The sequence below is a fragment of the Sphaeramia orbicularis genome, chromosome 10 (genome assembly GCF_902148855.1).
Source record: "Sphaeramia orbicularis chromosome 10, fSphaOr1.1, whole genome shotgun sequence".
NCBI classification, from domain to species: Eukaryota; Metazoa; Chordata; class Actinopteri; order Kurtiformes; family Apogonidae; genus Sphaeramia; species Sphaeramia orbicularis.
This window is the reverse complement of record NC_043966.1, coordinates 34849235-34920727: the sequence shown is the minus strand read 5'-3', so window position 1 is coordinate 34920727 and position 71493 is coordinate 34849235. Positions and strand designations below refer to the sequence as shown.

The following is a 71493-nucleotide window of genomic DNA, read 5'->3' as shown; positions in this document are numbered from 1 at the left end:
ATTTTATGGTTACATTTTCTTCAGGTTGTGACACTGGCATCATATTTTATGTATTTTTCTATAACACTATGAAAACAGGTCCTTGGATCCTGCCCCTAAGTTCGAGAAAGGCAGGTCTAATACACTGTTGCCCATAAAGTTGGAATAACATATTTTTACCTCTTCTCATTAAATATTTGTGACAATGTGATTTATTCTTGATAAAGTGTAACTGGGACACAGTATGTGATCATTACACCAGGCCAAAGGCAATTACTGATGTGTATTAATAGGAATAAAAAGAGGAATATGTCTGAAAACAAAATTATTCCAACTTTATGGGCAACAGCGTATAACCACTGGTGGGATTTAAGATGAAACTAAATAGTTTTAACCAAGTACTGCAACCAAGTACAACTATGTACTTGAGTAGTTTTGTTACATGCAATTTAATACTTAAAACTCCACAACACCACAGAGGCACATTTGTGCTTTTTTTTTTTTTTTTTTTTTAAACTCCACTACATTTGTCTTCAAAGTTTTGAATCAACTGAAGGATTAAGTGTTAAGGAAATGCTCTTACTTCATGAGCTAAATAAAACGTTTCAAAAGCCCTTGTGGATTAGCTCTTGTAAAATGCATCCCAAAGCTGAAAGGGGGGGTTGCTTTTGATCAAAAAAATTGGCTTTTTAAGAAATATATGGATCTCACAAGATGGCACAAACATATGATGAGCTTAAACCCTTCACACAGTGGAATAAAACATATATATTAATGCAGGAATATTATCAATCTAATATGAATCTACATCATAGTGACAGAGACTACTTTGCTGCACAGTGAATACTTACCCTTTTCATATTTTAACCCATTACTTTTGTGTCAGTTCCCAAATGAATGTTTCTCTGTAACCTTTCTTCAGTAATTTATCACCATTTATTGTAATATTATCCTCTGTATTTTGCATTTTTCAGTGTAACTCGTGTATTTTCCCATACATTTAATTAGATGATCATGTAGACGTTCATGAAAACTCAGTAAATTCAAACGTTATTATATCAAAACAGAGAAAACTGAACAGAAAGTGACTTTTTCAGCAAAGATATCAATAACTGAACTTAAAACAAGAGTCTCCATCCACTGTCAGTTATCAAACTCCATGGGTTTTACTGGGGAATTAATGTCATAGAAGATGACGGTGTTTCCATGTTCACTATGGAGTCTCTGAACATCCAAATGGGTCATAGCTGATGACCATGAAAAGATGGCAAACTGCATTTTACCTCAATTATTCACATGCATTGATAGGATTAATGGATGAACAGGTATTAAATATTTTAGATCAGTAGATGCTTTTGGTCGCCAGTGGATGTTTGGGTCTTCATGGGTAGAGCACACTATTAGTATATACTTTCACTTAAAAATAGTTCTGAATGCAGACCCTGTGGAGTGGAGTGCATTCACACTGTAATATTCATCAGTTTACTTCAGAAATGGATTGAAATCCTCCTCCACCACTGGACATGACTTGAAAATGTGTTGAGTCCTGACACTGTCATTCATCTTGCCGTTGTTGAACAGCGTTGACAGACTTGATCCAAGACAATATTTGTGGTTCTATTACCATTCAGCAACGAGCAGGCGGGCTGCCAAACGGTTCTGACAGGTCATTTGGCTATTAGGTCTAACCTTTGTCAGTGAGCATCTTGTCTCTGAGCTTCAAACACGATAACATTTCAAACAGAAAGGTTAATAGGAGAGACTGACTAAACTTGGAGAAGGTCAAAGACTTTCAAGCCCTCACCATATCACAAAGGAATGAGTTAGTATGCATATGTCAACGCATACGGCATAAAGCAAAAGGCTAATGTACCAAGTGATTGTGAGATACAGATTTATAATTAGATCCAAAGGGCCATGACATACTAGGTAAGTCTGGCTAATGAATTACTGTGTGTAGCATTCAGAGACGGATGATGTCAGAAGGAATTCATCTCCTCTGACTTCTACATGCACAGTGGGTACTTGTATAAGTCGCAGTACTCCATCTCTGCCAGCAGGTGGTGGTGCAGCGTCCTTATAGAGCCCCTCCAAAGTACGAGTGACCTCATTATGACATTACCGTAATCCAGTAAAACCCAAAGTCATCCTGTAACATGATGTCACACATAAATACAATGCCCACCAGAGCCTGATGTGCACCTGCTTGTTTGGCTCATTGTGCCGTTTTAAAGGTTGAGGTCAGGGTGAGTCATCGTCACTTTGCTATTCTGAGATGAGCTGTCTACTGTGAGATAGATGTCTTCACTTGCTGGCATCAGCAGGCTGTAACTGTACCTCTGGGAAGATTAAAGAGCAGACCTGCGAGTTTCATGATGTCAGCAAAGGACCCTGAGCGCTACACATCATAGCTAAATTAAACCTGAATGCAATCAAGACCTGTTTAATGAGTATGTGGTAAGATTCTGACGATTTAATGTTATATCATAGTCGTTCACTTCATGACTGGGTCTCTGTGTATTATGGGGCTTTTGGCTAATTGTATTATCAAGAGAACATACAATACATATATTAAAAAAATAATTTAATTTATATAGGCCTTGTCTAACCCAGTGTGTACCTGTTCACCTGTGGGTGGTCCGGATAAGCTCTGGTACCCCCATGACCCTTACAGGGACTAGACTTCAGAAAATTAATGCATGGAAGGTCTTGCATAGCCTGACAAAATGATACCTAGAGGGTTTCCCCTTGATTCCTATGGGTGCCAGAGCATCTTTCCTATGTTTGTGGACTAAAAAAAATACATAAATTTGTGTAATTTTATATCATTATTAGCACAACATTTGTGTGGAAGTTTTTGGAAAAATTAGAACAGCCAAAAAAGATATAAGCTCCAATTATTTTAATTAGTTTTAATGCATCTGCCTACATGGATGCTCAAAATGGCTTGGGTGTTACCCCATAACGGTAGAAAAAATTATTTCCAATATGTGAAGTAATCAGTGTTAAAGTTTTTTGTGTTAACTTGGCATAAATATGCACAAACCCCAACTTTTTTAATTTATTAAATTTTTACATATTTGATTATGAAGTATACGCATATGGAACTCAAACCTCCGCATCTCATGTTCCCTCACAGAGGATAAATCAGAATAAATCAAATAAAACACACAGTAAAAACAAGCTCAACAACATTAAAAAAAAAAAAAGTTAGAAAAACGCAACACTTCGTATCACAATTTTCCAATCCTAAATGGGGGCTGGTCCCTTCCACAGCAATCAGAGAACGAACATAATTACCAAACATATACCCTCGAAACACAACAGACACTGAAAACAAAACAAAAACAAGAAACAAATAAAACAAACCAAATAGGTGGGAAATAACCCACTCACAAAAACAAAACAAAAAAAAAAACACCACAACAAAACAACTACATAGACTATTACATTAAGATCTTACCATATTTACAATGCCTTTTATTGACCCAGGACATTCCTAAAGTCAAATTCTATATGGCATTACCAGGTTTTTAAAAAGTCTGAAGATCTGCTTTAACTGAGGTAGCTTGAGAGTTCATTCCACCAGTGGACTGCTACTGGGGGTTCGGATTCTTTCCAATTTAAAGCTATACATTTCCTGGCTGCGAACATAGCAAGATCTATATACCGGCTTTGGTACTTGTTCCACTTGTCAGACTAATACTAATATTCCCAAAAAACATAAACATGGTGGCAATGGAATGGATACATGTAAACACTGAGATATCAACCAGATAACAGAACTCCAACAGAAGGAGAGTCACATGATCAACACATGTGAAAAAATTGTCCTTTTTGTTTCTTACAATGCCAGCAGAGAAATGACATCTCACTGTTCACTGTATGTAGTTTCTCTGGAGTGTAATAAATCCTATTTATCATCTTAAAAGAGCTAGTTTATGCCTTAAATTATAAAAGCATTTATAGACTTGCCCATAAACCCCAACTTTAACATTACCTTCTTACAAAACAAACAAACACTGTAAGTTAACAGTTCTATCAGAGAAAAATATTGTACATTTTGCTACTAAAACATTACAGCTCTTGTTTTGGGTGTGCTATGGTCTGGTAATATATATAAAATTTATAGAATATGGGAACTTAAAACTGATGTTCTGCTTCATTGGGTACATTGCTCATTATCAATACATATATATTTTTGCCACTATATCTTCTTGGTATATTTGCAGCATGTAATATTTCATTTTCATTTGCTGGAGAACAATAGCAGTACACATAAAATGTCATCATATCAACTGAATTTGACTAAATCCTCTTTCCACCATACCACGTGCATCCATGACCTACTCAGCAAAAATGCTGTATAATCCTCCAAGACTTATCATAATCAATCTCAGATGAGTTAAACAGCACAGATGTTTCCTATCAGCGGTTGGTTTATGCTAGTACTTTCCCCTGAGAGCATTAATATTGATGACAAGACAGGAAGGCTGACCAAGCTTGAAGTCACTCTCTCTCTCCCGTCCCTCTCTCTTCCCTCCCTCTTATACCCACACCCTGGATGCAGGCAGGCGTGCACACACCGGCAGATTCACTCAGCTTCCGTATCGCTCTCCCTTCTCCATCTCTGTGTCTCTATCCCTCCCTCGTCACTCCGCTGGTGGATTTTTTAGCCCACTGCTGTGTGGAACACCGGTAAGACAAAATCATCTCTCCTTTGGTGTATTCTTAATTTCTCTTTGTCTGTGTGCTTCTCACTGATTCCATTTTTATAAGGAGACAGACAAAGGATTTGGGGTGTGGCTGGATCAGCAGAGGCTTAGTGCTGATGGCAGCTTGGAAATGATGCGAAAGAGGGATGGTGGTGTGGATGATGGTGGTGATCACAAAGAAACTATATGTTTAACGTTAAAATATACATATATAGATTTGCAGGTGAATTTAAAAGGCAGTGTATGACTGCTGATTTGTTTTCGAGGCTTGACAGGGAAGGATGAAGGCACCATTTGTAGTATAGGGTAATGGAGAAAAGATTCAGAGCATCTGATTTACATCAGTTGAAAGTATAAGAATTCAGGCCAAGAGCCAGGTATGTCTAATTCTATGCCATACCCATTCTATTGCGCCCCATCCGAATGTACACTAGTGAGAATGATTTTTACAGCACCCTGGTTTTGCAAATGATTAGCTGCAGGCTTGTAGGCTTTGCACATTTCCACATCAGTCTCTGACGGAGGAGTGGTTCAAACAGGCATGAGTGGGCCAGACTGTGAAAGACGGATTAGTCAGACCTGAGGCTAGGTCAGGAATATGACTGCAGTGGAGCCTGTGGAGCGTTGCCTAAATCCACAAAGCTGCAGGGGTGGATGCAGAGAAAAAGAGAGAGAGAGAGAGGGAGGGAGTGAGAGAGAGGATGCAGAGGAAAAGAACAAAGACGCCAACATCGGAGAGTGGGAAAAGCATAGACAAAAGAAAGAACAGACAGGTGGGTAAAAATAGGCACATGTTAACTACATGCAATGAGGGTGTGAGAAAAGCAAGATGGAGTGTGTGTGGGAGAAACCACCACTCGCGTACATCCATGTGGACGCGTCTCAGCTGCACATGTCGTAGCCACTCCCTTTATGTGCAATCGGTTATGAAATTTATATTCACCACCAGTCAGAGCCATCAGGATTATTGACAGCTTCACAATGACCTCTCTAATGTAATGAGGAATCATATGTGTGTATATTTATTATATTATGATGCATTATCAATATGATGATTGACAGCAAAGGTCAAATTCTATGCTTTTTTTCCCCCTCTAATTCTCCGCAGCCAAGATGTCTGACAAGCCTGACATGACGGAAATTGCCCGTTTTGACAAGACAAAACTGAAGAAGACAGAGACAAAAGAGAAAAACCCTCTGCCCACCAAAGAGAGTGAGTGTCCCTTCTGAACGGTGCTTTGTCAAACCTTAAAACACTGATCTGTTGAAAGCATGTTTCCTCAGAAGCTAGTCATCACATTCAACGCTGTCAAAACACCACCAGCTCCGAGCACCACAAGACAAATTACTGCAACATCAGCACATCATTGAGATACAGCAAGTCAAACTGCAGCATCTCTTTAAAGCAACACCGCATATTCGGTAAACACAAGCCTGCTGACTTACAGTGATTTTCTCTCTTTCTTTTTTTTTTGCAGCCATTGAGCAAGAGAGGAAAGGCGATGCCACACCTTGACTTCTGAGCACATGAAGAAAAGAAGCTGAGATGCCACAGCAAAAAAGCACTTTGTTTTGATCATAACAGTATTTGAATATCTAATTTTGTCTTCAGAAATGGGTGCTCTTGAGCTCCCTGGGGTGCTGTAAGGGTATATGGTATCCTCACATGGGGGCTCTCTTACCACTCGGGTGGGAAACCCTAAGCCTGGGTGCATGTCTTGTACTGTTATGCCTATATGTCTCCAGTATTGCCAAACTGAGGAGTGGTGTAGTGATGTAGCACAGAGAGAAAGGCAAGCATCCAGGCTAAAGGGAAACGGGGGTTGTCCATGGAAGTAGGAACAATTGGAGTCTAATCATGTGGGATGTTTTCTTAATAAACTTTTTACTTTTCTTTATGAAATAAATATGAAGACGTGGAACCAGTCAACCCATCTGTTGTCTGTTTGATGTCTGACAGATTATATCCCATACTGTCATGAGGTGTAGACTCATCACTGCCACTGCACCAGGAACTGCACAAAGACAAGATGACTGGAATTTCTACAGTATACGGTTCCTGTGTATTGTACAAACAAATGGATGACAAAGCGTCTTAGTGACAGTGATGCCCCCTATATAATTTCATTTCACTCTCTGTGCAATCAATAGACATATAAACAATAGTTTGGTTAATAATGACATTTAGTATGAGTAGCTCTACTCAGCCCAGTTCATGTCATAATCAATCACCTGAGGTGCTACAATAGACTGTAGACACATTACCTCTCACATGACCCTGCTCATAATGAACATCAAACACAAGTTACCTATATTAACTAACATCCTCTTTTTAATGGGTCAATATTACGTTTACACAGAGGAAATCTTGATTATTCCTCAAAGCACAATGACATAACTTGTTGAAGAACCACCTACTGTCAGAATGGCATCACTGCTTCTTGGTTTTTGATTCTACAAGTTTCATCTAGAAAACTTACTGCTCTTCCCAAAGATATTCCCATATTTAGTGTTTTGATGATGGTAGTGGAAAGCGATGCCTTAGTGCAAAATCTCCCATAGGTGTTCATTTGGGACTGGTATTTGGAAAAGACTAATCACTTTCATACTCATCAAACCGTTAAGTAACTCCTAATGTGCTATAAATGGGAGTATTGTCATCCTGTCCAGAGACCAGCCCCATAAGGTTTTTGTTTTTCATTTGTTACCATAGCCTGTAGAGCATAATTTAAGCACGTATATTGTACACTGCAGTCTACTCAATATCTACAGTGTTTCACTGTGACATCAGCTACTTCCTTCAAGAGGTTCATTCAGTTAACAACAGCTAGATGAACTTGGGTCTCTGATAGCTGAAGCTTTGCTGAAATACAGCTGAAGTGTTGTTGAACTGAGACTAACTTTGGCTGAAGAGGCTTAAAATACAACTAAATCAACTGCAATCTCTGCAGAGATTGCAAGTGATTACTGATGATTGAAGTAGAACAAACTCAGTAAAATTTAAAAATAAAACTTGAAGGTGGAGCTGAAATGGCTTAAAGCAGAAATATTGTTTAAGGGAAAATGAAAGAGGAGTTCAAATTGTTGAAAAACAACAAAACTGTATGTGACAAGCTTTTATTTTGAAATTTGAACTGGTTATGTAGACCAGGAGTCACCAACCCTGGTCCTCAAGAGCTAATATCCTGCATGTTTTAGGTGTTTCCCTCTTCCAGTACACCTGACGGTCGTTATCAGGCTTCTGCAGGGCTTGATGACAGGCTTATCACTGGAATCAGGTGTGTTGGAAGAGGGATACATCTAAAACATGCAGGACAGTAGATCTCGAGGTTCAGGGTTGGTGACCCCTGCTGTAGACCATCTGGTAACTTTGGCAGGCTACATATCTAATACCTGCCCACTTTTGTTACTTCTGGGGGGCTTTTATTTTGAAATCTGGCCACATCCTAAGGCCATTTGTATGCTCATGCAACCTATTCTTACATAGTGTAGACTTTTATTTTGGTGGTCAGCTACAGTCAGTGCAGATATGTGTGTTTGTGTTAATGTGTGAATATCAGACACAAATGGGATTGATTTGTGATATTTCAGCAAACCTATAAACAGATCAAACTGCATCAAACTGCTTGCCCATAAAAAATCAATCAGAACTGGAACAATTAAGTATCCTCTAAAGCCCAGTTGTCCACAGTTCCATCTGTGTTGCCATGGGAATACTATGTGATGTGTGTAGCAATATACACAATCTATACATCCGCATAACCAGAAAAATATCACCTAAAAGCTCAATAAAACCAATTGTTGGTACTTAAATGAGCAAACATCTAAAACGAACAGTTTTAACAGAGACCAGCATATGTCATGAATAATTCAATAGAACAACAGACCAGTGTGACAAACTTTGCACCACTGAGCTAACATTACACAGATCCAACAGTGCAAGTATAATTTCTCTATTGCTAAAATTCACTGTTACTAAATAATCACTGCATAATGATCTGTGACAAAATCCTCCCAAAACCAAACAATGACAAAACCTTTAGACCTAAAACCTGCAACAGAATAGTTTAAAGGATGTTAAAACTGTCCGCAAATTAAGTTTGGTCTTGAGTTTCAGAGGGTTCATGAAGTGACTAAAGAGCTTTCATTTGATCCAGATCTAGATTTAAACACCCCCTAAATATCACTGTAGTTAAAGACCTGGATGTGTCCTCATATGTGGAAGTCTGTCCTTGTGGTCTTACCTCTGCTGGCTAATAATGAAAGCAGTCTCATGTCCTCCTGGGTCCTGACCACTGGTGTCTCGGCCTCTCCTGGTCCCTTCCTGACTTGCTGCTGGTCCTCCCCTTGGTTCCTTTGGCAGGTCCATTTTCCTGATTGGTGTCTTGGTGGTGAAAACACTTTGCTTCTTGGTGCTGGTCTCAGCCTTTCTGTTTCTCCCTACAATAGGAAAAACTCAGTCAGTATCAGCTGTGATCTCAGTGGGGGTCACAAAGTCCTGGACTGCGGCTCAGCACAGCTCTGAACAGTTCTTTCTATTCACACAAATGAAACTACATCAGGGTTAAAGTTCAGTCCATAAAACCTCATCCCAAAGCATGTGGAATATGAACTGGATCAAACACAACAGAATGGATCCTGGAAATGGCCCATTTTGGAAATTTAGGGACTTTGTAATAATCAAATTTTAAACTTTTTTTCATAAAAAAAAACACCATAAAAAAATTATTTTTCTTCTTGGTAGTTATGAAAATGTTCAAAAGAGACTTCTTCAGTTCTAATTGCTGGTGGAGGAAAGCGGATTTGTAAAGCTGTGGGAGGAGTGGTCATGGAGCTTGTTTGTTACAACCTGGGCAAATGAGAACTGATACAGACATAAAATAACGAGTTAAACAGTGAATGAGTGCCTCCTCTGTTTAACACTGTTGTTCTCAGTGCTTCACTCGCCTTTATCTCCATGGATGTTTGTCTCAGCGTCCATGGTGCATCTGCATAGAGACATGGCCCACCTTTCTCAGTCCGTCATACAGAGCTCTGTGGACTGAGGACAGACCCTGCTGAAGCTCCTCCATCCTCCAGACACCACCACCGGCTGCTCCACCTGAATGATCCACCGGAGAGCGCCTAGGATGCTGAGGAACACCAGGCTGTAATACTTGGAGTTAGACACCAGATGGCGATGATGCTCATGTATTGATTATGAGGCATTCGTGCTCAATCAGATGCTATAGTTTTCTTTGCATTGAGACAACTATTACTGTACACTGATGCTGTGGAGAGCTGCAGAAGGGAAGAAAATGCAACTTCGAAACATGTTCCACATTTTTCCAATACTGATAAAGAACAATATATCTAAAAACTGTTCTGTTTCTGTATGTTTGTAGTAAACTGAAGGATGAGGTGCTCTTTTTCTTTCAGTAAAAATTTTCTTGATGATAAAAGTTGGAATATGATGCAGTGCTGTAGATTAAACTACCAGCACTTTATAAAGTAGTGCAAAGGAGCTCAACTTTCATCATTTACATGAGTAAAATGTAATTAACACATGAATGCGGCAGTAAAATTCATACATAAAAGCAAAACAAACAGACATTTATTTCTGCACTGAAGATATCTCTACTGTCATGTATAATCGTCTTTACACTTAACTGCTGTCATCATAATCTAAGTTTAATACATCAGCATAGTCTCACCTGAAGTGTTCATAGATGTTTAACTTATGTTTGGGCAGAAATAACAAAGTCAAACTAACATGGTTTTAAGTCAGAGTCAAACACAGCACCTAAAATGTTCTGTTTTTTTTACTCACTATGACCAGTCTGAATAGGGCAGATGAGTCCCCCTCTCCTGTTGTTTAACTGCAAGATTTCACCCTCAGAACCCCTGCAAAACATAAAGTGAACAATCTGACAACTGATTATGAAGTAATGACTCTTAGGCTACGCCGAGTATCTGCCAAACAGAGATTTTTTTTCTGCATTTGTGCCTATCGGTTACCCGACAACTACAGCACGCGCACCCTACAAACCCTAGTCAAAGTGGAGATTTCAGCAAATCTCCGTTTTCGTGTAAACAGAGTGAAATGGAGATCTTTGACGGGAATATTCTACGACTTCACATGTGATGATAAAGTATAGAGGGAGAGGCTGGCGCTGATAAGTGAAATTAGAAGTATTAAATGACAAAATAAGGAAGCTTGGTGCTAGCAAATGTTAGCATCTTAGGTAATTAGCGCCCACTGCATTTGCTTAACAGGATTTTTGTGTGTTTACTTGATATAGAATAAGGCTTTTAAGGGGTGTTTCCACATTTTCATACTTCATATTTTGTTTATCAGTCCTTTACCTGTTCTGTCCAGTTCAATAGACGGTAAACGAAGTAATAATTTACATCTGTGCACAGCGATCTTCATGAACTAAAGACAAAACATGATTGAAAAACAGACCGCAGCTGTTAAGGACTACAGAACTAACACTTTTTAACTCAAGAGTTCAAACCCTTTTGCATCTGCTCCGGCACATTAGAAAAGGAGTTTGTAATGGTTAAAAAAAAAAAAAAAAAGTCACAGGCTCAGCTCCTATTGCGTTGCAGGTGTTGAATTTGTTTGGACCCGGAACCGGTATTGTTGTGATTCTTTTCTGGATTCTGATTGGTTAATGATACTCGATTGTCACCACACTGCCATCTACAGGCTTAGTATGCTCTTGATGATGTAGAAAAGGGGTGTCCAAATCCGGTCCTCGAGGGCCGGTATCCTGCATGTTTTAGATAGTTCCCTTTTCCAGCACACCTGGAAGCCATAACATTGTTATCAGGCTTCTGCAGAGCATGATGATGAGCTGATCATTAATTGACCCACGTGTGCTTGAAGAGGGAATTATCTATGACATGCAGGTCCTTGAGGACCGGGTTTGGACACCCCACAGGCCTGTAAATGAAGAGTTTTCTGAGAACAGTCACATGTGCACAAGGGTTTTTTGGAAAATGGGGGAGGGGGGAATATCTGTTTTCCAAAACACTCGACTATGTGTAAACATAGCCTTAATCTACAGAACATTGATGGCCGTATCACAACTAGTGGATATTTTCATGTTTTCTCTATATTTGGGCCTCTCATCCACATGTAAATGCTGTTTTAGGTTGCACATTGATATGATTTGAGGTACAGCAGCTATTTTACAATAAAAGGAATTTGGTCTCAGTCTTTGAGAGTTAATAGATTGTTGATATTAATAATAAAGATCGGGAACAAATGAAGAGAATGGAAACATAATGTGTAATAAAAGCTAGACAAATCTCAGAAACACACATTTCAACCAAAGGGGTTCAATGAGAAAGCACTAATTTTACATTAAAATATAATAAGCCATTAACTAATAATAAAAATCCATATTTAATAGGGCTGCAACCAAACCTCTCTATTTGATAGCTTATCTATGATTTGGGGATATTTTGCTTTTAGTCAGAATTTAAAAGTAGAGAGTGGAAAGCAAACTGAAATTACCTGTTTTCTGGTATTTTTAATACAAAAACAATACACAGCTTTATTGATACAAATTTCAGCTCAATTCTGCAATGCTACTATTCAATAACTTGTAAAAGGATGTGGGGGTTGTAGTGCCAAAACACAGCTAATTTCAACAAGGTAAACTATTATATTTGCCAATGTGTTGTGTAAAAATGGTAACAGATTGTAAAGCTTGGACAGTGGATTTCAGTGTCAATGCTTAAATTTTTGGGATGTAATCAGAACTTTTATTTCACATCAAGTATGTGTCTATTAGGCTACATTAAGACTGCAGACAAACATGGCCCCATTCCGATTTTTTTTTTGCCCATATGTGACTTGTGTATCCGATCTGTTAAAGGCAGTTTGAACAGCACAAATCAGATTTTTCCACATCCAGCCCAAGCCACTTTCATATGTGGTCCTTAATCCAATACGTATCTGATATATTGCAATGCGACTCCAGTCTGAACGGTTAGGTCACATTTATCTGACCTTTATGCCATTGAAATGCAACAAACATCACAATTCTCGTTGAGGTATGGGTTTCTTACAGGTAACATGTGTTAGAGCCATGTCTCAGTGTCTGGTTTTGTCCTAACTACTATGTCTGCTATACACAGTGTTCAAGAAACTGTGCAAGCTTGAACTCCAGCAAAGCTACCCTAAGGGAGAGATGGAATTTGGTTAAGTGAAATCCAAAATGTTTTCTGAACCACTTAGTCCTCAATTGGGCCACAGAGGCACCAAAGCCTATCCAAGCAACCAAGGGGCAAAGGTGGGGAACACCCTGGTTGGTACAGGGCTTTAAAGGTCCCATATCTGTACATTTACATGTATCTTTATAATTTCTATGTTATTATTATTATTATTATTATTATTATTATTATTATTATTATTATGTGCAGTGAGTACCTCATATACAACACATAATGACATAGGAAAAAAATATCACAACAGCACAGTGATAAAACAAAGGATGTGTAAGTCAGTAAATGACTGAAATCCAACTCAAGTTAATTCTGTTTCAATCACTTAATCAAGGTGAACCAAGTCAATTGCCCACCTTGACTTTGGGGTTTAGACTTGGCCATTAACAGTGTATGATATGGCCATTAGCTCTTTGAAAAGAGGGCAAAAACCAATCACATATTGTTTATATATATATATATATAAATATATATATATATATATATATATATATATATATATATATATATATATATATATATATATATATATATATATATATATATATATATATGATTTATTTTCTAAATCTATGGGCTCTGTGGACTCTGTAGCACTGGTTAAAATGTGTTTTATTGAGTGTTCCTGTATTGATGAGGTCATCATATTTTGCAGTATGTGGATTACAGGTCATTATAGGTTCTTTTGTGAATCCACAGTGGCCTAACCTACATTAACAGTCATTCCAACATCAGATGCCTTCCTGACCCTTGCGGCCGCCTGGCGTCGCCGGTCCTACCACCTTTCCCCTGGATCTGTCAAGCCTGTCACCTCCTGATGTTTTACTGCTCTATTTCTCTCACCTCAGACCGTCATAAATCATGTATCCACGCACACTGCGAGGCCTAATGTGCGATAGAAAAATACAATCTTGACATTTTTTTTCTTTACTTGGAAGTTATTTCAGCAGCAGTGTCATTCAGAGGTCTTCACCCTGACCCTGGCAGGTCTATGAATGGAGCACTCGATTATATCGAAAAGCTATGATGCCCCCATTTTATTTATAATTCAAAAATGTATTACAACAATGCACACACTGAGTAATGGGAGTTTCTCTAAATCACGCCCAACTATTTGTGTCTTATTAACCCATTAAAAAGACAGAGGGCTCCGTCTATTCCCAGGCAGGTTCTGGGATAGATTACAGTCCCATGTGGATGCTTCTGCATTATTTTCTAACTAGGTGTCGGGGCTCTGGGTTTCACTCATATCCCATAATGAACATGGGTGGTATCTAATTAGTGGGGATTATCCTCACCTACTCCTCTGCACCATTGTGTGGAGGACCTCGCCCAGTGGTCCGTCCATTGTCTACTCAGCTGACTGCATTGTTGTTTTAAGAGGTTTTCGAATGGCTCATAGGGGATTTGACATGGATCTGCGATTTAATTTAAAAAAATATATAATGTTCATTGTGTCATTAAATTTGGTCACGTTAAACCACCGCACGAAATGACAGAAACTGGAATGATGGCTGATCACAGTGATTACTGACTAATTCAAGGGATAATGATAATCAGCAGAGGAAAAAATATGTGATGAGATTAATCCGAGATTTCTATAATGAAGGACCACAACAGAAAATTAATCTACCTGAAAAAAATACATACTGGGAAAATCATAATAAATACAATATTGTTCAAACATTACAGATTTTATTTGTTTGTCCTCCTGTAAAATCCAGACTGTTTTCACACCATGTTGTTTCCCTAGGAAACATCTATTATCCTATTATCACAGCTCGGCCAATGTCGCCGATGTGTGACTTAGTATTTACATGACTATATACAGCCAGCTCTTGAAAGACTTTATGGCTTTGTTGTCACTGTTTGTCCCCGTGGGACACCGGTGCCATTTCCCAAACACTTCCAACTTCACTTCTGTCCTGTTGGGATTCATTCTGTAATCATGTCTGTAATTAAGAATCCTACTCAGCGTCTTTCATTTGGCCATGCTGTGCGTAAGGGTTACAATGGTGTGTAATAATCTGTCAAACCTCTAATCTAAATAAATGAAGATCCATATGTCACAGACTTACAGTTTATACATGCAGACATTATTTCACTGGCACATACATTCGTAGCTCCCTAAAATACAATGTAACTAAAGATCATATAAACTTTAACTTGACATGTTTAAAAAGTCAGTATGAAATAACAGATTTTATATCCTATTATGTTTTATTGGTGGGGAAGCGCATGTAGGAATAAGCCTGGGAACGACAGGTGAATGAATGAGGGGCTGTTCCACCGTCTGCGTCACTTCTTTGAAGTGCGCTTATGCACCGACGGCTCCTATTTGTCTATAGAACAGGCAATCAATGTTGTTGTTGACGCATTTTCACAGTGAAACGTTACCTGCATGACAAATATGTCAATCAAAGGGGCATGCCCATATAAATCTCATCAGCGTCCACTCCAGCTCCAAACTCAGTTGCTACCTCCTCTCTTGGTCACATCCAACATACAGGCCTCCGTTTGGAATACAGCTGCTATGGGACCTTGGATTCTCCTCACTACTGCCATGTCTATGTGCTGTCACTTCCAGGGTGCATCGACTTGGTATGTCGCTTAATTTGGAGAAATTTCTATTTTTCATTTGTGATATCCTTATGATCTGAATGTGTTGGTGGGTTCATGGCTTGAAGTTAACGCCACTCCTCTTTTTTCTTCCTATAGGACGGTGAATAATTTCCTTATGACTGGACCTAAGGTAATATTCCTAAAACTTCTTCTGTGGATTTTTGAAAGGAAATTGTATTATAACATAACGATGACTAATTGTATCATGTGTTTCTGTCCTGAGGCCTTCCTCACCTATGCCAGTAGTGTGCAAGTGGGCGCACAGAGTGGAATACAAGAATGCAAACACCAGTTCGCGTTGGATCGGTGGAACTGTCCAGAGAGCTCCCTCCAGTTATCTAAACACACAGGTCTTCGAAGTGGTAAGAAAACTTATTTCTTCCTGCGCCTAGAAGACTAAGCACCAGAATTACGCACTGCTTATGCGCCTTTTACGCACGTTTTAAACGCATCAATTACGCACGTTGCCAAATTTGATAATCCGATGTTAAGTGCTACACGCTAATTCTCTTTTTTACCCTAATTTCAGCCACAAGGGAGACGTCTTTCGTCCATGCCATCAGTGCAGCCGGAGTGATGTACACGCTCACCAAGAACTGTAGTATGGGAGACTTTGACAACTGTGGCTGCGACGACTCCAGAATTGGTCGATCAGGTAAAAATCTATAATATTAGACTGTACACCGTGAAAAGGGCCTTTAATACTGCCAACGACTCATTGCACATCTCTGAATTACCAGGGGGAAGAGGATGGATCTGGGGAGGATGCAGTGATAATGTAGAGTTTGGAGAGAAGATCTCCAAGCAGTTTGTGGATGCGCTAGAAGACGGACACGACTCCCGCGCAGCTGTCAACCTGCATAACAATGAGGCAGGCAGACTGGTAAGCTGTGATTTTACCACCACTGGGGTCATTTTAGTTATGAGTTACATAAGGAGCATGTGTCCAATGATTCAAAAAGTACTTTATAGAATACAAATCGATTTCTCGTGTCAAACGCTTTTACGCATGGGTGGACACATTAAAATGAAGATGTATATTTATTAATTTTGCAATCTCACCACTTTGGCAGGCAATCAAGGCCACTATGAGGAAAGCCTGTAAGTGTCATGGTGTGTCTGGGAGCTGCAGCATCCAAACCTGCTGGATGCAGCTGGCTGACTTCAGAGAAGTGGGTAACTACCTGAAGATGAAGCATGAACAGGCCAAGAAACTGGAGATGGACAAGAAACCTGCGAGGGCCGGCAATAGCGCGGACAACCGAGGAGTCCTGGCGCTCACGTTGAGGAGCATCGCCAGGACGGAGCTTATTTTCCTGGAGGATTCTCCGAATTACTGCCTGAAAAACAAGAGCATGGGATATCGGGGCACAGAGGGGCGAGAGTGTGTGAAGGGGGGCAAGAACATGTCCCCGTGGGAGAGGAAGAGCTGCCGCAGACTGTGCTATGAATGCGGCCTCAGGGTGGTGGAGAAGCGCATTGAGGTTGTCAGCAGCTGCAACTGCAAATTCCACTGGTGCTGCACGGTTAAGTGTGAAAAATGCACACAAGTTGTGACCAAATATTACTGCGGTGGTAAACATAATGGGAGAAAACCACAGAACAAAACAAAGCGCAAGCACCGCGGACGCCGGCCCTGATGGACAGTTATCAGACTTAAAGGCGCATCTGTCATTTATTACTTCAGCATTAGGAAAAAGAACAAATAACCTAGATTTAAAGAATGTTACACTGATCATTTCAACCACTGTATCATCTGTAACAAATACTGCACTTTACGTCTTTATTATTTGAGTTTATATATAAACCTTATTTTGCCTTTTGAGAACCAAACATTTTACGCACACTCGCTCTCCATCACCTTTAGTGGACTGGGTTTATCAGCATTCATTGGGTTTAAAATGTCTGGACATCATCTAATATTTATTAGATTTTTTTTTATTGACAATCATACCAAATAAATATTTTTTGTAATATACACGTCTTGGTTTGATTTGTTGGAATTGTCATTGTGATTCCGTTATTTGTATATTGGCACCATGGTGTCATGCAGCTTTTGGTAAGAAAATAAACGTCTCCTAATTCCACCTTTGAAGTGCGCATAAAGGCGTTTCCTGAATCCCTCGTCCAATCAGCTTTCTCTAACCCTGGGACAAAGAACAAGAACTGCGTTTGTTCTCCTTTCAAATAAAGGAGAAAGTTGAGGCGCTTCTGCTCAAAATAACTGACTTGCCTTTGCGGGCCTCTGGTGCAGGTCAGAATGGTGAATGTATTATTTTGGCTCCTGCCTCTTCTGCACAAAATGTGTCCCGGACATGCTTGGTAAGAGCCTAACACCATCTATATTTATTTATATGGGCTGTCTGACATCACAGATATATCAAACTTTTTACCCTCTTGTGCGTTTTCTTATAGGGTCGCAAGTAACCTTCTAATGACGGGACCCAAGGTAAATAAAACAGACACATGTAAGAACATAGGCAAAGTCAAGGATATAGTTGACACTGATGGTTAATGGTGGTTGCCTGTTCTGCAGGCCTATCTCATCTACGCAGGAAGCGTGCAGGTGGGTACACAGACTGGGGTTGAGGAGTGTAAACGCCAGTTCGCTTGGGACAGATGGAACTGCCCGGACAGCGCAATCCAGCTCAAGGGACTAAGAAGAGGTAGGTTATGAGTTTAGTACTTTTCTGTTGTTTATTTGTGGAAAAAACACACGGGAAAAATGTTCATAAAAAATCATGTTTTGGTAAACCATAAGCCCTCATTCCAAACCACACTCATATCTGCGTGGGCATGATGAGTTACGCTGGTCTTATTTGTATTTACTTTGAATTTCATGTGATATTTTTTGTAAATATGATTAGGCATAAATTCATTTAATGCATTTTGAAATACATTTTTTGATCATGCTTGTTTAAAGTTTCACTTGATTGATAAAATCTAATATAATGTTAAAGTAACAGCCTAATGTATAATGCCGTGCCTTTATAGCCACCAGAGAGACTTCTTTCGTTCATGCCATTAGTGCAGCAGGGGTCATGTACACTCTGACCAGGAACTGTAGTCTAGGAGACCTGGACAACTGCGGCTGTGATGTCTCAAAAAACGGGAAAATTGGTGAGTGTGATGAATTATATTATCACAGCTGCAGCATAATTTCCACTGACTCCTAATATCTTATTGTGATGTGCATTTTAGAGTTATGCACTTCTTTGGTTTGGAGGCTGATGGAGCAGGTCAGATGGCTTTAACACAGGGTGTTGTGTGCGCAGGCGGAAGCGGCTGGTTATGGGGAGGCTGCAGTGATAATGTGGATTTCGGAGAGAGGATTTCCAAACACTACGTGGATTCGCAGGAGACAGGTCAGGACTCCAGGGCTACTGTGAACCTGCACAACAACGAGGCCGGACGCCTGGTAAGCATCCGCACACAGCAGCACAAAAGCATTTATTTAACTTCCTAACATTTGCTGGTGGCAGTGGTTAAATGTATGTTTCCATGAAACAGGCCGTGAAGGCAACAATGCAGCGCATCTGCAGATGTCACGGCATGTCTGAGAGCTGCAGTGTCCAAACCTGCTGGACTCAACTGTCTGATTTCATGGAAATAGGGAATTACTTGAAAATCAAACACAACCAAGCCCAAAAATTAGACATTGACAAAAAGCGCATGAGGGCAGGAAACAGCGCAGACAAAGGAGGAGGCATCCTGGACGCGTTCGGCAGCATAGCGCAGACAGAGCTGGTCTACCTGGAGGACTCTCCGGACTACTGCAGGAGGAACTCCAGCATGGGTCTGCACGGAACCGAGGGCCGGGAGTGTGTGCAGCACGGAGAGGGGCTGACCCAGTGGGAGAGGAGAAGCTGCCGCAGGTTGTGCCATGAATGCGGCCTGGGGGTGGAGGAGAAGCGCATAGAAGTGGTCAGCAGCTGCAACTGCAAATTCCACTGGTGCTGCAAAGTGAACTGTGACAACTGCTCTGAAGTTGTGGTCAAACATGTGTGCGCCAGGAGGGAGGGTCCCGATGGATATGGATTTAGAAGGAGACATCGAGGACCCAAATAAAAAAAATATAAAAGTTGATCCATCTCCTTCAATGTTGATCTAAATGCTTCTGATGAATGAAAAATGTCCAATGTTTGCACTTTTTCCTGCCTCCTTTTGTGTATTTATGAGTGTTGTTCATGCGAAATTGAATAAAAGTTGAAAAAAAGATCACTGTCATGTTTATTTTTGAAATATTTATTTAGTTATTCAAATATATTACTTGTATTTATTGTGGAGTTTATAGGGAATACAAGACAAGGTTGTCTATTAGAATAAGAATAGATTGAATCCATTTAACAGGGGATTACATGGATAACACGCTGTTCACACCCATTCCAGGTGTTGATCCACTATTACTTTGAAATAGACGTGTATTGCAGTTTTCAAAGAGCATCGACACTTTGAAAGACAAATTAGAGAAGTATTTCTAGCGCCAAAAGTTAATGATTTGGCCTGATAACAGGTCACTATAGAGCTGTGGTCCCTTTCCCAAAGCAATGCAAATGTATCCCAATACTTCAAAGGGTGGAGAAAAGTGTTGACAGCCGTTATGTTCTGCAGAAGGACCGCAGGCAGCCTCGATAGTCATAAATTTTGTGCCTATACTGAGAGATAAATAAATAGATTCAAGTCACATTCCAACTTGGATGCTGGTTAATTTCTAATCTTATGATTTGCAAGTAATTGGATGAGTCCTGTCTCCGCCCACTGGCCTGTCTGTATCTAAGAAGGCATTCATTCACCTCCTTCTTTCCTCTACCCCCTGGATCTCCAAAAATCCCCCCCTCAGCTGGATGTGTCATAAATCTGCCACAGTCTCAGCTAAATGACTGATGGGATGGATATCACCTTCATCAGGGGGTCCAGGCCTGGGGCAGAGGGGGAGGCAGACTCACAGTAAGGGGGGGGTTACAGGGCTGTGTTACTATCTTTACAGATCAGTTACTGTACTGAAGTAGTACATATCAACGTAAGTGAGAAACTGGAGGTCTAAACATTTATTAGCTCTCAGTGATCACATTATGACTCATAAATCCTGTTGTTTTATAAATTTCAGCTTGTGGCCAACGATTAAAAACTATACTTTATATGTAAAAGTAGGCCTATTAACACAAAAACACACAATTCTATACAGTTCTTTATTTAGCACAAGTGCCAAAGTACATTTTGGCAGCAATAAATAAATAAATAAAGTAAATGCACAGAAAAGTTTCCTTCTTGACACTGACAGACCGAAACACTGGTCCATCCCGTTTATCTCATTTGTCTGTTTGCCTCTGGGAATGCCCTGTATTTCCCATGCTGTCCTGCTGGGTATTAATGAAGGCTTCACCCCACTGGAGGCCCTCACCAATCTGTTATCGCTGCTCTCCACAGGGTCAATTATCGCTCCCATACTGGATGTTTTTTCTAAAACATGTAATTTCCTCTAGCACTGCAAGCTCTGTCTGTCCTTCAGTTACAAACTCCACTTCCTGAACAGTTGGAACTTTTTCTAAAATGCAATAACATTTTCAGTTTGTTCAATTTGTTCATTTATTTAAGTGACAAAAGTAAAAAGATGAACGTAATAGTATTTGTATTAGTACGTAAATATAAAGTAATTCAGATTTTCTTGCCTGCAACTCACTCAAAAATCAAACACATTTTCCCCACTACTACTGTGTTTTACACTTTTATCACATGGGTTCCCGGTTCAATTCAAAGAAAATATGAAATGGTTAGATTATGGAATCGAATTATTAATATGCCGGATAATCAAATAACCAAAAAAGTATTTGGCTGGAGAAGGACAAGGTGCCCTTGGGTGGCAGAGGTCAGAGCTGTCTTTATGGGAGCACAACTTCAATATATATTCCACAACAACCTTTCATGTAGCATTAACAAGATCAGAGCTAACCTAATGTCTGCTTTAGATGAAAAATAGGTGACTGGGATCCTGTCTAAACTGAAGCTGCAGACATACATTCAACTGAAAAACACATATAAAACAGAGTCTATTTGGCAGTGCAAACTTGACCAGGAACCAAAGGTCCCTAATTGGTCAATTGCGTACAGGAATCCTTCCCTTGGCCTTAGAAACTGGGAGATTTACACAAATCCCAGAAGAAAACAGACTTTGTGGACTGTGTGATTTGGGGGAATTGGAAAATGAATCACATTTTCTTTTGTGTGGTGTTCTATATGATGAACTGACAGCCTCTTTGTTTAATGAGATGTTTATCTGAAATCCTGATATGTTCTGGAGCACTGATGATGACAGGATGAAATGGTTGTTTAGTTCAAATATATATAAATCAGCATTATTTGTTTGTAAAGCCTGGAAAAAGCAGCAGATGTGTTTGTTTAAATAAGTCATATTTTTGGCATTGTATAATCCCATGTGAGGGCTGGGCATATTCTTATGCAGGACACAATAATAAAAATTCATACATTCATTCATATCACAATTTTAGCAATATGCAAACTACTTTTTGTAAGGGGAAGTTTTGCACATTTTTACCACATATAAGACTGCAGCTGCTCATCACAACCTGTGGTGGCTGTAGCCTGATTCTCATCATCATAATGTGCATTCAGGATGAGGCTGATATGGACTGCAGAACACTGTCATTATGTGTCAAAGCCATGCTATTGAAACTTGTGCAGAATGAAGCGTGGCATTTTCCTGCTGAAAAAACTACTGAAAAAAACATAAGGAAAAGCTATTGATATGATGGGAGCTTGTGTAATTTATGTCAATTCAATGTTATTTTTATAGCGCAATATCACAAATAAGAGATTTGCATCCAAGTACTTTACAAGCTGTACATTATACAACACCCTCTGTCCTCAGACCTCAGTTCAAGTGTCCCCAAAAAATTCCTGGGGGAAAAAAATGGATGAAACCTCTGGAGGAGCTGGATGAGGGGTTCCTCTTTCGTACACTGTAAGCCAGATGTCAAATATACTTTAAAACATTTATTATAATTAAAATAATATATGAATTATAATAATAACATATATAATAATTAGAATAACAAGAAATGCACTTAAAAATATAAGTTTGATGACATTACACGAAAATATTAGGTATAGTCAACTCATTTGTAGATATTGTTGAATGTGTGAATACATTTAAGTTAAATGGGTTTATATTAATAAGTTTTAGTTATGACTATACCTCTTTTTCTTTTGACCATGTAAATTGTCAACTGCCCATGCATATCTGGACATGCCAGTCAGGGCCTTCAGTCAAACAGTAGCTGCTATAGGAGTTTTGGTGGTTATCATACAAGATACAACTCAAAAAGTTCTAAGCGGCCGTCAGCTATCCACGATTGACTTGCTACTTTTCTCAGTGGGGCGGAGCCTGTACACTGTAAGCCCAGATACGTTGAGTTTACTTTAAAAAATTGAGAAAAGTGGTTGCCTTAAAAAAATTAAGTAATGATTAAATATAATAAATAATAATAAATATAGCAAATATAATAAAAATATACACTTTTTAAGTACATTTAACTTAAAATCTTTTATATTTTTAGTTAAATGAAGTTGGAATTGAGTGCATTGAACTTAATTATTTGAGTGTAATAACTATGCAAAGCAATTGATTTTAAAAAAGATTTTAAGTTAAATGTACTTAAAAGTTCATAAATGATTACTTAATTCTTCTTAAATGCAACAAGAATGCATTAAAGGTAGGTGGACTATGAGAACAGATAAACATTTGTGGTATTTTCACACATTCTATCCAGGTCAGCCATGATGCCCTACCACACCATCACAGATGCCAGAGCGTCTTTTACATCTTTCACTGAGAAGAATCTGGAAAGTCTTTTCATCTTTGCCATGAAAAACCTGTTTTTCTAAGAACAAACCCAAACATGGACTCATCACAGCACGTTTCCACCGTCTTTCAGTCTGTCTGAGACAAGCTTTGGTCCAGAGGACTGGCTCTTCTTAGAGGTGATATTGGCCGACCTCCTTGTGAAAATGGTTTCCTAAAGTACTCTCAGGCCTGTGTATGTATATTCACCCTGGTTGGAGGACAGTTTCTCATGCAATGGCACATAAATCACGAACATTCATCAGTGGTTTCCACATAGAGTGGAGAAGTGAGTGGTTTTGAATGGAGCGTTTGTATTGAGTCAAATTGAAGAGTGATACATAATGTCAAGTTTATGAAGCGTTCTTTTTACGAGGCTGTTAAATGTATTCAGCACAAGTACAGGAAATACACACTAATACAGATAACAAAATCTGAGAAATAAGTTTAACAGACAGACAATTGTTTAATAAACTCAGTGAACAAGATATTCCTGCTTTTTTTTTTTATCTTAAGTTATTATAATTTGTTTCTATTATTTATTATGAAGTTCTTTACTACCACTGCCAAGAACAGTGAGAAACATTATTTTGTCTCAGCCTTTGTGTGTAAATTCTGAGTGAAATGACAGTAAAGATAATCTGTATCTTAATTCTGCCCTTTTATAGATGCTTCTTTTATGCCTCTCCCATTCTAAATCAACCTACTCATTATTGACTTGCAAAGCAGTATTATTTGAATTTTCTATAAATTTCCAATTCATCTTTTTTGAGTGTGTTGGAAGACATCAAAATATGAAGTTGTTTATATTTTCAAAATAGGACATTAAAACATTAGGTTTGTCTTTTGGACAAAGAATAGAATGAATTTACAAACTACAGATTTGAGTTTTTATTGCATTTTTAGAACATGCTTCAAAGTTTCTGGAGGTGAACTTTCCTTTCATTTTAATCTTAACTTTATAAAACTATTGTAACCTTTGCTTTATAATAACTCTGAGTTTAATTGGTGCATTCTCTACAGCGGCTGTGTCTTTCACGGGGGGCACGTTTCCCTATCAGTGCAGAAGAGGAAAAACAGAGGAGGTGGTGATCTCCCACAAGGACCCCCCAAGGAGGACTCATATATTCCCCCAGACAGGCCTGGGGGTCTAGGGGGATCTGAGCATGATTGATCATCCCTTTTTCCCTGCTGCCCTCCTCTTTCACCTGGGTGTGAGATACCAAGAGCCCTCAGAGGACAGGCCGTGGCAGGAAAACAAGATCTAACACAGATAACGCATCAGTTTGGTGACAAGGCTGTGAATCAGAACAGAAAGTGAAAGCAACATCACAGCAACAATCATCATTAAAACTTTACTTAAATAGAGCAAATATAGAGTGGCAAGAAAATGTGAGCGTTATGTTATGATCAGTCTCACCAGATTGGACAAAGTAAATTTGACCAACATAGCTGTTTGTCTGTGGTGACACGTAGATGTGTGAAAGGAAATGATCAGCCTCTATGTTTAGAGACAGACGTACTCTGCAGTTTGTCTCAACAGGCTAAGAATGTATTTCTCAAATGTTTTAACACCACTGAAACTTTCCATTTTAGTCTTTTGCTAATTAGAAGAGTAGCAAGAGGACACGTATACTTAACTAAAGTCTAGAGAAGTCTTTCTATACCGCTCTTGTAACAGTTATGAGTATGAACTGAAAAAAAATTTTCTGAGCCCAAAATTTACAGGAAACAAACATGAGTTTAAACAATGTTCCTTCTAAATCAGAGGTGATGGGATGGAATCCTCAGAGTCTCGCTGATTATATGAAATGTGTGAGTATCAAATGGTAACTTTTTTCTATCAATGTTACTGTTCCACGGTGTTATGTGTTCAGTCTACAATAATTTGGAGGAAATGCTCTGTTTAACCTGTTAAATCTTTATCTTACCATGCTGATATTTGTTGTTCTGCAAAAATGATTGGTTATAATCAGACGGAGTAAAAATTTTAAGCTAAATCGTGGACGTAGCAGTTGAAAAGCCACCAGTGCCACAATGTAATAATATTTAGGAATTACAAACACATGTTAAAAGTGAATTTTCTTTCTATGTGTGGATAATATCCTATCTTCTCAGCTCAAATTATCAGGCTGTGACAAAGTAGTGATGAAGGGAGGGATAACCGGAGCACATTTCTTGGTAAGCATGTGTAAAGCTCTACAATATTCTAAACAATATTAGAGTAACTGATTGTCTTTTTTTTCTCTTTTCATCCAGCAAATGGCAGAATGTGAACTTGATGTATTTCCCTGCCTTTATATTCCGTAGGTCGGATTTTAAAAAAAATAAACAAACTACCAAAACAACCAATAATCCCATGTCTCTCAGACATACACATTTATATAATGTAAAACTAGTATTTAATATAAGTTTTGGTGTTCCATTTTAACAGAATAATCACTAAGATCCACAGAGAAATGGGTAGGGATGTGCAGAAGAGTTTTGCTCAAAGGTAAGAAATCTCACATTACTTCACAGCTTACAACAACTAAATCAAAAACTAAAGTAAAAACAACAAAAAAAAAATCATACATTTCTGTTGTTTTTGCAGATTAAAGCCTCAAAGCCATCCAAAGAAAGGTAAAGAGAATCTAAACATAACAGTTATATTGTGACTATAAAACTCCCTTTCTGTTATTTTCACTGTAAACCCCTACCCCCCAAACAGTATTTGTGCAGGAAAAGGAAGTCTGGGACTCCGATGAGTTTGTAAGTGAAACGCTATGACTTTTTTTTAATCCATTTTGCACTTAAATGACCTTGCAGTACATCACAGAGGGACTGATACATTAAACTAATTTCAGGGATATGGATTGTATTGACTTAAAGTTTTGAACTGTATGATTTTAAAAAATGTTTTAAATAAAAAGGGAATTAAAACCAACATACATGTTCATTTAGTGCATCACCCAGTACCATACTATAACCCCCTATGTCATCAGGACAATGACAGTGATGGTACCTATGAGGGTCCACATGAAGATGAAAACTACATTTGCACTCTGAATGAAGAACAAGACAACAAGGAGGACTATAAAGATAACCTCAGCCCATCCTCCTCTGCATCCACCATGAGACCACCTCAACACCCAAGAGCAGCTACATTTCAACAACCTCATACCAGGGGTAAACAAACCTACTATAAGTCTCATGAATAAAGAAATGGAAGATTAAGCCAAAACATATCATTACATCACATGCTTTTGACTTGATACACTCAACTTCTCTACTGTATCACTTGACGTGCACAGATTCTCCTCCTGATCCCCGTCCTGCTGAGAAAGCCTTAAAACCTTCTCATCATTGTCCACCAAGAACAAACCAACTCTCTCAAAGACCCTTCAAACTACCAGGTGAGTAACTCCATCACCACACACTCATCTAACTTATCAAGGACTGATTTGTTCACACATAGACAAAAACATAACAAAAACATAGACAATGACATAGACAGATGTTATTTGTCATTGCAGATTTATATCTAAAAATGAATTTTCAGTGCAATTGGCTCAGGAGGCAGTAGCAATAAATGAATGAATAATAAATGTATTTTTGGTTTGTGCATTAATCATTGCACTTAGTAAAATAATTACAATAAACATAAAACCAAAAAGAGGAATAGGCTATAATTAAAACCTTATTTTTTTTGCCTATCCTTTTCACCTGCTTACATTAAATTAAATGTGTACAGCATCGAGCATTTACACCATAAAAAAAATCAACAACAAAAACGCATCTACCATCTCAATTCAATATTCCTAAATGATTTTAAACTACAGCATTTTTTTTTTAAATTTTGTCAAAGGAGTGAATAACTTAAATTCATCATCAGGTCCATTCCATAATTTCACACCCGTAACCCTAGTCCATCTAGACTTCACTTTAGTCCATTCACAAATACAAAGATCTCTGAAATTATCATTACTCTCTCTTAATTCAAAGAAATCAGGAATGATATTTGGAACAGCACTATTTTTATCCCTCATCCTCCAAATACCTATTTCGAAATATTTTTATATACCTCTTTTTAAATATATGTATGTTTGTACTTTGCTTTATCTCTTGCTCCAGACTGTTCCACAGTCACTCCACAGCTTGATATACACATACTTTTCATTGTTGTTCTTACTTTGTTTTTTAAAATTTAGGTCTCCCCTTAGATTATATTAGATTATAGCCTCTTTCTATATTTTTTGGCAGATTATTTCTTGCTTTGTACATTATCTGCACTGTTTTAAATTGAACCAAATCCAGAAATTTCAATGTGTGATTTGATAAATAGTGGGTTTGTGTGTTGTCTGTATCCTGTTTTGTTTATTGTCCTTATTGCTCTTTTCTGTAGTGTGCATATGGGCTGTAGACTGCTTTAATAGATGTTTCTTCAGACCTTAGCCCAGTAGGATGGATACGGTTAAAACAGTGAAGAATATAGAATATGCCATGATTCAGGATCCAGAATTTGACTTATAAATAAAACAGACACTATATATACAAGATAAAATAAATATGCATATAAAAACTTTCTGTCAAATATAAAAACTATGATTCAGTGACAAAAAAAAAAGAAAATCAGTAATAAGTGATTAGACATAAAGCTAAAGCCTTCCAAGACATATTTATATTTCTATCAATCCAACAGGTGGAACACCCAATGTGCCTGTGGACAGGAGCAAGAAACCCACACCACCTGAACCACCTGGCCTATCCAAAAAAGACCTGACAAAACCAAGTACATACAGATAACAGTGCACGTTTGCTACTTTGTTTTTTGACGAGGGAAGTGTAATTTTTTTGTGGCAATATTTCCATTTGTTTCCACATACCCATCATGCTCCACAAGAGGGCAGTGCAGTCAAAGTTCCAGGCTTATCCACTGGAATGCCTCAACCAAAGCCGCGCAAGTCTCTAGACATATCCAACCGGTAGGCCTCAGGCACCACAGACAACCCTAGAAACCCCGTCACTCATGTTAAACCCTTTGTTGAAGATTTCCTAACGATTTACTATGCGCTTGTTTTCTCCTCTTAGGGCAGGTAAAACCCTTCCAGCTCCTCCAGAACATATTCCAAAATGTAACAGTCCAGTGGAAGGACCAGGAATGGTGGGAATTACAAAATAGCCACAACTTCCATAAACAGTTTTTATTTATTTGAACATGCATGCCTCTCTGAACTATTACACACCTTGAGTGCTTTCATTAGTTAAACAGCAGATGGCGATGTTGGAAAAAGAACACAACATAGAGTAGCCTACCACAAGAATTTAAGAAGTTGCATTGTAACTCAAATTTTTCACTATGTTGGCTGGTTGGTATTAACTGTATGACAAATATTCACAACAACAACTTATAATGTCAGCAAAAAAAAAATTTTTATTGTTCATCCAGGACTTGGATCCTAGCTGGTATGGAGGGAAGGTAACCAGATACGAAGCAGAGGTTGCTCTCAGAAAGGTGAACAAGGTCAGTTGCTGCCTCTTTCATTGTCATGTATCTCATCCCTCTCCTGTCAGAGACACCATCATGCACAGATTATATGCAGTTGAAGTTGTTAAGAGGAACTGTGAGAGTACGACGTCTATGTTTCTGGGCTTTTGTGTGTATGCATGTCTTTAAGGATGGTGCATTCTTGGTGAGGGACAGCACCAAAGACTCAGCTGAACATCCCTACACCCTAATGCTACTAAAAGAAGACAAGGTTTACAATATTAAGATTCGTAGCCAAGGCAACTCTTTTTCCCTGGGCAACAGCCTCAAGAACACCAAGGTAAAGTGAAAATGAAGATCCTAATATCAGAGTTATGATGAGAGGAAAGGTCTGTTTACAGATTCATGGCAAACCGAAAAGTCTACATCTTGTTGCACGCCTCCAGGAATGTTTGATGCTGACTTGTCCTGCGTCATTAGGTTCCTGTCATCTTTTTTTGTGTGCTGCAGAGTTTCCCTGGGGTGAGGGAGATGATTACCCATCATGCACACACCCCGCTGCTGCTCATTGATGCCACAGAGCAGAGTTCTGAAGCGCAGAGCAAGTGCTGTCTACTGCACCCTGCAGGACTCTGACCAGTACCAACATCAACTTTAATGTGGGCGTTTGTCTCTGTGTGCCTTTGTGCTAATTTGTGCTCATCTGTACAAATGTTGGAATTTTTACAACCAAGAATGAATCACCATTGTTATGCAATCCCTTTCTAGTTCCCTTCACTTACATTTTAGTTACCACAATGTAAGAATGTGTTTCCTGCTGTCAATGCTGTGTAGATGTTATTAAACTGTACAGATACACAATATTACCTCTGTTCCTCACACATCAATTTCAAGTTAGGCTGGGGGCTGCTGCTTCGGTGCCTCATGGATTTTCAGAGATGCCAGTTTATCAGGGTCGCCAACACAAATGATCAGATCGCATTGCTTCAGCTGGGTTTGTACTGGAGGTATAAAAACAAAAATCTTGCTTCAGAAAAGCCTCAGGCCATTACATCTCTAAGAGTCAAATGTTTAACAGTTTATGTGCCAGTGTGTTTTATCCTTTTATTTCAAAGCACTATCTTACAGTGAAAAAAGACAGATGCATTATTGGGATAAAATGACTTTCCATAATACTGTAACCTCTAATAATTCTATGTATTACATTATTATTCTTTCCAGGCTTTGATTCCTTAAAGTTAATAACCAGTGTTATCTAATACCACATCTGGTGTTTTGACGATGGTGGCAGAGAGCACTAACAAGCTGGTTCAAAATATCTGTTAATTGTGAAGACCATGATATATGCTTTGTATGCATTAAACTACATATTAAAATATTCAATGAGCCCTCACACCCAGCGCTACACTCAGGTTCTTCCTTTGTAACTCATCTGTATATGTGAGTGAGGTAGATTTCTCTGATTGCTGTCCCCCCTGGGAGAAAAGGTTTGAAATCCTTCAGTTGGTCCTATCTACCCATCAGCAAAGAGTGATCTGACGTCATGCAACTCTGCACCACTGACATCTACAAAGAACATTAAATTCCAAAACGGTTGGTGTACAGTAATGCATTTTGGTTATCACACGACAGATCTACGTTAAGTGTTGCATCATATGCTTTGCATACTTGCAAATCGATCATCAAGACACATCTTCCTGGCATAATTAATGCTTACTGACATTTAAGAGGTCTCAAAGGTGGAGAGGAGGTTCAACAGTCATACATACATCCTAGCTGCTCCATGCATTTAGACAGGGCGTCGATCCCTTTCAGTATGTTTTCCAAATCAATGCAGTCAGAGGGTGGAGCTGGTTCTTTGGTTTTCTCCATATTTTCCAACTGAAAAAGAAGTCCAAATAAAATAGGCTGTGTTAATTATAATTAAATTGTAAGCCAAAACTAATTATGATCCATCACTGAATGGCTGTTCAACAGTGGCCCATAAAATAGTCATGTGTAGATTAAGTGTGGTTTGACATCAAAAGAAACACATGGAAAGAATCTTATTTCCAACATCCTTTATTTATTTCATTGTTATTTGTTAAATGTAACATGTTTAACAATGCAACAGTGTGCATACATAACTTTAAGCATCCTAAACTACTGTATCACAAACAGTATATAATCAAACACTGTAAGATAACACATACATCTGTCAAAAATCAACCATGACAAAGGAAAAATCACATTTATTTAAGCAGAAAATCTATATTCAAAACAGCTTTAGTCCCTAATCTAAGTTTAGTACATAACTACGTATGAGGCTCAGTACATTTATCTTGCTCCTGGTCTTGATCTCTGTACACCGCCACTTTGCACCTGTCACAAGCATCCTTTAGTTTCTGCATTGACTCCACCAGTTCAGGACTGATCCGCAGCCTGACCACGTCGTAAGTCATCCAGGTCAGCTGCACTACGGGTATACACAACAAAGTAAATTATTAGATCCCAGCAAACACATTGCCTCGTCAATGCACCTGATTACGATTTAGATTGAGCCAATCTGAGTAGTAATGAACTGAAAGGGTGGAAAAGTTACCTGATAGGTTTTCAACGTCTTCAATCATCCTTTCTAAATCGTTGGTTAACTCCAACATGTCCTGGGTGCCGTTCTGCTTTTCAAGCTCGGGTGGCGCAGAAGAATTGGCCATCTGAATTGCAAACCGGTGATATTGCATTTATCATCTGTGGTCACACTACGTTATGCGTCAACATTTAATTTCAAGACTAAAATAACTAACCACAGCAACTTACTCTTTCGTTATGAGTGACAGTTAATGTAAACGTTAGCTAGCGTTAGCTTACAACAACCAGTCGGCTCTTACCAATAGTTTTTGTTTCGACAAACAATAAAATGAGCTGAGACTATTAGCTAGCAGTTACATTAGAAGGTTAGGTGTTATCTATAAATATGTAAAACTTACAACGCTCTCACAAAGTTGGACGTTAGCTATGATGGTGAACAATTTAAGTTAAGTTTTTATGCTAATGTTAAAAAACGGTTAAGTCGTAACGCGCAGACTCCAGGAGGATTATGGGAAATATCAGAAAATAACTTTTCAGAAAAAACTTTTATTTATTTTATTTTATTTTATTTGTCTTTTTTTTTTTTTTTTTTTTTTTTTTTGGACAGATATTTTAATTTGCAAAATCTTGATGAATTAGCCGTTTCATTTACCTAATAGAAATAAGCTATATAACAGGAAAAGCACTGTAAATGCAGTGTTGAAAGCTACTTGTTCCCATAGGTTACAAATGTACGTTAGAGGAATGTGCTCTAAATTAACCTATTAAAAATGTTCCAGTTGTACAGAGATTTCAATTGAGCTCTAAATAAAGTTTAAATTATTGACATTTGCCCAATGTAAATACTATGATTACAGTGGTAAGCCTCATGTTATTATAGGCAAGTGGTACAGCCATAATATAATTTCCCCATTGGATTAATAACATATTCTGATTCTGATAGCCTATGTGAAGCAGCATTAATATCTTTGTGAAATATGCCACCTTTCCAAAACTGAAAAGCTAAAATGAATACACAGAATGATTATTTCTGCTAATGTTACTAGTGTTATGGGATTTATGCACAGCCCCACTACTACTCCTTTATTTCCTGTTTTTCATTTTTGGACACACTGATTAATCCAGGTGTGCCTGCTACTTCTTGTTGTGACTACTGTGGTCAGGCACACCTGGATTAATGAGTGTCGACTAATGAAAAACAGGAAATAAAGGAGCTGCCTTAAATTCAGGAGATAGTGGGGCTGTGCATAGAGCCCATTGAAGATGGGAGGACCGGCATGTCGAACATAGATTAATGTTGAAATGAATGTGTAAACAGCCTACCAAATACCCTGTGTATACATAGACTGTTTAAATTTGCATTGTAATTAAATAAATTTTAATAAAATTTATAACTGAGTGAATTCAGAAATGTTACTTTAACAGCTTGACTGGAAAATTAATTGAGGTTAAGCAAAACCCCTGGAGCAACTGAACAAGCTGACAGGAGGAAAAAGAGAAGGAGAGTAGGAGATAGCCGCCTCACCTGAGAAAGCAGCCAATCAGGTGAGACTAGGGGTGTTTCCAGGGAGACAGATAAAGCAGGTATGGCCAGTGACATCCTGACAGAAAACAAGGGCAAACTGACAAGCAGGGAGTAAGAAAGCCTACGACTCAGCGGCAAGAAGACCCTCATTTTGCAGTTTATTCAAATAGACTATCTGCAGTGGACAAAACAAGAAAAGAAAGACAACAAGTCTTCCCCGCAAGGATAAAATTATCCAAAAAAAAAAGGAAAGAAAGAAGAATCAAGGTCACAGGGTTCAGAGGAGACCACGCGCTGAGAAGAAAGTCCTGCTTTAACGATGTCTTCGTTTGAGTCCCAGGGCCAGTCTCCTCCTCGGTGTGGCCCACAGTTCCCCACCCTCGCCCAGGAACCCCCTGAACTCAGCATGTACAGTGACTGTTACTACCCTCCACCATCACTGCCAAGTCCTCAGCGTACCACGCCAACGTCCTATGACCTGAGCGACTACACCACCTCCTCTCCAAACCCTTACCTGTGGTTCAATGGCTCTGGGATCAACACACCTCCGTACCTGGCCACCACCGGTCCCCCAGGGAACCCAGGCCCTCCCTTTGTCCCTCAGCACTACGGAATGCAGAGACCTTACCTGGGTCCCAGCGGAGCAGGGGGTCCAGGGGGTGAACTGAGCTGGTTCTCTCTCCCTTCACAAGAAGACTTAATGAAACTAGTCAGGCCCCCCTACTCCTACTCAGCTCTGATTGCCATGGCTATCCACGGAGCACCTGACAGGAGACTGACATTGAGTCAAATCTACCAGTATGTGGCTGACAACTTTCCTTTCTACAACAAAAGTAAAGCAGGCTGGCAGAATTCTATTAGACACAACCTGTCACTCAATGACTGCTTCAAAAAAGTGCCAAGAGATGAGGACGATCCAGGTAATAGTGGAATGTTATTATTCTTCTAGCATCTGTTATTGAATGTATTATTTTGATTGTATTATGTGTTGAATTGTTTGTGTTGTTGTCCTGTTTTTTTAATCAAAACCTTTCTTACTACATTCTCTCATAGGCAAGGGAAACTACTGGACTCTTGACCCAAACTGTGAAAAGATGTTTGACAACGGAAACTTCCGCCGCAAAAGAAAAAGGAAGTCCGATTCTCTTCCGGGTGGCGATGGTGGTCCCGTGGCCCCCGAGTCAGGTGACAGCGAGAGGGGCAGCCCAAAGCACTCTGGTAACTCTGGTCTTAACATCTCCCCCACACCAGACCGGATTCCTTCCCCTTCATCATCAGGTCCTGCACCTTGTCTGAGCAGTTTCCTATCTGAGATGTCTGGAGTGACGTCCACCGCAGCCAGTGAAGTGGGAGGTGATGGGTTAAGTCGACCGTTACAGATCAGTCTTCCTATAGATGGGCCTCACAGGCCCCCTCAGCCACCAAGCTTTAGTAGCTTCTCCCCCAACTCTGGTGGTCCAGAGTGGGTTCCACAAGTACCAGCTCCTCCTGTGTTATCTTCCTCTCCCACCCACTCCTCTCTGGGGTATTCCAGCCCAATCCTCAGCCAGTATAGTGGGTCCAGTGGGCATTTCTACCCTGGACTGAGCTCATCTGGAATCATCTACCATCGTGAGGGCACAGAAGTTTAATAGACATTAATGTGCGGTTTGAAGAGACTCTTGACATCCCTTTTGTGTTATGAAGATGGTGTTGTTGCTGTGAAAGGCTGCTTTGTTTAGAAGTACACACAAAACCCACTAAGGATGTTTGCGCTGACTGAGACAGTTAGAATCACTATACCGTGTGACAGCAGAGTAACAGGTCCTTGATTCCCACAGAAACAGCCGAGTCAGCCGAGCAGCACTAAGAGTGTCACTACCTGAAACCATTATCAGATCCTCAGTCAGCTTTTATTTCCAACTAAACCTGGTCTCTATCAGATCTGACTCATTATTAACCGATCCTTGATCTGATGTGCTGACATAAGTTCATTCCTATCTGTGATTCTTTGATGGTATCACCCATATAATGCTCAAACGGCACATTTAGAAGACCAGGTCAATTACACAATTGTCATTTTACTGCCCTTAGAAAATTAACAAAGTACACAGAGGGTAAAATTTATGATTTTTGGAGTGCTGAACTGTACTGCTATATCAAGTCTCATTCATAGAGTCTAATACACAAAAAGGTGATTGTAGTCTATAAATATTTGTATGTGTTGTGTAATGTTATACATTTTTATTGTTGCTTTATTGGTTTAACTGTTCTTGTATAAAGTGAATCCATAATGTATGCTATACACGTGTTTTGATATGAATAAAAGGTTTTAGTTCTGAAATTGTATTTTTCACTTTAATTTAAACAAAATCATGCACAAACATCAAATATGAGGGCAAATGCTAGCAAAGACATTAAACCCTTACTGACAGAAAACAGTCCTGTCAGGAAAGCGATGACCAGTATTTTACAACCTGCATGTCGGTGAAACCTGATCTGTGTGTGATGGATAGTTAACTGATTCTCCTAAACGGTGAAAATCCACATTCCCATGCTGTCCCTCTTCCCTTCACTAAGCACAGAAATGGCTCTGTCTCACATTTTACATTCACACAGACACTGCTAACTGCATGCAAACAGCTTCATAAGGAGAAGGGCCAACTGTAAAAGTTCACAGCACATTTATTTCAAGCAGCTTTTAAACTATAACGGTTTGAATAAAAGCTCCAAGTATAAACATTTCAGACAATAGACATCAAGTCAAACAGTCAAAAGTCAAAATATTGCTTTTAATGAAGAGAAAAAGTACTTATCTTAAAAGACAATATAATATAAAATACAAATATAAAGCCACATGTCCCAAAAATATGCATGTACTTCCATTAAAAAGATCAAATAGAAGTTTTCAGTGCTCAATGTCCATGCTGCTACTCATCAGAGATTACATTTCCAAGATTGACAATATCATAAATAATTTGACATGAGTGTGATTATGACAATTTGCTGCAAATGTCATTCGTTTATTCTACTGTCTTCTCATCCTGTAGGTTTTTTTGTTCAGACATTTTGATCCGTGTCGCCCTTAGGCATTTATTTACCCTGAAACATAGGCAGCATGACAGTCATTTACACTAAACACAGAAAACCCTCCACTCAACATCCAAGTTTCAAGCAGAACTTCACATCCTGGTGCAATTGACAAAGTATATTAGTACTCGAAGATTAGGGGGGTCAACCTGTCAAAAATTTGCATAACTGACACTTAAATAAGCGATGAGGTTGCAATTGAATATCATAAAGTTCTGCATTATTACTGGAGTCAGACCTTCAAACTGATTTAACTGTGAAATTCGCTGTCTCATAGTGCGTCATCACTTTCATGATTCAGTGAATCATGACTGCCAGATTTATAGAATACATTTCCCTGCATAGATACCCCTTAGAGGGTAGATAAAGGACATATGAAGATAGGTTAAAAAAAAAGACAAAAAAAGTGAAGAACAGGAGCAAATTTCAGCAACAGATAATTGTATTAAAATGATCCTGTGTTGTACTGTCCCAACATGTTACATTTCCAGCCCAAATTGTCTTGGCGCTTTGTACAGTTTCTGGAGCCAAACAGGTTGTTTTTTCTCCATATCTTGTTCAGACTTTGCTTGGCAGGTGAAGATGTGGCATCAGGAATAGGGGTGGCTTTGCCTTGTTGATCCTGCATGAGCTCTTTTTTGCGTGTATCTGCCAACAGAAACATTATGGGGCTTTTGTCTTGGAGATTTCATTATTAACAGCAGGCACTGCCGTCTGCTGTCTTATTCAGACAGTTTCAAATGGATGCAAATTTGTAACCGTTAATCACGTCGAGAACGGGGATGACAAGGTCAGAGGGAGAGATGGAGCTATTCAGATAAGAAACGGTAAAACCTGAGGGATTTACCATTACTGACTCCCTGAAACCAAAGTCAATTTTCTTTTATTGAAACCCATAACACAATTCACATTTTGATATTTTGGAACTTCCCTCCTTTGCATGTCTGTTTTTTTTTCTTTTCTTTTGTTGCATTCTGAATAAAGTGAATCATTACCTCATTCAGCAATTATACACTTGTCTGACTTTTATAACATATAATCATTATATTATTTTGTCTCCTGGCATTTCTTCTCATCTTTTTATTCACTTAGTTGTGAAGACAGAATCTCACCGCCTGCTAACATTGCATGGCTGTGCATTTTAAATCAAGCTGTGATATGTTCTAATGAAAGCTTATATATACATGAAGAAGGGAACACATTATTTGTGCCTGAATCAGGGATACCCAGACCAGCATCCATCAGTCACAAATACTCTAGCTTTGGACCTTCCTTGCCTTAGGCAGTAGAATTATTGCTCAACAGAGTGATATGATTAAAATCTATAAATCCTCCTCTCCACCTGCCGCCTGGCTCGTGCAGTCTTCCACACACCTGTCGAACTAACGGAATGGGCCCACACACACACACACACACACACACACACACACACACACACACACACACACACACACACCCTCACACACACACATGCACATGCACATTATGTGTGTGTGCATAGTACATGGCATTCAAGTGTGTGGTGTTTATAATATAAACTTAGACAGAGAACGATTATACCAAAGCTGCTATGCATGACGGATTTGTGTTTGTAAGAACTGTCCTGATTATAGCCTTGTAAAGAAGATTTCACACCTCACTGTGAGCTGGAAAAGGAGTGTGTAAAGTCTGACAGGTAGTCAATTTTTCCAACTTTATTCCTGTAATGTAAGTGGAAGCCTAAGAGAGCTGAGTTGCTGCTTCTCTGTGGATAACAGATACTCGATTGGATACCCAACTGTGCAAGGACCAAGTTCTAACCCAAAACACACACAAGGACACACACACGCGCCTTCTGTATTTACTAAAACAGTCATGTCCTATCAAGGCTGTTTAGTAAACGGCAGAAGAGAACGTCAAGCCCGGAGACATGTCTTCATGCCCATTGCTCAAGCTAGGAGTGAGTCCATGCATTACCAGGTTGCTGTTATGTGTAAACACCCCCACACACTCCTGACACACGCATACAGGTGATGAAAGGAGCGAAACAACTTGCCTTGGAAAGTTTGTAAGACACTGAACAACCTTTCACTTATTTTCACACTTTAGAGGTCAATTGCAAACACCAATAGTACGTCCAAAGTCCTGTCAGTCAAAGCTGGACACAAATGCTCTTATTTTATTTTCAAGTTTGAACTCGACAGTTGTACCGTTAGACTCTCCTAATCCTTAAAACATGTCTTGACAGTATAGAACATGACAATGCTAAGTACATGAGCACTTGCCATCATTGTCGTCCAGTGACTTTAGTGTACAGAGAATGTCCCAGCTGACCCAGATTCCATTAAAGGTCTCCATGCACAGGTAGAGAAGTGCAGCAGCAGATCCCTCTTTGTAAAAAGCATATCCCGATCCCTCAGACTCCAGAGAATAAGGCAGTGTGTGATCTTCCTTTGCTAAACAAGGCTTATATACACGATTTGGGGAAAAGTGAAGTTTAAAGACAAACACAGAGTACAGTGAGTGTGTATATATGAATCATTACTATTTCACCCTAAAATATTTTCCATGTCAACATGCCATAAACATGGTGATATGAACAGGGCTTCGCAGTGAGGGAGGGAGAAGGAAGAAGAGGGAATCGCTTGTAGGTCTCGCTGAACATCTGCTGAGCTCAAGGGGATGTGGACGTGTTTAAGAAGTGAAAGTAAAAACCCCTCCTGTCCTCTGCTTCATCCAATTCTTTCATTTATCAACTGATGGGACACCCACCTCATCTTCCTCTGTGGTGAAGATTTCACCGGTGATTACAGAGAAGGGCAACATAGTGTTTGCCAGGCTTTTGAGCATGAAAACAAACAGTTCAAATAGTTATGCACACAAACACAGCTGAATTTTTTTTCATTAAAACTGTGTCTGAAAATCTCTCTTGTTGTCTTATTTTCATCTTACTGTTACTTTTACATATTTTTTGTCTAGTTAATTTTTTTTAACATACTATACTTAACAATATGACTTAAAATGTGACTTTTATGTATTTGTATATTTATATGTACTTCCTATATAGAATATTCTTCCCCAGTCACCGTTAATACACAAGTCTTTTCAGTTGTAAACACACTTATTTAAAGTCTACCTATCTATCTTGCCTTTTAATCTACTATGGAAGGAGGGATAGCAAACAAGAATTTCATTGTGCAATGTTTTATTCAGTGCACATGACAATTGAATCTGGTCACAGCTGTATTTTTACCTCTGGACAGTAAAATCAGTCTTTCACTATATTCCTATATGATGAAGGATTTGTCCACAGACATTTAACAAGAGTGTAAGTGCAAGTATTGTAGACATATCTAGTTTCAGTGGAGCATTAATAAAAAAGAAAAATAAAGTAAAAAAAAAAAAATAATAATAATTGAGGCTTGTCGATTAGAAATAAAGGAAGTTTTTACTTGAGTGTGAATATCCGTGTAATCAGGAATGTGAACACTGTATGAAACTATTCAGTATTTGTCATTTTTGTCTCCTCTCTTCTCCATTTCATTCAGCTTTGCTGAGGTCGACATTTATAAACTCTGCCAGAGAACGTTCTTCTTCTATTTTAATTAGGAAAATGATTGCACATATGCTCTCTGACAGTGGGCAACCCAATTAAAAAAAAGTTCCACAGCCCTAATCTTGGGAGATGCAGCTTTAGGATAACCCAAAGTGAGAATGAGAAGAAAATTAGCACAAGGCTGTTTTTTTTTTGTTGTGTATTGACCCATAAGTGATTTCTACATGATATTTAGCTCTTCTCAGATTATTTACACAGCAGTGAACACCAAAATAAGGGGAGATGAAGAGGAAATATGATATAAGAAGTGGCACCCTTATTGTTTTCAGGAGGTTTTGTGTAATATTATTCCCTCTAGATGTGACAAGGAATAAAAAACGAGTAGAGATAATTACATCGATGTCTTTTACAATGGAGCTGAATCATTAACTAAGGGTTCATTTTAACATGCAGGGTGAGTATTGTATCTGTGAAGAGACTGCAGTCTGCATGGCAAAAGCATGCTTAAATGTATTTCCATTAACCAGGTCTGAAACTAGACCAGATGGGTCAAGGAGATTCACACTGTGTACGTTTAGATGACAAATTGCACGGCACTGGAAAAAAAGGGGAGGGGTGGGGGGGTTACAAACAAACAAATGACTCACTTTCGTCTTTGCAAATGCGGCAATTAAGTTTCACCCGAGGAATTTTTTCTATTTTGCTTTAGGCGAGATTTTGTAAAATAACAGCACTGAATACCAGAGCAGTTTATAGTTTATTCTGTGTAGCATATTTTGTTGGATTGTTTTGTTTTTTTTTAAATGCTGATACCTTACATACATATGTATGCAATGACTACATGCACAGTGCCTATATTTAAAAATTGAGTGTACTGGATCTGTGAAAAAGTACATTGTTGCCCATAAAGTTGGAATAAAATATCTGTGCCTCTTCTCATGAATTAATTAGGACAATGTGATTTACTCTTGATGGGTAAAGTGTAATTGGGACTCAGTATATAATCACTGCACCAGGTCAAATATGACTATTGATGTATATAAATAGGAATAAAAAGAGGAATGTGTCTGAAAACAAAATAATTCCAACTTCATGAGCAACAGTATACATGTTGCATACAGTACACGCTCTGTACTCAAAGTGTCCACATAAGACCCGCTCCTCAGACTCCATTCTTTCCCCCCTTTCACACTGAAAGTATTCAAGCATACATTCTTTTCCACATTTTAGCATATACTACTAATGTTTGTTTAGGGTTAACATCAAAGACAATACATCTCCACAGACAGAGTGTTCTATATATCATCATACACAGTATGTATGTGACTCTGAAGCCATTATTTTACTGTCAGTCTGTGAAGGCAAGGCTACCTCTGATGGATTACATGGCACTCTCACTGCCTGAGTAAGAAGACGTGTTCTGATGAAACTGTTGGCCCTTGTTTGAAAACATCATGCAGACACGTCATTCAAACGCCCACTGTCTGTATGTTATGATACCCAGATCCGTGTCCCGTGACAAGAGACAACGGTCCTGTGGAGTGCACCGTCAAGATCCTTCCAATAAAAATGATTTTCGGTTTATGTGTTTGCGCCACATCTGTACAAGCTCAGATGGCAAAAGAACAGCATTTTTTCATTGAGATTTCATTGAGATTGATGGACAATACATTAAAAGCCCATAGGATTAAACAAATGGAGAGGAATCACATTGTCATTAATCCTGAGAATGTCCCTCAGCAACTGCTAATTATTCAGGAAATCTCATTTTTACTTGGGAGTTGCTCTCAAAAATGTGCCAATTTATTCTTTGTTTTATTTCCAGCTCCATCTGTTGCCCTGATTAGAAGACATTTTGTTGAACCAGCAAGTGGAAGCAAAGGCACAATACACTAATCAGAGTCAAAGCTAGATGCTGTTAAATCACTCCGCAGCTGAATCTGAGATGAAAGATAATAAGTTATAAAAGCTTTTCAGATTTTATGGTTGAAATTTGTTTATTTATGCTTAATAACACTTGTACTAAATGTAGATTGATATGACATGCAAATTCTGCAACTTTTAACAACATTGTAGAGGTGCAGAAATCCCCATTTTGCCGAGGAGAACAAAGCCGTTAAAGCTGAGTAATGTTGTGTGCAGTGTGTTACATGTACTGTGTCCATTGCATCAGTTCACACAGGCCAATAAGCATGACAGACTGGTTCTATACAGATAAAAAGGTCAAAGCTGCGAGGAGCTCAGAAGATATACGTATAGCCGACACAACGTTGAACAAATCAAGTTTCAATTTTGTTGCTATGTTTTTATGACCTTTTTTTTTTTTTACAGCAGTGTGCAGGCAACGAAACTGTTTTATGCTTTGTTAGACGCTGGGGACACATTGATGTTATGAAGAAAATAAACCCATTGTCCTAAGTAAACCTATTGTTATTATAGGAAGGCATAGTTTTTCTTTAGAAATTACTTAGAAGAATCCTTTGTTTAATAGTATTTTGGTCCTATTAATTACAAAACATGCATGTAAAATGTTAGGGGCGTATTTTTTTCAATTGACTTATTATGAAACAGTGTTTTGCAAAAGCTGTTTAAGAAGCCCCTGGAGACTAGAACCACATATCAGACCAGTAGAGCTCAATGAAAAAGAGCCTGGGTTTATATTTTGGAGAGTTTATGTACTGTATGCTTAAGTGGGTGAGGCTGCTGCAGAGGCAGGTATCCGAAAAGGGAAGGGGCCATCTAGTGGTCAATCGAGGAACAGTTTAATTTTAGCTTTTAATTGCAGATAAATTGGTGCTGCAAGGATGGAAGCATCCAATCTTGCATTTTACACATATTTTTGTGCAGCCATGACTTTGGGAAGTTTTACTCAGCACTGAAAATACAGAATAGTTATTAAACCAGAAACAGGTATAAGAACTAATCAAGACACAAGGACACTGGCTGTTTTTTTGTTTTTGTTTTTTTTTTTTTTTTGATTACGCTGCAGTACAGAGGAGGTCAAAGTGGAGATCAATGGTGGATGAATTTCCCATTTTGTGTTGGTGAAGAGGGAGTTTCACACATGGCTGAGGTGGATAGATAATCAATCTGCTGTAGGGCTGGAGTATTTCTTTGGTGGCCTCGTGCACCCTGCATTATTAGAAGGAATGATGGCATTTTAATGGTGACACTGCAGAATACATCCAGTAAAGTAAACTTCACAGTAAAATGTAAATTGGAGAAGTTATTTGCATTACAATTTGCTCGTGTTCTTTGTTAAGGTGCATATCATTGGTGCATGGCTGAATAAGTGATTAAAACTGTGGTGACAGTTACTGCAAGACTGATGTTAAAGTTAATTGCAAACCATCATATGGATTTTATTGTGTACAGTACATGTCTGCATGAAGTATGTTGCTGTCTTCCTCAGAATTTTCCCCCCATACATCCTTATTTCCATATAAATAGGAAACATTATAACAGTCGTGGGCTGTTTTAAGCTCTAGCAGTTTAGGGGCAAAGGATGAGAGAACTAAGGTAAGAGAGAGTAAAGGGAAGTGGACGCCACAGGAATAATAAAGGTGGGTGGAGGAGCAGAAATTATGCACAAGTGTCCAGTAACTGAGAAACAGAGGGCATGGGGGCAACTGAAAAGACAGATAGTGAAGGAAAGAAAACAATTTGTATTTAAAAAGCCACTGAAGTGTGTCCATACAAAGAAAACACCTGGGAACACCATAGGCTCAGAGAGTAGGAATAAATGAATTTACTTTCCACATGACAATCATTAAAATAGCATATATTTTCCCAAGATACCCCACTGGGGATGTCATCACAGACTCCAGTTGACTGTCAGCTAATATTGTGTTTCAGCATGAAAAGGATTTTTTACAAAGTCAAATACGACCCCCTGTATTGATCAAAACACACAGCACATAAAGTGATAGAACATATTCACCCATGTTTATTTATCTGGGATCATTCAAATCTGCAAAATTCTTTACAAAATCCTCCTTTGTACCAATGTTTTGGCTCATTTTCTCCACCAGAAGTTCAGAGATAGTTTCCTCTAACTTTTTATAATTCTAGATACTTTACATAACTATTTAGCTAGACAGTGTGCATGTGCATGTGTCTCATTTATGGAAGCAGATAAAAAGGGTGGGCATAAATTGTATTTTTTTAATGGAAAAAGCTTGCAACCGACTTCCATTTGCTGAACAACTACACAAATGTATGCAAACTAAATTAAATCACACACATGCACAGCTGTCAATGAGAAAATAGGATAGTCTCCGTAAGTTCCTGAAAAGCTAACATTTAATTTCTGTAGCTGAGAATAATAAATCACTCGAATGACATGGAATTTACATATTCAGCTCTTTGATGCAAGAGAACCGGCATAAACAAAAAATATATCCATCTGCATGCATTCATGATTATAGAAAATAAGAGGAAAACAAGCAACAAACCCATAAAAGTGACTAAGTTTTAATAGCCATTACCCTGTAATTAGCTCTTTAGACATAATCCCCCCTGAAGTCATTACACATCCAAGAAACAACGGCATTCTTAATTAATTTTACTTCAATACAACTATAACGTTTTCCCCGATCAGACACTCAGACTTGGCCTCCTCAGCCTTTATCTGCCCACTGGGCTTTCCCCCATTTGCTGAGTAAATCAGCTGGTGCATACTAATTGGTGTGACTTTATCCCTGTGGCAGAAGAAGAAATAGTATGTGTGTTTGTGTGTCTGTGTGTTTATGTGTGGGTGGTCAGCGGTGTCTCAACTGGACCATATGGATGAGTCGACTCTTGCAAATGCTGCAGGAAAAACCTTTCCTTTGACAGCTCACATCAGTACAGTATGAGCGGAAAGACTTCCCCCTTGTGCACAGATTCATTCAGATAATCTTTCTTTCTGTCAACATCTAAAGACATACAGTCGCGGAAAAAATTATTAGACCATCAAAAATCATCAAAAACAGTGGTTATGTAATCAAGTGCTAACGCCTGTGTGTATCATGTGACTAAAACTGACTGAAAAAAAAACATGGAATGTCTAAAAGCACTGTTTTTATCAGTACAATGCCATAGATATTGATGTAAGAACTGAAGTGATGTTGGTTATTATCAAGAAAACCATAGAAAATGGCTAGATATCAGCACTGAAGTGAAACTCTTATGAGCTATTTTTGTTGTTATCATTATATTTGTCCAAACAAATGTACCTTTAGTTGTACCAGGCATTAAAATTGACAAGAAACTGAAGAAACAACGGTGGTCTAATCGCTTTTTCTGTGACTATATAAACTGTTGGAATAATTTTGTTTTCGGAAATACTCCTCTCTTTATTCCTATTTATACTCATCAGTGATGACCTTTGACCTGGTGTAAGGGTTGCATATGGAATCTATTACTCCTATCAAGAATAAATCACACTGTCACAATAATTTCATGAGAAGAGGTACAAATATTTTATTCCACCTCCAGTGTTCTTTTCCAGATGCTAATTTTGTTGTCATGAACCTTTCACCAACAGTGATGATACTTGCCAATCATTTTCGGCAGCCAAATTTGAGTTGCTCCTGGCAGTTACTCCTTTCATCACTTGCTTTGTGTTTAGGGTAGTGCAGGTGTTGAACAGTTGATCAAAACCACATGTTTATGGATTTTCCTATGAGGATTAGCATTAGAATAGTATTAACCAATAACAACCCAAACATCCACTAGCAACCAAAAGTATCTACTGATCCAAACAGTTTAATACCTGTTGATCCATTAATCCTATCAATGCATGTAAATAATGCAGTTTTTTCATTTTTTCATGATCACCACATATGACTCATTTGGACGTTTAGAGGCTCTGTAGTGAAAATGGAAACACTGTCATCTTCTACAACAGTGATTCACCAGTAAAACCCATGGAATTGGATCAATGACAGTGGACGGAGAGAGTCACATTTTGTTTCTAATGTTATGGCAATCAACTTTAATTTGAGCTTTTATGAACATCTACATGATCAGTAAATTAAATATGGGAATATACCTGATGTTCATTGAAAAAACACCAAATACAGAAGATAATATTATAATAAATGATACATTACTTAAGAAAGATTAAATGGAGAGGAAAAATACATTTGGGAACTTCCACAAAAGTAGCATTGGGTCTTTATGGGTTAAATTAATGATTTTTTTCAGATAATTTCTAAAGAAAACGTATGCCCTCCTATAATGACAATAGGTTTACTTCAGACAATGGGTTCATCAGTGTGTCCCGGTGTCTAACAAAGCATAACAAAATGGAATTGCCTGTACACTGCTGTGATTAAAAGGGAATACAAACAAACATAGCAACAAAACCAAAACTTGATTTGTTCAACATTTTGTATACTGGTGCGTGGTAGCAGTAGTGGCAGCTCCAGTGTTTGTGTATTGTTCCATATTTTATTGCAGACAGCAGAAAAATCTAAAAGGATCATACTTTGAATTTATAGAGGGAGATTATGCAAAGATATAGTGACAAGAAAATTTCTCAAAATGTAATTTTAAAAAAATGGAGCAAAATCAATAATAGAAAGACCAAACTAGGACAACTAGATGGAACTGGAGCAACTGGCAATGATTAAAAATGATGACCAATGAATAAAATACTTCACATATTTGTGACAGACACATAGGCTTACATTGATTTCCTTGCTGTCAGTGCTATTGTCTCCACAGAACCAGGAGGGTGAAGGTGTCAGGGGAACATATTCCCTGTTCACCTCTCTTTCCTCTTCAAATGAGATGCCACCCAGGTTCAGATCCTAACCACTCCTGACACTCCACTCATCTGAATTTCAAGTGGAAAGGCGAAAGGGACATGACTTGCTCCGGGGGGAGAAAGGGTAATTCTGGAAAGAGAGAGAGCATGGGTCAGTAGACTGATTTGGTAAAGGTAAGAAGTGCCGGGGAATACTACCACGACATTTACATGGAAGTGAGATTACTGCAGCTATAAAAAGACGAAGGGAATGAAAACTACGGAAGACAATGAGTCAGAATCTGAGAAGGAATATAACAAGCAGACATAAGCAATTTCGCTATGGCCCACCAATTCTCTGCAGCTCATATATTCATTTGTATGCGCTGACACCCTTGACCTTACCTCTTTTGTTGTCAGGGTTCTAGCTGATTCTGCCTAAACTACCATGAGATCCCATGAGATTCACTCAGCCGGTTGATGGATTCACATGTCAGTTGTTCGATAAAAACAGACTGGTGCACTCAGAGTAGAGGGGCAGGGGACACAGGATTCCTTTTGATGGAGAAAGCAGAGAGATGAGAAGATGGAGGTTATAGTGAGAACGAGATACTGAAACATCGCCAGATGGATTGAGAAAAGGCATTTCTGTTTCACATTGAAGAGAGTTGAACTGTAAACCCCTGAATTAACAGTGAAATATATAACGGTGTATTGCTGTATTAACCCTTTCATGCACAGTGGTCACTACAGTGGACAGCTATTCTACAGCTGTTCTCTTGTATATTTATGGATTTTATCAGTCAATACAGTGGACACTTATGTATCATCCCATACAGTGCAGTTCATACCGTTACTACAACTATGCTGTTCTTGATAAACCTGATCTGCAGTAACATGTTTTAGTATAAATCAACAAAACAGGGTCTTTTTTTTTTCACATATTATCTCCATGAAATAAATAATAACTAGTATTAGAGTGTGTTAAAATGTGGGAAAACATCTGATGAGCAGCATTAAAAATGTTTTTATTGCATCGTTTTCCATATCACTTTCTGATATTAGGTTTTAAATATGTGTTTCTTTTCTTCAAAAGTTAAATGCATGGGGTCCGGCTGAATGGACATTTTTGTAACTCCTAAAAAAAATAAATAAATAAATTGCATGTTTTTTTCATGCCTAAAGAGGAATAAAAACACTCAGGGAAAATATATTGACTAAGGTTTGCATAATTCATGCATGAAAGTGTTAATGCCACACATTGTTACTCTGAACTGAAATGCAACCTGGGGAAAAATACTACAAACAGCAGAGCATCTCGCGAACATATACCTAATAAAAAGTGAGATCTAAAATATTAAAAAATAACCAACATGAAACAGTTATGCATGTATGGACTCATGTAAGAACCATACGTACTAACAAATTTCTTAAATGCTACATACGAGTGATTTAAGAATACTTTGATTCCTTATTAACCCAAAAAGACCCAGAGCTACATTTGTGTCAGTTCCCAAATAAAATTTTCTCTATATCTAACTTTTCTTAAGTGATTTATCACCATTTATTATTATATTATCCTCTGTATTTTGCATTTTATCAGTACAAATCAGGTATTTTCCTGTATTTAATTTACTGATCAGGAAAATGTTCATAAAAGCTCAGATTAAAGTTGATGGTTATTATATCAAAAACAGAGGAAACTGCAAAAATGTGACTTTCAGTGAGATATATCATTAACTGAACTCCATCCACTGTTATTATTCCAACTCCATGGGTTTTACTGGTGAATCCATGTGGTGAAAGATGACAGTGTTTCCACGTTCACTACAGAGCCTCTGAACATCCAAATGGGTCATATCTGATGACCATGAAAAGATGACAAACTGCATTTTACACCAATTATTTTAATGGATTGATAGGATTAGTGAATCAACAGGTATTAAACAGTTTAGATCAGCAGATGGTTTTGGTCAGTGATGGCTGTTTGGGTCTTTATGGGTTAATCAGTTTGCTGTAATGTTATCCGACAGTTTTTCACTGACTGATTGTATTTTTCATTCGCATTTCGCTGCATAATTCTTTGATTTTTAACCTGTTGATGCCATAATGTGTTGACATTCTGTTTGACCTCAGTTTTACAAGCATTTGGTGAATCTCATGCAGCCCATTTTTCTGCACTCATCATAGTAAAAAAAGAGCTAAAGTCAAGATATGAATACAAAAACGTTGTTTCATGTGGTCCGTTGTGACATGCCAACTTATTTTATCCAGTGTTTTATTCTGTGTACATTTCTCTTCTACATGTTGTGCATGATTATTGAAGTCATGTGACACCATAAGTGCAGTAGGCTCTGTGCACTGACGTCTGTTGAATGTGATGAAACTCTCATAAAAGCGGTCTCAGAGGACCCCTCAGGGTCAGTTCTTGTTATCACTCTTCCACTGTGTCCTGTTCCTGTCCTGTATATGAATACAGATATTTTTCTCTAAACTGGTGTTTACTCCTGTGACAATCAAGCAAAAAAGAAAAAAAAAAGAAACTGTCCTTGTTACAATGCAAAAACCACTACACACTAGTACAGGCTCACAGCAAAACCATTGTTTCTGGCCAACTTTAACCCTGTAAAGCCTGAACCATTAAATTATTGACAGAAAATTCCAGTTCTTTGAAACTGGAGGCTTTATTGGTCCTTCTGATCAACCCCCAATTTGTTTTTTTTGTTTTTTTTTTTTAAATATCAATTTCCATGTAAGAGTTTCAATTTTGCATCATATTTGATACATCGGGTCTCAGTGCTTAAATATTATTATTTTTGAACAAACAAAAACATAATATAACACAAACATGTCTAAGAAATTGGTCATTCTTTGCAAAATTGGCAAAGTTCTGCCTCCTTCCTCATTAATGACAGTCTTGTAGTGTCACTGGAAAGTCCTCTGGTGAACAAATTCCTCCCCCCTGGTGGATTTTCTGTGTATTGTATGTATCTAATTGTGTATGTCAGGTTTTTCAAGAAAAAAAAATATCACACTGATCATGTTGAGGGCTTCAAAGTCATGTATCAAATATGACACATTTGGCGCTATAGGGAAGAACTGAGGAAACCATGGACAATATTGGACACATCAGACACAGAGGCTTTAGTCTGCCATTAAGATGAGTAACAGTGACAGTTTATGTTAGAAATTTCATTTACCACTAGTGTCACAGATTGTCAAAGTGTATCCCTTGCATTATATAGATTTCATCTTAAGACATGAACATGTGTAAATCTTTTTAATGTGTGGGTGCTAAGATCTACTGCAGGTTGTACACTGACTTGTACACCAATAATATTTTTTCATTTAACCTTTATTAAACCTGGACAATTCCACTGAGACTAAGAACATCATTTTGAAGGAGTCCTGGCCAAGATAGAGCAGCAAATACAAAACACAGATGCAAAATTACACAGTTAAAACACAAGCAAAAGATAAATAAAAAGAAAAAAAAATAAATTTACAAGCAGATTATGAAAAACAAGTGCATGATGTAGAGTTGGTGTTAAGAAGTGCTTAATAAAATTAACTCAGTTTCCAGTCTTTCATTAACATATTCCATGCGTATGGTGCAGAGTGGACAAAAGCTCTTTTACCCCTTTCAGTGTGGGTATATTGAGGGCCAAATAACAAAACAACAAAACTTGAAAAACATATTTAGTTGAGAAAACAAAACAAAAAAGTTGTTTCTTGCAGAATATTATTTTGTAACAAATCCCCCCCCACCCCCACCCCCCGAAAAAAAAAAAATACACTGTTTTTGGAATATATTGCTTTTTACCAAAAGCATTCTGCAAGAAAATAAGATCTTTTAAATTTTCTTCAAAAAGTGTATTTTTCAGACAGGAGATTTTGTTCTTAGGCCATTGTTATGGAAAACAAAGCAACAAATGAGCTTGTGAATAGAAAGAGTAGGGATCAGCACTTCTCTGTGCAATTAAGAAACAAAAACTATGACCTGTATTTGATGATCCAGATGCATCTTCATTACACAACGCAACAATAGGTATGTAGAATTTGGAATGCAACATCCTTTTGTGTTCTCTGTCCACATAGATCCACATAAACTGGGGTTTGCATTTGCAGTAGTGTGGACAGAGCATCAGAGGGCTGAAACATTCTCTGCTGGAACCTGGGATGTTTGGTGAACTCTTACACCACAGAATGATTTTGTGTAGAACCTGTCAGTCATCAGGGGTTCTGAGTGAGATCTTTCACAGATGTTTCTGTCTGTAGAGCCATTATCTTATACACTCCTGATCAAAATTTTACGACCAGTTGAAAAATGACAAGAATTTACAGATCAGTTCCAGACAGTGGATTTAAAATGATTGTCCTACTGCATCCAACCTCAGCAGTGATGGCACGTTGCAACAGACCTTCTTTATGCAGCTCAACAATCCGACCACGCGCCAAGAGTGAAGGCTTTTTTGCCTTTGACATCAGGAGGTCATGAAAGTGTGAATACCTGACAGAAAATGACATTGAATCCACATTTTTGCACAGATTTTGACTTTTAAAGGCTGTGGCCTTAAACTTTTGATCGGCAGATGAACAGCCCATTTCAGTTTAATTGTTGTTTTCAATAAATTGCTTACTCAATTTTTTTTTTTTTTTTTTTTGTCTCACTCCCATTTCTTCTTTTTGCATTTTGAAACTCTACTTTGAACCTTCTTAAGCTCCAACAGTGCAAAATGCCAATTCATGCAATTTTTCAACTGGTCTTAAGATTTTGATCAGGTGTGTAGGTAGAAAGCACCAAAAGAGGTTCTGGTAGAGGGATGAGCTGAAAAGTCCTATATGGGTCTATTCTAATCTGATATGGTAATATTCTATATCAGGGGTGTCAAACATGCGGCCCGGGGGATGAATTTGCAAAGTGCAAAAATTACACTGAAGATATGAACAACCAATTATGTTAAACTCGTTTTAGTTCAGGAGCCACACACTGACCAATGTGATCTCCAGTAAAATAATAGGAAAATAACCTATGACTCCAAATATCCTTCTTGGTTTAATGTGAAAAACCAAAATATTACATTATGCCTATAAATATTATGCCAAATATTTCTGTTTGTTTTAGTGAAAAAAAAAAAAACCCCAAAACATTAAATCATGAAAATATTTACTTTTACATACTACCCGAACCAGAAAGATGAGAATAACCTGAAAAAACTGAAATTTCTTGAGAAAATTAAGGGCAATTTTAACAATATTCTGCCTTTTACTGAATGTTTTGTGTCTTTGTGAATGTATAAATGATACAATGAGGCATAATATTGTTAAAATTGCACTTATTTTTCTAAGAAATTTCATTTTTTTCAAGTTATTCTAGTCTTTTTTTGTTTGGGTAGTTTGTAAAAATACATATTTTCATTATTTTAATGTTATTTTTTTGCACTAAAACAAAGAGAAAACTTTGGAGTTGTCATTATTTATAGGTCATTATGCTCTTGTTCTACTGGTTCGGCTCACTTGAGATCAAAGTGGCCGAATGTGGCCCCTGAACGAATATGAGTTTGACACCCCTGTTCTATATGGTATGAAAAACTGTAACTACACTGTAAAATGCAGTTATTTGCAGTTGAACCTGATGAAAATACTCAGTGTGCCATTCAACTGCATCATGCTCTTGGAAAAGACAACAAATTCAAGTGTTCTGACATCAATCAATCGATCAATCACATTTTATTTATATAGCGCCAAATCATAACAAAAGTTATCTCATGACACTTTACATATCGCACCGGTCAAAACCAGACTCTCAAGTCGATTTACAGAAACCCAGCAGAATCCTCCAGGAGCAAACATTTGTGACTGGAGACAGTGTGTGTATGTGTGTGTGTGTGTGTGTGTGTGGGGGGGGGGGGTTCCTTTTAATAGGCAGAAACCTGGAGCAGACCCAGACTCCTGGAGGATGGTCATCTGCCTTGACCAGTTGGGGTAAAAGAGAGAGGGTAAAGGAGGAGAAAAAGAGCAAGAGAGAGAGAGAGACTGGGGGAGAGGAGGAGAAGGGGGAGAAGGGGGAGAAGGGGGGGGGGGGAGAGACACATGGATGCAATTGATGCACAGATAATGGAATTAGAACTGTCAAAAGTAGATCAGCTGGTGTTAGTATAAACACTAAAAACCAGAACAAAGGTCCATGACAGTTAATACTACTACTACATAACAAGTATTAATATCATGAGACCACCATGACAAAAAGGTGTTAATTGAAAAAAAACAAAAATAAAGGCAGGTAAATAAGAAGAAACAATGTTGTTAAGTACATAATATTTCCCACATATTGTCTGGTCTTACAGTATCTGATGCTTGGATTCTCCCTTCCCTGGAGTGTATCTCAGCTTCCATCTTTTTTCCCCTTTCCAACATTTACACTTTAAAAGCATTTCCTTGCATTTTTAAAAGCCTCGACATTTTCATTTTGTTTCCCATTTCGATGTTTGCAGGATTATGAGATGACATGCAACCCAAAGATTGGAAAGACCAATAGTCAGCGAAAGACCCCAGAATTCCAACTGGGTGGCTGGCATGATGGTTGAGGGGAATAAGGAATTCCCAAAGGTATGAAGATGAAAGTAAAAATTGAATTTTTGATACGGTGGGTAGGAAGACTTGGTGGTTCTGAACATGCAGGGTCCTTCGAGAGAAGCTTTCAGTCTTCCCTGCAGCTGACAGCTCTAATATCAGGCAGAGTGGACTGAAGGGCAAAGCAGGCAGGAGATCTGTGGCTGCATGTTAACTTCACAGTGGTTTTTCCTCTCCTGTGTGCACATGGCCAAAATGAAAACAGTCTAAATGATTTAAATAAGGTGTAAAATGCATAATGTTATTGTATCCACACAAAATTTGCCTGTACAATTTTGTCCCTGAGGAAAAAGAAATGCTCGAGGTTAGCCAATAAAGATAGGATTGGCGTCAGTAATTGGATGTTATTATCTGGAGACTAAAGTTAACAGCCTGTGCAAATCATGCAAATTTTCTCTGCCTTATCAGCTCTTATATATCAGATCAAAGAGTACGACTTACAAATGTCTGACTACATAGCCATTCCCAAAGTCAGTCAGTCTTTTCTCAATAGTATCTCATATCTTTAGCTAAAAGATTGAAAAAAATAAGTGCAGTTCTTTGGAATTTTTACTATTTTTTGAAGCTGTAATATTTCAATTTGAGGGATACATGGGTCTGAAGGTACTCCAAGTGGCAGACGGCTTCGGGAAGAAAACAAGATGTTAACATTGAGGGAGTAAGCTGCTTATTTCACACTGGATTATTCTGTTTTCACCCCCTCTGGGCTGAGTTCCAGATACTAAAGTCTTCAGGAGGAAGCAGTGAAGCAGCTGCCCTACTAAAGAATCCGAAAGGTTTGCACTATGGTTTTGACCGATATAACAAAACTGCATGACTTTTTTTATCAGTTAGTTCACATTTAAAAAAAAAAAAAAAAAGTAGAACATAAAATGTGAAAAATTCTACTTCTATGTGTTCAAAAAGGAAATCATGCTGGTGTTGTCTTGAAGAAAAGTTGCATTAATCAACTTGTCTTGCGCCAAACTGAGGAAAATGTATCAGTCGTATTAGAAAGAATGAGGCTTGGTTTATCATATATATTATTTCCACCAGGGTGTATTAGTAACCTGTCATGACTCACCTGCAGTGGTGACTTTAATCCATTCTGTCAGATGTTTAACTGTGTAAACACTAGATAATTGTGTACTTAAGTTTTTTGCTAAAGGTGCTTTTTTGTTGTTTGTTTTCAGATTTGTTTGTCATGATCACCTGCTGTTTTCCACCGTTGGAAGACGTGTTTCCTGTTACTTTTTTATCTTGTATAGCCTATATATGATAAGATTGAAATGTAAGATTGCAATTGATCATTTTTAGCACTGTCAAATGATACAATTTTTTAAATCAGGTTAATCATAGGGTTGCTGTGGATTCATTTCAATTAATCATGATTAAATATCATTCATTTTTAATCTATATTAATTGCGTTTCACTTTGCATGAACAAATAGACTCAAGAAAGAAGGGAATATGCACTTAACGTGTTTAAACACCAACAGTTTCAACAAAACAACTTAAAACAATACAACTTGAAACAACTGTTCCATCTTGGTTTTCTTTGTCCTCATATTTCCACCCAGAGGGCCAACGTACTGTTTATCATCTTCCACCTTTATGGGTTGGTTCTGCTGCCTGTCACTACTGGATCAACTGCCCATTTGCACATGCACGAAGCTAACGCTACTTAGATAAACTGCCTGAAATGCATTGTCAGAGATGTTGAGAGTCATTCTGCGCTGCAGATGGGTTAATTGCGTTAAAATTTTTAATCAAATTAATCATGATGATGGATTAATCTACATTAACGCGTTAATTTTGACAGCCCTAATCGTTACATAAACAACTACAATTCAACTCATTACTTGAATATTGGACAAAGTTACAATCAAAATAAACCATTGTCATATTTCTTTTCTACAGCAGATGAATTATGATGTCATTAAAAATGCAACTGTCAAACTATGGAAAATAATATGGAAATAATGATAAAGTCAACCCACAACCTCCAGGGCTGAAAAGTGAAGCCGAAGTGGAGGAATCAGAATCTGCAGTCCCCTGGGTGCTATGTAAGAAGCGAGTCAGTCCCCATATACCTCTATATTAAAACGGCCAACTCTACAGCAGAAATAAACATGTTTCCAGCCTGTCTCTACTCTCCTGTTTAGATTATATTAAGGTCAAAGGTTATACATAATTACTGCTGTGACTGACAGGTAAGTCTTCAGTGTCTGTTTGTGCCTTACTAGCGTTAGCTCAGCTGCTCATTCTGTCTTTCAGAGCTGTTGTTTATTGAATGAAACTTATTTTTCACCCTAACAGGCACTCTTCCATGGTTGAGTTACAGTAACAAGACCATTAGAGGATTCTGTCAGAAAGTTTACTAGTACTTAATTAAAGTGTGACCAAGCTGCATTAGCTAATGTCAGCACTAATGCATGTCAATATAGCCTGTCCGCTAGCCTGCTAATTAGCTCAGGTAGACAGAATTAGTGTGTTTAGGCATATATTTCACCGTGTTGACATTTATTAAATAGCTGACATTACATTATCGCATGAAATATTACATTGTAAATCGATTCAATTGATGTTTTCAGTCTCTGGATGAAATGTATGATTTCTTATGGATGAAATAGTGCTTATACTGTAGTGGTGAATGGAAATTAACATATCAACTCAAATACTTGCTATATGGTAATAATTTTGACAGGCCTAATGATGTATGAAATATATGATAAAAATAAATGTGCGTCTAAACATGTCCAAAAAAGAAAATTTTAAAAGAAAACTGAATTTCTTTTGTACTACGCTAAGATGAAGTTAAACTGTTTTCATGAACAGGTCATGGGTCCGACAAAGAGAAAGTGAACATCAACATGACAAAGTAAATTTGCACACATTATGTATCAAGTGGAATCACTGTTTAGCTAAAGGTCTTTATTTTATGGAACTGTTATCCTTTTTAAAATACCACTTGGAGAAAAAAAGTTACAACCGATTTTATCGATTGTACTTTTTACACCATAGCCATAGCTCAAATTTGACACTAAAAATTATTTCTAAAAACTTTGAAATTTGATTTAATCTGTTGATTATATCAATGATTGTTAAGGTTCAAGTGTTAGATTTTCATTATTTTGTGAATATTATTGATATTTATGAGTTTGAACATTTGTGAGTTGAAAGGCCCTGTCCATGTGTTACCACAAAAATACCAATTTTTTAATTTTTAAGTTACTTGTAATTCAGATATTTGAGTGAACCTTTCAGAAAGTAATGGTCTTTTGATAAATTCTGGGTGATGCATACAATGGTAAAGAGTTGTCCATGTGTTACTATGGCAGCCTGTCCACATGTTACCACACTCTCATGTCAATAAAACAGAGGCTTTTCAATATTTTACTCCAAAATTTATTTTCAGCATAGTTGAACATAATATCTAAAATGATTTGTCCTGCTTATATCAATTTCTGTTGAGAACCAAATGTTTTGAATGTTTGCATAAAGCTTAAAAAATTTGTCTGTTCGAAGTCCACGTTACCGAGCAGCAATTTGACATTTTTGACCTAAAAATTTTATCTCCCCAAATTTTGTTATACATAATGTTAAAGTGGTTATAAATACCTACTCAAATATGTATAATACATGCATATAAGTTACTCTGCTTACATGACAGAGACTATTGAACATCAAATGTGTCCACCGTTTGATCGGACCCTCATCTGAATTCTGCAGGTGTGTGTTTTCAATGTTAGAATTGGATTTTTGCTGTCTGTAGGCTATAAACCTCAATTTAGTTTGCACTAATTGTTCTTACATCATCATAAAAATGCTAACCTCATATCTTCTGACAAAAATATTTGCTAAACTACTTTAAAATCTATAGCTTATATAAAGAACATATTCTGAGGCCACAACATGTGTGTTTTCAATTACTGACTTTTCACTTTCATTGATTTACACAATAGGTTTTATGAGCTAAATAGCAGGTTATTGATGATATAAGATCCCCTGTTTATCTGCAGAGTTTATACCAACTAGGAATAATCAATTAAAATATTCATGGGCTGTCCAAGCCAGACGTTCCCCCTAGTGATTATTTAGTCAAGTTCTTTCTAATCCTCTCTGGGTCTGTGCTTTTAATAAGGTACTTCATATGGTTGTGGTTAGGAGTCCTGAAGGTAGGCTTTGACTCCCAGTCCCACACAGAATGGAAAGTCATGCTTTCTGAACATTTATTTGTCTTTGAAACATTTTAATTATACTTTTGTGTGCACACTGCTCTTGAGGGACCAGGTATTGTTGTACATGTGATGAAAAGTACGACTTGGGGATTAAAAGCTGTTCACTAAAACTTAAATGACACCAAAAGGTACAATGAAAAAGAGGGGGAAAAAATGATTACAATAAGAATGGTGTTATATCTGGGCCTGAAGGGAACTGCACTTGTGAAGAATGAAAATAAATTGAAGAAAGAATGAGATAGGACTGGAGACGATTTATTACTTTGGGATCAATAAGTGCAACAACAGAAGATAGGTATGATTTGCTGCAACCAGAGACTGCACGAGATATAAGAGATGAGAAGAGCCGCCTTAAGCTTTGCTGTGAGTTAGGCTGGACACAACAGGGTATTCAGGTACAGAATACAACCAGCCATGGATATCACTTTATGAACTTTAAAACTACACACAGCACTGCTGATCTGTGGCAGCTGGATCAGATTGGAAAGCAGAGCATGGGCCTGAGTCAACACTGTTTTGATTCAAAGGTGTTCCTCCTGGTCATGACAGCCGTCACAGCCATTTAAGAAAGATTTATCTCAGCCCCTTTCATGACAGTCCTGTGACATTTCCATTCGCAACATGACAGCAAATCACCGGGCCAATGCGTGGGCAGTGATCTTTCCCTAAACTGGTGTTGTTGTTAACGCGAAGACATCGTTACCTGAAACACTGCCATTAAAAGGCTTTTTTCAGTAAAACTGATGGAGAAACTAAGTGAGAGAGGCATTCAGGTAAGGACCGAGAGGCAAAGAGATTCAGCGAAAGTGGCTTATGCAACAGGGGATTTTATGGGAAAGAAACCAAAGTGCAGCATAAGTGTTCTTGGGGGGACATATGATGGAATGGATGGGAAAAATACAAAAACACAAGAATGAACAGATGTCACAGAAAACCTATAATGGTGAAGAGAGGAAGAAGGAGAGACATAGATAAAGGTTATTATTGGTCAAGGCTCATGTTGAACATAAAAAATGAACTGAGGCTGTGAAGATTAGAGACTAGTTACAGGAAAATGAACCATAATGAGAAAAACTCCTCCAGCAATATATCACCAAACACATACAATATTTATGTGCGAACCCAATGCCACACTGAACATGCGATGATGAAATAAGCCTCCAAGACAAATGGCAAGGACCTGCATAAGCTGGTCCAGGATGCTATTTATTGGGCTTAGAGAAACCAGAATGGTGCCAGTTTTGTCTCAGCTATGCTCAGTCCTCATCAGCTTTTGTTGCATTTGTAAAGCTTGGACACTAATTCCATGTGCATTCAAAGTGAAATAACCAAAGAAGGTAACAACAAGGGAAGACAAACCTGTTAAATATGTAGACGCAGAGACAGAGAGACTGACGATAAAATGGATAAATGAGGTGTGAAGAAAGAAATCACTGAAAAATGCAAACAGGTGGTGACAGGGTACGATAATAATTTTAAAAAAATCAATTTTAACTATGGGTTGATGAGCGATTAACATGCAGACAAGTAGACAGAGGATGTCAGGTGGATGCTGACGAACTCCTTGACATGGCCTCTCTACCTATAATTATTCATTACCCCCTGCACCTCCCCAGCAAACAAATAAAACATTTACATCCCCGCTTCAGGTGCTTCATACGTCTCTATTTGTCTCCTTCACTGTCAGTGACTGCGTGGACTTTATTCACATCAGGACCTGATCTTAATCTTAATGTCATGCCTCAGCCACACGTATGCATTAAGCTCTACTTGCACCTTGCATAACTGCAGTAGCGCTGTATTGATCTGTGAAATAACCATAAGTAGCACCACATCAGCTTGTTAGGTGCCGGTTAACACCATTAGTCACTGTGGGGAAATGCAGAATGTGGAAACAACAGGCTGCAGCAAGCCAAGCGCCTACACTGAAATCTCATAAGGCATTATTAAGGAGCATAACCTCCAGGCTCTCTCACACATGCTGGAGCTCCTGCTGGCGATTCTCGGAGGTCTTGCTTTGGAATTAGAATTGAATTTGAGCTACTGAGCCCAAGGAGCACTAAAAGCTAATTGAGATTAATGACATAGTCTCTAAATGATTTAGCAGATAAACCATTAGGGTCTTTGTCAACATCATTATGATCAACATCAGGGCTACTAATTAGAGAATACTGGTTGTCACTGTTAGTGATTAACTAGTATGATCAAGAGGTTTGACAGGTATGCTAATGTGATAGAATTTCACATAGGATCCACATATGATCTAAAGGGAGCTGAAACCGAGAAAGCAGAGGGATTCAGATGATGATGCAAGAAAAATGTAGTTGGGGGTGAAAGTGGGAGAGGGCGTGAGAGAATGAGACAGAGGAGATCTTCAGAAGCCTAGAAGGAGGCATAGTGTCATTGTAAACTGACGGAGAGGAAGGTACATAGAGATTAAGGGCCAAAAGAATGAGAACATGTGGGAGGAGGGGAAAGAAAGAAGAAAAAAAACAAAGTGGCGAATCAAAGTGGATGCTAATGTGTGAGAGCAGAGAGTACATTGGGGTGTGAATGCATGTATGTGGGGAAAAAAGGGGGAGAGATGCAGCATAAATGAGAGGGTGAGTGGCATAAACAGAGAGGGAGAGAGAAAGGAAGAGGAAGGAGGAGGTGCTGCTGCACAGCAGACTCTGTGAGGAGATGAATACAGCTGTGCAGAGAGACAGAGGGGGATGCACAAACAGTAAAACAAGCAGCCACCCCTAACTCATACACAGCGGGGCTAAATAGTACAAGCAGCAGTGATTTACTTGTAGATGGAGTAAAAGCTGGGAAATAATCATAAACACTGAAGAAAAACAGACCAGTCTGTGCCACCTGGCAACGCTTGGAACAGAAAACTGGAAGAGGAAACAAAGGAAGGAAGAAAGAGGAAAGGAGTGACCTGGTGAGAAGAAGGAAAACTAGAAGACGGAAAACAGGTGAGATAAATCTGCATGGAGAAAACGTTAAGAGAGTTAGTGAAGAGGTTGAATTTTGAGCAGAAATGCTAATTTTAAGGTGCAGGAAATTCAGAGTAAATTAAAGCAAAGAAAATCAATAAATATGTATATTGCAAGCACTTTTTTGTTTTTCATTGTAGTTCAAGAGTAAAAATTGAGCTGAGAAATTAGTGAAACGAAAAAAGCATGCATAAAAGCCCAATAAGACACATAAACACTGAATGGAAACATAAAAAAAAATGTTGCATGAATTACTTATTACTTCCATGAACAGAGTAACAAATAAAACAAAGAGCTACTTCACTCCCCTCATTAGAAAAGAAAATCAATGACATTGGATGACATTTGCAGTAGCAGCACCTCTGAATAATGCATTAAATATTGCCTTTTTGACATTATGGCATTTCTGGCTGCAGTAACATACCAGTGTGGTTTTCCTGTGTGAAGATTGCTTTGGGAAAAGCTGCAGACACAAACTCATACACAGCAGATTTATGTTGGTTTTGATGAAACGAGGTAACAGGCGCACTAACGGTGAGATTTATCTGTGGGAGGATGAAGGAGTGAAGTTGAAGTGAGTAACAACTAGACTACTGGGAATCCTTAATGAGATAGAGGCTTTGTGAATAAACCATGAGCTGGTGGCTAAATAAATTAGAAAGTGACAATGATGCACTTGTCTGACATTAAAACAAAGAAGACAAAATGTGTCACTTTGTGGAAGCTTTGGACACTTTTTTGATTTCTTACCTATGACTGCATTTTTTATGTATGAGGATGTGTGTGTGTGTGTGTGTGAAAGACAAATGAAGCAGCTAATAAGTTATTCATGTAAACAGAGACAATCGATACGCATTTTGCATGTGTAGAAATCTCAGTTTCATACCATCAGTGGCTGCTGTGCTACATGTTTCTTCAGGGGTTTGGACTAGCATTCAGTTAGGTGCTGCCACCCTGTGATCAGACTGTGTTATTCTACTCTATGCTGCTGACATCTTTACTGCAGGAGAGTAATTTTTCATTCATTTGCCCATGTTTTGTCATTGCCATTGTCCCTTAAAGCAGCTGCTGACTTGCCTTTCTGCTAATCCATGATGTTAGACCTCCTTCTGATCCTGTCCCTGACCTTTACACAGAGGTGAGAAACCTGAGATTAAAAAAAAAGAAAAAAAAGAAGCAACTATTGTACAGGGTTAAGGTTGCTGATATTGATCATTTAATGCAAATTGCTTCATCTTATATTCTGACAGTTATATTTTAATTTTCCACTTCCACTTTGTATTTATCAGCTGTTGTGTGTTTCCTACACATCCCTGGGGCGAATGGAACGACTCTCAACTCCAGCCAACAATTCAGAAGCTGATGAAAGGTTACAACCGCTACCTCAGGCCCAATTTTAATGGTAGGAAGAAACTTCAGATGTAGGTGTTTCATAATAACTTTTCAGAGTTGGGTTTTTGTCACTATTGCACAATCCTCTTTGGTCTGATAAAGGCTGCTGCTCTATAGGGGCAATTTGTCTTTGTGAAAGCAATCACTGACTGCACTGTGCCCTGTAAGTGGAAGCTGACCTGAAAAAGCTCACTATGTTCCTGTGTTCCCCAGAGGGACCTGTGGAAATTGGAATGAGTCTTGATATCGCCAGTATTGATGCCATCTCTGAAATCAATATGGTATGCTTATTTCTTAATATTTTTCAGCAGTATGTCAATGAGGAAATGAAGGTGATATGGATGAAGTTTTTCTTTTTTTCTGTTATCAGGACTACACAGCAACTATCTTCCTTCGTCAGCGGTGGCGAGATTCCAGGCTGGTGTTTCCTGGAAATGAGAGTGTGAGTGTGGATGGGCGCCTGGTGTCACTGCTGTGGATCCCTGACACTTTCATCCCTGACTCCAAGCGTTCTTTCCTGCATGATGTCACAGTGGAAAATCGACTAATACGCATATTCAGCAATGGAACTGTTCTATATGCCTTACGGTAATGTTTTCTTTGGAGGTGGGGGGTTGTTAATGTTTATTGAGTTGACGTTTACTTGACATGTCAGGACTTTAAGGTGACAAATCAACTGTGTAAATGAACTTGTATGTGGAGACCTATCTGAGAAAATATGACAAAAAAAACAAAAGTTAGTAAAACAGAGTATGATGGTAAAAATATTATTGTTCATATTCATGTTGTTTACATGCTCTTGATGGCAATTAGCTGGGAACTGGCCTTAGGTTCTTCTAAAAAAAGCAAAAAAGACTCACCGTTCAGTCATATAACTTAAGGGGATACTGTTGTTTTCAGTATCTGTTGTGCCCTTCAAAATGTTTGGTTCATGTCAGTGAAGAGTCAGTGTCGACTAAGGCCACAGCAAAAACGTATCCTGACATTTAATTTATTATGTCACCATGAAGCTTTTATTATGACTAGAGAGCTTTACTGAGGACAGAGGAGTAGTTTGTCATCGCCTGGTCAGGGTATAGTTCAGTTTTGTGAAGAACATGAATTTGATATAACTAATGTCCTTCAGAGTGCAGTAATTCAGTTGAAAAGGGTACTTAGGACAAACTGTTCTATGAGCAGCTTAGAACAGATATAGATAAAGATTCATTTTATTAATCACCAGGGGGAATTCGATGCTCATACACTCAAGAAAAGTTAAGAAAGAAAAATAAAACAAGTGATTTATTTACAGTATGCATCTCTCTAGCACAGCTCTTAGTTAGTCCATCCTTCTTTATTTCTTTATTTTTGTCCAATCATTTTGCATCCGTGCCTTTGTTGATCAGGCCATACCAGGCATAGAACAACAGCACACCTACAATTATTGATTGGTTAAACATGCAACATTTTATTGCAGGTGTAAGGACCTGAGGACCATAGAACAAATAGCTGACTCAGTCCATTTTGATCTGTCTTCTGGGATCAGTCTGTCTTAGTGGCCAGATGCACACCAAGATATTTGTACGTTGGCACCATTTCAGTGTCCACCCCATGAATGTTGACTGGATGAAAAGGGGGCTTAGACTTTCAGAAGTCTGTCAGCATTTCAGTGAGTTTCAGTAGGATGCGGGTTTTCTACATTTACATTTACATTTATGCATTTGGCAGATGCTTTTTTCCAAAGCAACTTACAGGGGAAAGCCAATCAAATCAATCAATCAATCAATCAATCAAATTTTATTTATATAGCGCCAAATCATAACAAAAGTTATCTCATGATACTTTACATATAGAGTTGGTCAGAACCAGACTGGGCCAATTTACAGAAACCCAACAGAATCAGAAAGAGGGTTTTGCATCTCCAGTCATAGAAAGCTTTAATCAGGTCCCTAATTCAGCTGAAGAGGATATGTCCATTCCTGACTCAGACTACAATGGCTGTATCATTAGAGTATTTTTGGATTTTTGGATGAAGTCCTCTGTGTACAATGTGAACAGGAAGGAAGCCAATACAGTCCCCTGTGGAGTCCCAGTGCTGCTTATTACTGTCCTAGAGACCCAGTTCTACAAGCTGAAGAATTATTTCCTTCCTGTCAGGTAGTCTAAGAAACCAAGGAGGGATATACATTCATCTTTAGGAGTATCTCTGAGGATGGAGAGTTCGGTTGTTTTGTGTTGATGCACTCGAAAAGTTAAACATAGTCCACATATAACCTCCAGACTCATCAAGATGCGTGTAGGCTTGTTGTGGCACATAGACAACGTCAGCCTCTCTAATGTGTTCTTTGTATGCAAACTGCAGGGGTCCAGTGCTTGTATGACATGGGGTCTTACTAGCTGCAGAAGTAGCTGCTCCAGGGTCTTCATGGTGTGTGATGTTAGGGCCACTGGTCTGTATTCATTTAGATCAGCTGGATGCCCTGGTCTGGGTAGGGGTAGAACACATGATGTTTTCCACAGAGCTGGAATCCTCTCTAACTGTAAATTCAGGTTGAAGATCCCACGAGGTTTGCCCATCTCCTTTGCTTCTGTGCCACTGGGGGGGTTAGCTGTTGAGGTGGGGGGATGCATACATGTGGAGGGGATGATGAAGAAGGTACACTGCAAAAAATCTAAATCTTACCAAGTGTATTTTTCTCATTTCTAGTCAAAATATCTCATCACAATTAAAATAAGACATAATCACCTAAAGAGTAACTTTTCAGTGAGATATAATGAACTTATTTTTAGACAATAGATCTTGAAAATCTTATTTCAAGAAATCTTACCGAGATCATTTTAACTTGTTCCGTTGGCAGATTTTTTTTGCTTAATTCAAGTATCTAACATCTATTGTCTAAAAATAAGTTCTTATATCTCACTGAAAAGTTACTCTTTAGGTGATTATGTCTTATTTTAAATGTGATGAGACGTTTTGAGTAGAAATGAGAACCATATGTAACCCCTCACTCATGTTTAGTAGCTCAGGATAATTCACAAGTATAGAGTTGCTAAAATACACTTGGTAAGATTTAGATTTTTGCAGTGATACAAAAATGACTTGAGGTCCACATCACCCACCGTCACCTGACTGTTCCTTTTTGTAGCCAGTGAAGATATTAAGACTTTTCATACCTCCTCTCTATCGTACTGATACATTCTTTGTTGTAGTCCTCCTTTGCCTGTTTCATAAGTATTATATCATGAAAGGGATTTCCCTTGTAGAGCTCAAGGACTATCTATTGGCTTCGTAATTAATGCATGATACACAGAAATTTCTCTTGCTGATATATCAGATGTGAGCCTTTGTTCTGTTATGCTCCCCAGGAGAAGTTCTTGGTGTTCTAAACTGGATTTCCTTGTCCAACATCAAAGATTTAACTCTAATGATCTCCATACATAACAGCATCACAGCTACAATTGCTTGTAATATGGACCTTACCAAGTATCCCATGGACAGACAGGAGTGCACCCTGCAGCTGGAGAGCTGTGAGTAGTACCTGTTAACTCCTACTACATCAACATTCATCAACCTGTCAGAGTGTAAGCGATCACCATTTCCATCTTCACCATTTCCCCCAGTGCCCTTACCATCACCATCATCTGTGTTGTGAGTATCGACCGAAGCAGAAATTACCTGTAACAGATCAGAATTATCAGACGTTAATCGCTGTATTCTGTGTGTGCATTTGTGGTCAGGGGGCTATAATCTGCAGGATGTGGTGTTTTACTGGACCAGAGGGAATGATTCAGTGAGGGGCCTCGACACACTGCGGCTAGCTCAGTACAGTATAGAGAGCTACTATACATCAGTGTCACAAGCTGTGTATGAAACAGGTAGGGATACTTCAACTCCCACAACTCTACTTAACATATAAATGAAACTATGGCACATATAAATAAAAAAAGCTGACAGTAAGAACACAAACTGAAATGTTGTCTCTGTTTTTTTGCTTTTTTGTCTTTATAGGACAATACCCTAAGCTGGTGCTACATTTTGCTCTACGTAGAAATGTGTTGTTCTTTATCTTGGAGACGTATGTTCCTTCTATCCTTCTGGTGGTTCTCTCCTGGGTCTCTTTCTGGATCAGCCAGTCCTCTGTACCAGCCCGGACTTGTATTGGTCAGTTACCACTTCTAGTACTTTTACAATGTCATGAATGATGATCTTTGTACACTGGAGATTCTCTGGTGCAGTTCACTTGTGTCTCTCTTTAAAAGCTCAGAAATACAGTCAAAGGGGCATATCACCATATATACAGTTACGGGAAAAATTATTAGATCACCCTTGTTTTCTTCAATTACTTGTTCATTTTAGCGCCTGGTACAACTAAAGGTCATTTTTTTGGACAAATATAATGTTAGCAACAAAAATAGCTCATAAGAGTTTAATTTCAGAGCTGATATCTAGTCATTTTCTATGTTTTCTTGATGATAACCAAAATCTCTTCAGTTCTTATTTCAATAGCTATGACAATGTACTGACAAAAACAGTGCTTTTAGGCATTCCATGTTTTCTTTATTGTCTGTTTTAGTCACATCATACACACAGGAGTTAGTACTTCATTGCATAACCATTGTTTTTGATGGCTTTTGATGATCTAATTTTTCCCATGACTGTATAGTGGAGTAAGCTGTTCTAATCTTTTTATCAAATTCAGTGACTTTCTCCTCATGGTTCATTTATTGTCTGTATCATTCATGCACTGAAATAAAATCTGTTTGTTTTACACAGCCCTGGCTGTCTCAAAGTGGTGCAGACCGATCCACACCACATTATTCAAACCAGTCAGTAACAGGGGACATCTATGCTCATGTTGTATTAATAGAATTCTCCAGGAATAAGTCACCTAGAATCTGGAAATGAGATCACATTCTGCACTTGAGTCAATGGGTTGTTTGTTATGAAGCTATGCAAGAAATAAGGTCTGCGGCTAAAACAAACTTAAAGAATTTTTGGATTTTGTTCTGTATTGTGAAATATGCAAACAAATATCATACCGGGATGATGCTAGCCTACAAAAATATGTCACCTCTGCTGCACTCCTCATCCTTAAATTAGAGAGCAGAGTTCCTGAGGGGAGGGGTGTGTTTGTTTGCTCAGTCCAAATATCAACTGTCTGTCTCAATTTAATCAGTTGAAATCTTGTTAAACATGTTGTATAATTTAGTATTTCTTTGCACACTAAAATATCTAATGCAACACCCTAGCTGCATGATGCAAAGTAATAAGCTCTAATGAAATCTATCTTTCAACAGTCAAAGCTGTATTTAGAAGGATTCTAAACTGGCAGCAATATACAAAAGGTTCCACAAAAATGGAAAGAAAAACCTGTTGTTGCACTAAAACAGTGTTTTTCAACCTTGGGGTCACAACCCCACGTGGGGTCGCATGAAAATCAAATGGGGTCACCTGAAATTTCTAGCAATTGATAAAAAAAAAAAAAAAAAAAATACTGATAAAATATTTTATTTAATGATTCAATATATATTTCATTATAATTAAAACACCACACACTTTTCCTGATAAAAATCAAGTTCAAATAAAATGCAGGATATAATATCTGAGAGTGCATATCAGATAATGGAATGAAAATGGAAATGACTTCTTTGCCCCGCTAAGACATCTCCAAGAGAAACTGAGAAGCAGACACCAAAAAGGTGCATTATATACATTATGTAGCCTAAATGTTGTCTAAAATAACAAATTTCAGCAAAAAAAATGTCTGTTTTGAATGTCTGGGGTCGCCAGAATTTTGTGATGTTAACCCTTTCATGCATAGGCCACTCCAATGGACAGTTATTCTCCAGCTGTTCTCTTGTATATTCATGGGTTTTGATGTTTTAGTTCCATATCAGCCAACACAGTGGACACTTACGCACCATCCCATACACTGACATTCAGACCATTACTGTAACTGTGCTGTTCTTGATAAACCTGATCTGCACTAACATGTTTAAGTGTCAATCAATTGTTATTTGTAAGACAAGAAGTTTTTTTTGTATATTATCTCCATGAAGTGAGTAATTACTAGCATTAGAATATGTTAAAATGTGAGAAGACATCAGATTAGCAGCATTAAAAATGTTTTTATTTTATTGTTTTCATATCACTTTCTGATATTGGGTTTTAAACATATGTTTCTTCACTTCAAAAATTAAACGCATGGATATTTTTGTAACTCCGTAGGAAAAAAAAACTTGATCGCATTGTTTTTTTCATGGAACACTGAAGAAAAAAATCTTGACTAAGGTTCTCACAATTCATGCATGAAAGGGTTAAAATGGGGTCACGAGTCAAAAAAGGTTGGGAACCAGCACACTAAAATGAGACTGTGTTCCAGGAGTGACTACAGTCCTGACAATGACGACTCTAATGATGGGTGCCCGTACCTCTCTGCCCAACGCTAACTGCTTCATCAAGGCCATAGATGTTTACCTGGGTATTTGCTTCACCTTCATCTTTGGGGCTTTGCTGGAGTACGCCTGCGCTCACTTTTACACCATGCAACACCAGACGATAGAGGAAATACACAGGGTGAGCAAAGCTTGGATATGAAACTCAGTAAAAAAAAAACCTGTAACAGCATATGAGATCATTAAAGCACAGTGGTCTGTCTGTTTGTCTGTCTGTTCTGTGTCTCCATTAGGATCTTCTGAGGGAGTTCAATGAATCCAATGGAAATGGCTCGATCCCTATCGTCAGCTCCAGCCAACCGAACCAATCTGTGGAAATTGGTTCCACTGCAGATGAGACCACAGAGCAATCAGTAAACAACGACACAAAGAGCAACGCCGGATCAAAAGAAAAAACACCAGGACAAGGATGCGGCCTGTCCTCAGTGAAAGATGCTTCTCGCAGGGCTGCATCCGTCTTTATTGTAGAAAATCCACACAACATTGACCGTCACGCTCGCACTGTTTTCCCCACGGCTTTTCTCTTTGTCAATATACTTTACTGGCTTTACTATCTGTTTCTCTAAGTGCTACCTCTGAGTTGTTGCCTATAGTTCATTTCACCATCCTAAAGCTGCTCTACCTCCTCATTTAAGACCCAATGTTAGTCACCACTGCCTGGATCTTAAATTACCATAAAAACTTTTGGGTTAGAGCCTTTTTGTACCATACATATACCAGAATTTTTATTCATATTTATTACATATGAGTGGATGGCTACCAAGATATCAGCATGTGTATTCTGTCAAATCCACTGAACAAATGAAGATAAGTTGAAGCTATTAACTTGGCTATAAGTAGGTTGCCTGAACTGCGTCACACTACGCTGCATTGAATTGCCTTCATAAAAATGACTGATGTGTTTTCTCTTGTTTTGTTTTCATACTGTACATTCCATTTCTAAAACCTTTTATTTTTCACAGCATACCATGAAAATTAAAAGAATAAATCAATTACAGCAAGTGTATTTGTGTGTTACAATTACAAAGAAATAATAAACACGTAAAACAACTGGTTAATGATAACACTTTTTATTAACCCCTAAAGTTTTGGAAATAAGACATTTGAAGTTATTATTCCCTTATGCAGGTAGGAGAACAGTAAAGTGCAAAAGTCACCCACAGGTTTAGGACAGAAGTTGTTAAAGTGAAATATATATATATTTTTTAAAAAAAAGGATCTGATGAATTTTAATAGAGGAGCACTGCTTTGTTAGTCACTTGTAAGCATGGGCATTTAAGTGTGTGCTGATGATGGTTAAATGTTCAACCACATGATTCATGAAAATATAACATCTTCAACCTGGGAGGGGAAGCTACTAAGTGCAGTCAAAATGTAATGCAGTATTATAATAATAGCACACAGCTGAACAGACCCAACACATACTGTATGTGTTATGATAATGATGTGACATGAAACCGAACACAGTATAAGAAAAATATACAACAGTAGTCATGTTTGTCTATGTACAGGCAGAAAAAAGGCACATTACGGCTTAATTTGCCTCCATCCTCTTAGTTTCATACACATCACATTTCTCAGGTTGTCATCTCTAGCAACTTAACAAACCTTGCAAAACACTGATACCGACACAATCTTTCCACAAACACTGTACGCTATGCATTCTTTGTCTTTTCTTGTTTCTTTCTTCTGCTTTGTTTCAGACACCTTTTTTTTTTTTTTTTTTTTTTTTTAAATCTGTGTCAGTTAAAACAAAACAACATTTGAATACAGACAGTGTGCAGTTCATGAATTTCTCCCATCCACGCACTGTAGTTCTTGGCAAAAAGAGAGGCAAGTAAATATTCTGTGAAATATACCTCCACCTAGTGGCTGATGTCTTTCATTACGATTTATTTCCTAAGAAGTCCACAATGAAGGAAGTCTTTTTGCTTTGAGGTGAGGGTGAAAGGTTATCTTGGCTGAAGTCTACGTTGGTGATATCCTCTGAATCCTTTTGAAGTTGTCATCATGGTACGACTTTTAGGTTCCTTTCTTTGACTCCCATTCCTATAAAAATAGAACATAAGGAAAGGACTTAGGTGAAAATATTCCATTCCAAAGTGCAACAGCATGCTTTTGTTGAGATATAAACCAAATAGAATAGTCCTTCATTGTCATTGTAACTAACTAACTAACTAACTAAATTAATTAAATAAATAAATAAATGTATATCAATCAAGGTTATTATTGTTAACTAGGGATGTCTGATTTTGGCTTTTTTGCCAAAAACCGATATGCCGATATTGTCCAATGCTTAATTTCCGAATCTGATATCTACCGATACCGCTGCCGATATATGTGGGATATTAAACTAATTTTAGGTAACATCACATATCTCCTGTCATAGAATTAACACATCATGCCTAATTTTATTGTGATGCCCCATTGAATGCATTCTCAAATGCAATACGGCTTTCAAAATGTAAACACTGTCTGTGCAAAGAATACATACTACAACTTAAGTTGTGGAAAAAATGCCATATTTATTTATTTTCTCTCCCTCCCTCCATGAGTCTATTACAGTGTGGCAACTCTACTGTACAATTTTGAAAACTGCACATTTCTTTCAGCAACAAACAATGCTTCATTTAAGCATCGGTAAATGCCGGCGAAATCAAGGCATTATTTTATCGGTTTTAATGATAGGCAAAAAAAACAATAACGATATTCACCGCTATTACATTTTTATGCCAATATCAGGCCAATAATATCGGTGGGTCAATATTATCGGACATCCCTATTGTTAACTAAAACTAATGAAATGATGAAAACTAGAATTGAAAAAACATTTTCGTTAACTGAAATAAATAAAAACTAAACTGAAACTAACTAAACTAACTGAACTAACTAAACTAACTGAAACTGTATCGTTTGCTTACGAAACTAAATTAAAATGTATAGAAATTATGGATAAAATTCCCTTAATTTTAGTCTTTGTCAATGTTGAATTGATATGAAATCGATTTATTTCGTTTGAGCAATTTTAGCTGAATACGATGGCAAGGAAGATACAAGATAGGAAAAAACTAAAACTGAACTAAAACTAAGCATTTAGAAAAAAAACTAGTAAATCTACTCTAAAAACTAATTAAAAATAACTGAATTAGACAAAAAAGTATAAACTAAATAAAACTAAACTATAATAAAAAAATCCCAAACTATTATAACCTTGATGTCAATGTAATTTGATTAGTAAATATGAGACGTGCTACCTTATTTTGGACCTTTAGAGCAGAAACACGGTTACTCAGCTTTATTTTTATCTGTGTAGCCAAATGAATGCACACAGCAATATAAATCACTCTGATAATGACATTCTAATGTAATATTACCTTAATGAATGCGTCGAATCTTTTGAAAATAATTGACCAAACAAGCCATAATGTGGATGAAAAAGTAGTTTAACGTATGTAGCATATATTACACAGATAATTAAACGTCAAAGCGTCTGTGCCGCTGCTTTCAGCCGGTGTCAGTTTATGCATGAAACTTGAAATCCT

General features: G+C 38.0%; 7 protein-coding genes across 16 annotated transcripts in view; 5 read left to right on the top strand and 2 right to left on the bottom strand.

Annotated features, from left to right (window-relative positions):
- The first annotated feature begins 15447 nt into the window (after nt 1–15447).
- LOC115426844 (protein Wnt-8a-like) lies at nt 15448–17173 on the top strand. Its single transcript, XM_030145074.1, has 6 exons — nt 15448–15512; nt 15630–15663; nt 15757–15895; nt 16063–16188; nt 16274–16416; nt 16607–17173. The coding sequence occupies exons 1-6, from the start codon at nt 15475–15477 to the stop codon at nt 17171–17173; spliced, it is 1047 nt and encodes a 348-aa protein (XP_030000934.1). The 5' UTR covers nt 15448–15474.
- Nucleotides 17174–17793: 620 nt separating this feature from the next.
- Nucleotides 17794–19601, top strand: LOC115427223 (protein Wnt-8a-like). Its single transcript, XM_030145713.1, has 6 exons — nt 17794–17855; nt 17949–17982; nt 18070–18199; nt 18528–18653; nt 18809–18951; nt 19044–19601. The coding sequence occupies exons 1-6, from the start codon at nt 17794–17796 to the stop codon at nt 19599–19601; spliced, it is 1053 nt and encodes a 350-aa protein (XP_030001573.1).
- An 8866-nt stretch (nt 19602–28467) lies between these two features.
- lcp2b (lymphocyte cytosolic protein 2b) lies at nt 28468–29580 on the top strand. The gene is made up of 4 exons (XM_030145714.1): nt 28468–28534; nt 28820–28894; nt 29049–29198; nt 29369–29580. The coding sequence occupies exons 1-4, from the start codon at nt 28532–28534 to the stop codon at nt 29492–29494; spliced, it is 354 nt and encodes a 117-aa protein (XP_030001574.1). The 5' UTR covers nt 28468–28531; the 3' UTR covers nt 29495–29580.
- A 1569-nt stretch (nt 29581–31149) lies between these two features.
- Nucleotides 31150–31611, bottom strand: syce3 (synaptonemal complex central element protein 3). The gene is made up of 2 exons (XM_030144768.1): nt 31440–31611; nt 31150–31313 (listed from the first exon to the last, which is right to left on the bottom strand). Exons 1-2 carry the CDS (start codon nt 31576–31578, stop codon nt 31153–31155), a joined length of 300 nt encoding a protein of 99 aa, XP_030000628.1. The 5' UTR covers nt 31579–31611; the 3' UTR covers nt 31150–31152.
- Nucleotides 31612–33042: 1431 nt separating this feature from the next.
- Nucleotides 33043–35268, top strand: foxi3b (forkhead box I3b). The gene is made up of 2 exons (XM_030144750.1): nt 33043–33871; nt 34005–35268. Exons 1-2 carry the CDS (start codon nt 33271–33273, stop codon nt 34580–34582), a joined length of 1179 nt encoding a protein of 392 aa, XP_030000610.1. The 5' UTR covers nt 33043–33270; the 3' UTR covers nt 34583–35268.
- A 24516-nt stretch (nt 35269–59784) lies between these two features.
- On the top strand, nt 59785–69152 carry gabrp (gamma-aminobutyric acid type A receptor subunit pi). 2 transcript variants are annotated; one of them, XM_030145768.1, is made up of 10 exons: nt 59785–60099; nt 61187–61262; nt 61414–61526; nt 61730–61797; nt 61887–62104; nt 64941–65023; nt 65234–65371; nt 65505–65657; nt 67879–68072; nt 68185–69152. In XM_030145768.1, the coding sequence occupies exons 2-10, from the start codon at nt 61216–61218 to the stop codon at nt 68515–68517; spliced, it is 1347 nt and encodes a 448-aa protein (XP_030001628.1). In that variant the 5' UTR covers nt 59785–60099; nt 61187–61215; the 3' UTR covers nt 68518–69152. The 2 variants fall into 2 exon arrangements, with proteins under 2 accessions (XP_030001628.1, XP_030001627.1); XM_030145767.1 differs by having other exon boundaries at nt 59785–60103; nt 61190–61262.
- Nucleotides 69153–69622: 470 nt separating this feature from the next.
- The window catches only part of afap1l1a (actin filament associated protein 1-like 1a), a 39423-nt gene continuing 37552 nt past the window's right edge, over nt 69623–71493 (bottom strand). For all 9 annotated transcript variants that reach the window (XM_030145764.1, XM_030145758.1, XM_030145760.1 and 6 more), the window contains exon 19: nt 69623–70000. In XM_030145764.1, coding sequence (XP_030001624.1) covers nt 69974–70000 — 27 coding nt within the window. In that variant the 3' untranslated portion in view covers nt 69623–69973. The remainder of the gene's footprint in view (nt 70001–71493) is intronic.

Excerpts from the sequence above, each read along its gene's own strand:
- LOC115427223 (XM_030145713.1), top strand. The coding sequence starts at position 17,794 with ATGGTGAATGTATTATTTTGGCTCCTGCCTCTTCTGCACAAAATGTGT. Across the intron at positions 18,200-18,527 it reads GCTCAAGGGACTAAGAAGAG|CCACCAGAGAGACTTCTTTC; the intron begins GTAGGTTATGAG and ends GTGCCTTTATAG. Across the intron at positions 18,952-19,043 it reads ACAACGAGGCCGGACGCCTG|GCCGTGAAGGCAACAATGCA; the intron begins GTAAGCATCCGC and ends TCCATGAAACAG.
- LOC115426844 (XM_030145074.1), top strand. The coding sequence starts at position 15,475 with ATGTCTATGTGCTGTCACTTCCAGGGTGCATCGACTTG. Across the intron at positions 15,513-15,629 it reads TTCCAGGGTGCATCGACTTG|GACGGTGAATAATTTCCTTA; the intron begins GTATGTCGCTTA and ends TTCTTCCTATAG. Across the intron at positions 15,664-15,756 it reads TCCTTATGACTGGACCTAAG|GCCTTCCTCACCTATGCCAG; the intron begins GTAATATTCCTA and ends TTCTGTCCTGAG.
- foxi3b (XM_030144750.1), top strand. The coding sequence starts at position 33,271 with ATGTCTTCGTTTGAGTCCCAGGGCCAGTCTCCTCCTCGGTGTGGCCCA. Across the intron at positions 33,872-34,004 it reads AAGAGATGAGGACGATCCAG|GCAAGGGAAACTACTGGACT; the intron begins GTAATAGTGGAA and ends ATTCTCTCATAG.
- syce3 (XM_030144768.1), bottom strand. The coding sequence starts at position 31,578 with ATGCAATATCACCGGTTTGCAATTCAGATGGCCAATTCTTCTGCGCCA. Across the intron at positions 31,314-31,439 it reads AGACGTTGAAAACCTATCAG|TGCAGCTGACCTGGATGACT; the intron begins GTAACTTTTCCA and ends GTATACCCGTAG.
- lcp2b (XM_030145714.1), top strand. Across the intron at positions 28,895-29,048 it reads CTCTCAGAAAGGTGAACAAG|GATGGTGCATTCTTGGTGAG; the intron begins GTCAGTTGCTGC and ends CATGTCTTTAAG. Across the intron at positions 29,199-29,368 it reads ACAGCCTCAAGAACACCAAG|AGTTTCCCTGGGGTGAGGGA; the intron begins GTAAAGTGAAAA and ends TGTGTGCTGCAG.
- gabrp (XM_030145768.1), top strand. The coding sequence starts at position 61,216 with ATGATGTTAGACCTCCTTCTGATCCTGTCCCTGACCTTTACACAGAG. Across the intron at positions 61,527-61,729 it reads CCTCAGGCCCAATTTTAATG|AGGGACCTGTGGAAATTGGA; the intron begins GTAGGAAGAAAC and ends TGTGTTCCCCAG. Across the intron at positions 62,105-64,940 it reads ACTGTTCTATATGCCTTACG|CATCACAGCTACAATTGCTT; the intron begins GTAATGTTTTCT and ends CATACATAACAG.